The sequence below is a fragment of the Delphinapterus leucas genome, chromosome 5 (assembly GCF_059928025.1).
Source record: "Delphinapterus leucas isolate spDelLeu-1000000601 "Yukka" chromosome 5, BTC_Dleu_Yukka2, whole genome shotgun sequence".
In the NCBI taxonomy this organism is placed as follows: domain Eukaryota; kingdom Metazoa; phylum Chordata; class Mammalia; order Artiodactyla; family Monodontidae; genus Delphinapterus; species Delphinapterus leucas.
The window spans coordinates 599,932-669,381 of NC_143133.1; the positions used below are offsets into that span (position 1 = coordinate 599,932).

At 56.5% G+C, this 69,450-nt stretch overlaps 3 protein-coding genes across 3 annotated transcripts in view; 1 reads left to right on the plus strand and 2 right to left on the minus strand.

The window, feature by feature from the left end:
- FGFRL1 (fibroblast growth factor receptor like 1) overlaps positions 1-4,292 on the plus strand; it is a 14,607-nt gene extending 10,315 nt beyond the window's left edge. Inside the window, exons 4-7 of the mRNA XM_022554873.2 lie at positions 1,080-1,160; positions 1,269-1,553; positions 1,625-1,978; positions 2,073-4,292. Coding sequence (XP_022410581.2) covers positions 1,080-1,160; positions 1,269-1,553; positions 1,625-1,978; positions 2,073-2,515 — 1,163 coding nt within the window. The 3' untranslated portion in view covers positions 2,516-4,292. The remainder of the gene's footprint in view (positions 1-1,079; positions 1,161-1,268; positions 1,554-1,624; positions 1,979-2,072) is intronic.
- Positions 4,293-22,245: 17,953 nt separating this feature from the next.
- Positions 22,246-48,884, minus strand: RNF212 (ring finger protein 212). Its single transcript, XM_089911349.1, has 13 exons — positions 48,776-48,884; positions 46,015-46,076; positions 42,351-42,425; positions 39,370-39,426; positions 39,076-39,134; positions 37,260-37,312; positions 37,112-37,172; positions 36,405-36,450; positions 33,081-33,144; positions 25,132-25,201; positions 24,068-24,254; positions 23,868-23,966; positions 22,246-22,317 (listed from the first exon to the last, which is right to left on the minus strand). Exons 1-13 carry the CDS (start codon positions 48,882-48,884, stop codon positions 22,246-22,248), a joined length of 1,014 nt encoding a protein of 337 aa, XP_089767475.1.
- A 1,896-nt stretch (positions 48,885-50,780) lies between these two features.
- Positions 50,781-69,450, minus strand: part of LOC111164830 (transmembrane emp24 domain-containing protein 11) — a 24,966-nt gene continuing 6,296 nt past the window's right edge. The window contains exons 2-5 of the mRNA XM_089911386.1: positions 63,594-63,694; positions 52,720-52,845; positions 51,888-52,034; positions 50,781-51,097 (exon numbers count right to left, since the gene is read on the minus strand). Of these exons, the coding sequence (XP_089767512.1) occupies positions 50,948-51,097; positions 51,888-52,034; positions 52,720-52,845; positions 63,594-63,694 (524 nt within the window). The 3' untranslated portion in view covers positions 50,781-50,947. The remainder of the gene's footprint in view (positions 51,098-51,887; positions 52,035-52,719; positions 52,846-63,593; positions 63,695-69,450) is intronic.

Below are 69,450 nucleotides of genomic sequence, written 5' to 3' on the forward strand. Positions count from 1 at the left end.
CCCACCCCTCACCCTGCATGAGCTCGGCCCACTGCCCCCGGGACCAGAGCCGCCCTGCGCCCCTCCCGGCCTCTGAGCCCAGGACACCACCCCCAGGCCGGGCCCCGCCCCCTCAGGCCTCACCTTGGGGTCCCTCTTCCGACCCCTTCTCCCCCAAAGTTCTGCTGACCTGGGGGCCAGGGCTGGCTGGGGTGGCGGCAGGGGTGGGTATGGGGGCCCCAGGTGGCGGTCCCACTGAAGGGCAGCCTGGTGGGGCAGGCGGGCCGGCAGCCTTGGCGTCAGCCATGACTTTGAGGCTCAGGTTTCGGAGTTCAGAGGGGCCGCTGGGCAGGAAGGGCCTTCTGTTCTTCTCTGCCTCTGGGGCCCGGGCTTGGGGACTGGGCGGCGCCCCCAGGAACACGCCCTCCACTCGCTGGTACCAGGCGCTGGCGCCTGGCCCTCCCCCATGGGCTCCCGGGCGGGTCCCTCAGGGCAGGCTCCCTGGCAGCACAAAGGAGGAGCCTGACCCACGCACCCCTCCACTGGGTTCCGGGGTGGGGTCCGAGCGCCTGGCCTTGGTCCTGGGCCGTGGAGGCTGCGGCTGTCACTGGGAGGGGGGGGCATTCCTCAGCACGCCGCGCCCCCCTCAGGCCCCACAGGCCTTCTCTGGGCTGTGGAATGGGAATACTGTGGGTGTCCCCCCCAGCGTCCTTTCAAAAGGGCAGGACGACGAGGCGGTATGCGAGCCATGTCAGCTCACCAAGCCCTCGGCCCCTTGATGTGGGCTAGGGTTACTGCAGCTGCCGGCTGGGCCTGGTCGCCACCTCCCCCCGGCCCTGCAGACCCCCCGGAGCCAGGGTGGGGGAGCCAGATCTCCGTTCCACCCGCGCCTGTCGGGGTCACCTGCACCCAGGGAGTGCGCCGGGTGGGCGGCTCCGGCCCAGCTGTCTCTGGGATTCTGAGACGTGGGTGTGCACCCATGGCCTCCTGTTGGCGTTTCTAGAGCTTTCCCAGCTGGGCCTGAGGCTGGGGCCCGGGAGCCAGTCCTGGGGTCTTACAGGGGCTGCCGAGGCCCCTCTCATGCACCCTCCCCTCTGCAGACGACACCAGTCCAGGAAGGGAGAGTCCGGGGCACGACGGCCCTTCCGGGGGCCAGGAAGACCCAGCCAGCAAGCAATGGGGTGAGCACAGGGACAGACGTCACCATCTTGGTCGGGGGGTGGGGCTGTGCCTCCACCCCAGTGCCCGCTGACTTCTATGCCCCGCCCACTCCCCTGCACCCCGCGCAGCCCGGCCCCGCTTCACGCAGCCCTCCAAGATGAGGCGCCGGGTGATTGCGCGGCCCGTGGGCAGCTCCGTGCGGCTCAAGTGCGTGGCCAGTGGGCACCCACGGCCCGACATCATGTGGATGAAGGATGACCAGGCCTTGACGCGCCCGGAGGCTGGTGAGCACAGGAAGAAGAAGTGGACCCTGAGCCTGAAGAACCTGCGCCCCGAGGACAGCGGCAAGTACACGTGCCGCGTGTCGAACCGCGCGGGCGCCATCAACGCCACCTACAAGGTGGACGTGATCCGTGAGTGCCGGGGCCGGGGGTGGGGGTGGGCTGGTGCCTGGGGGCTGTGCCCAACGCATGTCCCTGCGCAGAGCGGACGCGCTCCAAGCCTGTCCTCACGGGCACGCACCCCGTGAACACGACGGTGGACTTCGGAGGCACGACATCCTTCCAGTGCAAAGTGCGCAGCGACGTGAAGCCCGTGATCCAGTGGCTGAAGCGCGTGGAGTATGGCGCCGAGGGCCGCTACAACTCCACCATCGACGTGGGCGGCCAGAAGTTCGTGGTGCTGCCCACGGGTGACGTGTGGTCGCGGCCCGACGGCTCCTACCTCAACAAGCTGCTCATCACACGCGCGCGCCAGGACGACGCGGGCATGTACATCTGCCTGGGCGCCAACACCATGGGCTACAGCTTTCGCAGCGCCTTCCTGACCGTGCTGCCCGGTGCGTGGGCCCCGCCCTGCCCCGCCCTGCCCCACCCGGGCCACGCCCACACGTGACGCTCCCCTCCCCGCCCCCTCCTCGGTTTCTCCTGCAGACCCCAAGCCGCCAGGGCCGCCCGTGGCCCCCTCGTCCTCGACCACCAGCCTGCCGTGGCCAGTGGTCATCGGCATCCCAGCCGGCGCCGTGTTCATCCTGGGCACCGTGCTCCTGTGGCTCTGCCAGGCCAAGAAGAAGCCATGCGCCCCCGCGCCTGCCCCTCCGGTGCCTGCACATCGCCCGCCCGCGACGGCCCGCGACCGCGGCGGGGACAAGGACCTGCCGGCACCCCCCACCCTCGGTGCCGGCCCCGGTGTGGGGCTGTGTGAGGAACTCGGGCCCCCGGCGGCCCCCCAGCACCTGCTGGGCCCGGGCTCAGCCGCCGGCCCCAAGCTTTACCCCAAACTCTACACGGACACGCACACGCACACGCACTCACACACGCATTCGCACGTGGAGGGCAAAGTCCACCAGCATCAACACATCCACTACCAGTGCTAGGGTGCCTCGGGGTGGGCTTGCGGAGGCCCGGGGCGAGGGCCACAGAGGAGGATGGACTGCGGGTGCGAGGCGCCCCACGTGAGACACACACACACCTGGACGCACACACACGCATGACATACCTCTGGACACACACACAGAATCACACACACACACACACACACACTCAGACTAAAGCCTTTGGGAAGGTCTGTATTGTAACTCTGCAGTGCGCATGTAGCGATGGGCTAGCTCATGAAGGAATCCCTTGGCCCCGTGATAAGGATTTCATGGGGGCCGTGGTCACCCCCCCACCCCGGCCTGGCAGGAGATCTGAGAGGCACCCTGGCTTTGCAAACCAAAAACTCCGACCCCTTCCCTGCGCCTGCCCGCCTGTGTCCCTGCCCAGGCTATTTTTGCCACCACCTGTCCTGGGTGTCCAGGAGCCCACCAGTGCCCTGGGCAGGGGGGTCGGGCGGAGCAGCCCAGGCTCCGTCCTGAGAGGCCGGAGCTGGCTGGGGGTGCCTCCCGTCCCACTGCCAGAGAGAAGGGGCCCTTGATATTTATATTTAAGAAATTAAGATAATAATATTAATAATGATGAAAGGAGGGCTGGGCCACAGAGACTGGGCCTCTCCTGAGGCCCAGGACCCACCTGGCCTTTTGGCCACACTGGATGCCCACCTCGGGCCGGGCACCCACTCCCGCCCGTGGCGGCCCCAGGCCCCTATAATTTTATACAGAGCTTGAGCTGAAGCTCCTCATATTTAATTTATTTTGTTAAACAAGAAAATGTGCATCCTTTCCTCTAAGCTGGTGTTTCTTCCCGTGTCTGCATCTGTGCGTGCGCGTGTGCCTGTTCACAGGACGGATGGGGGCGCTCTCAGGAACCCCATCACCAGGCCTTAGGCTCGGGGGCCGAGGCCTGAGGGTCCCCAGGGCCCGCCATCAGCGCTCTGAGCCGGAGGACTCTTCCCCACTCAACCTGCACGCGCCTCCTTGGCCAGCCAGAGTCCTACACATCTGGCCCGGGGGGCCCCCCTCTCTGTACTGGTGTGGTCCCCCAGCCCTCAGTGCAGGGCCCGTGTTTCTCCCGTCCCACATTCTGGGGTTCCCTGCGTGGCCTTGGTGGGGAGGTGGGCTGGGGCCAGTTGCCTGCAGGGCACCATCCACCTTGGGTGTGCAACCGTGGCCTCGCTCTCCTCACCCAACCAGCAGGCAGGGGTTGGGTTGCCCCTGGCCCAGAGGTTCTGGAGCATCTTAAGAAAGGCACTAAGAGCTGGTGTGATTTTAGCAAAGCCCCCAGCGCAGCATGTCCAAAGATCGGCAGGAGGGGCGAGGCTGAGCCGCTGGTTCTCAGTGCTTCAGGAGACAAGCCCAGGCTCTGCCTGACCTGCCAGTCGGGATGCCCACCATCCTGCCCAGGCAGTGCCAGGCCCACGGCTGGGGCCGAGTCTCCCCTCCTCCGTGCCTTGGCAGTGAGCTGCTGTCCGCCTCCGCCTCCTCCCCAGCTCCGGGCTGGGTCACCTCCCTCTGCTCTCGTCTCCCAGGGCTCAGTCCCCAGTCCCCTTGCCCTTCCTCCACTGAGACCCCCATGCAGTGCAGGGTGGGATCCCCTGTCCTTCTCAATCTCCCCCCATTCTTTGGCTTCCCAGGGTGGACCCCACTCCTGTCTCTTAGGAGGCAGGGGCTAGCTCTGAGGTAAGCCCCACTGGGGTGGTCCTGACTCCGTGGGCAGTGACCAAGCTCTGGCCTGGTGATGGAGACCACCTATAGTGGACACCGCGGGAGGCCTAGGGCCTGGCTGGCTGTGGGGAGCCGGGCTGCAGTGGCCAGGGGAGTAGTGTGGGCTGCAGGCAGCCCGTAGCTGGTGACCAAACAGATGTTCCCCAGACGGGACAGGCTGCATCCGACGCCTGGTTGGGTTTTAGTCTGAGCGGGGAAGGGTGGGGAGAGGGCAGACGCTGGGCAGTGGGGAGACCTCAGGCTGTGGGCCATCTTTGGGTCACAGGGGATGAGCTGCCCCCTGCCCAGCACCCCTGAGGGTACAGTTCCCCAGAACCTCAAAGGAGACTCTGCCACTCCCAGCCCTGTGCCCTTGTTGGCCTGAGGGACAGTGCTGTCCACCTGGGCTCACGTGGGGACCACCCTCACCATCTGCCCCAGGGAAGCCTGGGGGCCAATGACCAGTGGCTCCGGGCCCATCCCCCAGTGCCCTTTCAGGAGAGAGGGCTGCTGATGGGCTGGTCGTTCTGTGGACGTGTTAGGGCGCCTGGCTGGGCGGGGGGTCTGGGCGACCAGACAGACCCATCCTCTTGGGGCTGCCTGGCCACCACGAAGCCCACCAGGACAGATGTCTACTCATTGGGCCTCCAACTGACCGGCCCCACTCCCTCTGCCCAACACCCCCTCTTCCTTCCCTCTCCCTGGCGCCCCGCCCCGCTTGGGGGCTCCCAGATTGTGCCGGGGCGGAGCCAATGGGAGCGCGAGTGGGCGGGGCCAGGCGGCAGGCGGGGCCAGGTGGCAGACCAGGCTGAGAGAAGAGTCTTTGGGCTTCAGAGCGGGGGAGCCCAGAGTGGCACGAGGAGGGGCACCGCGGCAGGGCTTCACCTCCTGGGTTCTGAGGCACCGCGCCCTGGCTTCTCTTGCCACAGTTGCCCCTCCACAAACACCAAGGCCAGGCCCTAATGTGCCCTTGGTCACAGGCAGAAAGACCAGTGCACCGCCACCCGTGACGCTACCAGGACCCCCAACAGGAACAGAAATGCCTCCCATGCCCAGCTCTGTGGGGTTCCCTGTGGGGTGGGAGTGGGGGCCCCCAGTCTCAAGGGAGCGGAGGGGGATCCAGCTGTGTCTCAGAGGGACTCCCAGGCCGGGCTGGAGTCAATGTCTTGATCTGATTTCACAGCCACTAATGGCTCGTGCTGTTGGGGCTTCTGAGAGCCATTTGGGCCAAAACTCCTGATGTCCATGGTGGGGGTGCTGGGTGGTGGGGGTGCTGGGTGCTGGGTGGGTGGGTGCTGGGTGAGGTGGGTGCTGGGTGCTGGGTGGGTGGGTGCTGGGTGGTGGGGGTCCTGGGTGGTGGGTGCTGGGTAGTGGTGGGTACTGGGTGGTGGGTGGTGGGTGGTGGGGGTGGTGGGTGCTGGGTGGGTGGGTGCCAGGAGGGAGGAGCCCCAGGGCCAGGCCAGCATCTTCCCTCTGATCTGGGCTGTGTTAAGCTGGTCCCCTTGAAGCCTGGTGAGCCTGAAAGGGCGGCCCAGGCTCTGACACCCTCGGGTGTGACCGCTCCCTCTCCACCCCCAAGCCCCACAGCCCAGCCCTCCTGGCTTCAAAGGGGTGGCCGAGAGTCTTCTGCAGCTGTCCCGGTGGGGGGGGGTGCCGAGGCTGATGTCCAGGGACCAGGCCATGTGACAGGAGCTGAAGATGAGGGGACGTGGGGCCACCACAGCCCCGTGGACCTGGGGTTGGGAGGGCCGGGCAGGGGATCAGGGCCTTGTCTGGGGGCCAGGCCAGGGGACCTGGGACAGGAATGCAGGATGTAGGACACAGGAAAAGGGACAGGAACATAGGACGTGGGGTCGGGACCAGCACAGGCTCAACCTGGGACTCGGGGCATGGGGTTAAGGACCTGCAGGTGCCAGCCAGGCTGCCCCAGCCCCCCGGGTGGCGCTGCTTGGGGCTTGCAGGGCCCTGGACCAGCTGCGGGGCCTGAGGCGGCATGGAGGGGCTGGGACCCGAGGGTCCGAAAGGTGAGCGCCCCCGGCGCACCTTGCCCAGACCCAGGGCGTGGGCTGGACTGCCCTGGGACACACAGGCCTGTGAGGTGGGCTGCTGCAAGGTGGGGTACGGAGACAGGGGACTCCCACAGGGTCAAGTTTGTGCGGGGGCCGGGCCCCCGGGCTGGGCTGGGAAGCAGCCTCCACCCCACGCCTGGCCCCAGCACCTGGCACGTCCCTGCTGCATCTGGTGGGCAGGGACAGAGTCTGCTGATCACGGGGAGGGGCGGGGATTGGGCAGGGCAGGGGGCGGGCCCGGCAGCTGGGGGCTCCCTCCATGCCCCGTGCTGACCTCGCCCGGTTCCCGGTGCCCGTCCTGTTCAACCGCCCAGGGCTGGCAGGGCTCAGGGCCCTCACAAGATGGGCCGGGCGTCAGGGGAGCTGAGGGCCAGGGCCTCTCCTGGGAGCCCTTTGGAGGTCCGTGCATTCCTTCCCCAGATTCAACCCCCATCCTGCCAGCCCCACCCAGGGGCTGCCCCGCTGAGCCCTCTCCGGTCCTGCCTTGGCTCGGAGACCTCCACAAGCCGGTGCTCCCCCGGCCCAGTCACCCTGAGCCCTGGACTGCCGCCGTCTGTGGAAGGGAGGGTTGACCTCCCATTCAGGCCAGCACGTGTCAGTGACCCCAGGTGGGAGATTGCAAGGGTCCCCAGACCTGGGAATGTAGGGCCCTGGAGGTGGGATCTGCCTCCCAAGGGGCTTCTCCTGTGGAGACCCCCCAGGGGGTGGCACCCAATGGAGCCCTGGGTCAGCAGCTTCCGACGCCTTTTTCTGGCAGTGTTGCCTGGGGTCACCTGGGGTCATGCCCGGTGGGCTCAAGAGCCCACCCCCCAGTGTCTGCCGAGCAGCCCAGCCCAGACCCTGCGGCAAGTGGCACCCCAGTCAGCGGCCCGCACCCCTGGCACCACTGACTTGAGGCGTGGAAGCCGCTGACACAGGACTTGCACTGGCCCCAGCTGGGTGTGCCCATCCACCCCAAGGCTACTGACGACCAGGCCCGGCATCTCATGCCCCCGCCTTGGCACCCTGGGCAGCCTGGGGAGCCGGGGGGAGGGTGCTTTGCCAGCACCCGTCCTGCACCAGCTCGGGGCAGAATCAGGCCCCGGGTCGGGGTTCTCAGCGCACTCCTCCTCAGGGCGCAGGCTGGCTCCTTTCCAGGGGTCTTGTCTCTGGCACTCGTCTGGGGTGACAAGGCAGAGTGCTTGGGTCAGGCCGGTGGCCAATGCAAGGGGCAGGGGGTCTCGGGCTGAGATACACACGGCCCCTCCTTCCTTGATCTGGGTGCAGAGCTCGGGGGCTGGCTCCCTCCTGTCTCCTGGGCCGCGGGCGTCCAGCCCCAGAGGCTGCGTTGACCCACATTCCCCCCACCCCCCCCGCCCCGCACCTTCCAGACCCCAGGGAAGCTGAGCCGGAAGCATGAGCAGTGCGGTTCTGAGGGCCCCGCCAGCCACCCAGACAAGCCCTGTGCGGGGAGCGCGGGCCGGCCTGGCTGCATGGGGCAGACTCAGGTTAGGACCAGAGGTCCCCCCACCGCCCCATGGTGGCTGGGCGCCGACACACACTTGATCCCAGGATGGGGTGGGGGGATCCATGAAAGGTCCAGCAGCTCCGGTAAGGGCGCAGGCGGGGCAAGACACCCAGCACCCAGACAGCTGTACGCCCCACCCCCGCTCGCTCCACAGCCGTGGGGCATCTGGCCCTGGGCCGGCAGGTGGTGACAGCTGCCAACAGCTGGCCAGAGGGGCGGGGCCGCTTATCCTGAGTCACGGGTGGGGGATGGAGAGGGTCTGGTTGGGGTGACTCTCCACCGTTGAAGGGAAGGCCGAGCTGTCCGCCTCATGTCCCCAAATGCCATCCCTGGGCCCTAGAGAGACCCTGGCGAAGAGCACAGCTCGCAAGAAGAGGACAGGCAGTGGGTATCTGGGCCCTGGTGCCAGGACTGCGGAGCCCCGGAGGCTCCATCTGCCTCTGCGGGGTCCCCAGGGTCTGGGGGCTCCGTGCTGGGGGTGGGCAAGGCCAGCGGGTGGGGGTCTTTGCTGGAAAGCAGCAGCCGCCCCCCAGCAGTGTCCACCCTGACGGTAGGCAGTGCAGGTGGACTTTGGTGGGGAGGCCCTGGGGAGGGTGGAGGCCGCGCACTGACGCTGTCTCTTCCCCCAGCTCACGGACTCCTGAGCTTCCTGGAAAACTGGCAGCCCCCGTCAGTGGGTCCCTGGAGCCCTGGACTCTCGCTTGGGGCCGCTGCCTCATCCCTCCAGGCCCTCCCTAGTTCTGCCCCAATGTTGTCCCAGTGGCCTCTTCACGAAGCCCGCCAGCCCAGGGCAGTGCTGAAGCTGCCCACTCCCTGCTGGAGCCTCCCCTCAGGCACGCCGTGGGGACCTGGTTTGGGATGGCTTTACGCTCCCAGCAACACCAGGGCCACCCAGCTTTATGCAGGACCTGATGAGCGAGGGGCAGTGAGCTCTTGGTGGCCACACACCCCTGCCCCCCTGCCCCCCGGATCACAGGGGAGTCACGGCCAGACTCCAGGACTGCTCGTGTGGCCCAGCCACTGGCAGAAAGTGTGGCTTGCGGTCAACTGCCAGGGCCTGGGGACAGGAAGGTGAGAGTCCGGGGGTGACCACCCTATCCTCTTAGGGCCCTGGGAGGCAGGGAGCCAGGACCCCAGCCTCAACCCTCACCGTGCTCTGTGCAGCCTGAAAGCGCCCAGCAGCACCTCCCACCCAGCGTGCACAGGCCGTCTTCTCGGGCCAGCAGCCTCTCTGTGTCATGAGACCCTAGGCAGATACCCAGCTACTCTGACCCTCAGTCTCCTCGTCTGTGGCCTGGATGAGAGGACCTGGCTCAGGGGCTGGTGGGAGCCTTTGGGGCCTGCCTGGGTAGGAGGTGAGCTCAGGCCTGAGCACGGAATGGCCCTGGCGGGGGGTGGGGGGGGGCAGGACCTCAGCCTGGACCCAGGCCCAGGGAGGGCTGGGGCGGCACCGGGCTCAGCAGAGGCAAATTCCTTCTTCCTTCACAACTTTTTCCTCTTATTTTTTTTTTCCAGTTTCTTCCAAAAGCCGTCCTCCACTGTTCGTTCCTGGAGCCCCTCCAAGACCATGGGCACCGGCTCCACTCGCGGCCACAAAGCTCCTTTGACAGCAGCGGCGGGAGCTAAACCAACAGTGGGGGTGGGGGAGGAGGGAGGGAGGAAGGGGACACGGGATGCCCCAAGCGGAGGCCTCTGGGCGTCTTCTGGGGGCAGGGCTCCACGGGGGTGGGCGTCGCGCTGGGACCCCAGGCCCCGGCTCAGCCCCATTTCTGGTGGGGAGGACATCGGCCCCCTCTGCCTGCCTAAGCCCAGCACCTCCGGTCTCCCCTGGTTGAAGTGCTGCTCTGAGCGGCCCGCCGGCCCCGGCTGCTCTGGGGGAGGCCTTGCGGACATCCCTGTGTCCACCAGCATCTCCCGGGTGTGGGTGCCGGCCGGGCAGGGACTGGACCGCCTGCTAGGAGGTCTGCCGCCACAGGACCCTGGGCCTGACGGGCAAACGGGATGGCGTTGGCCTCGGACTGTCTGCACCCTGCCACCGTCCCCATCTGTAGGCTGCGGAGGGCTGGGGTTCTGGGGCCCACACGTGCACACGGCAGCGCTCATTAAATGTTTGCCGGAGGGGTGCTGGACGCAGGACGTCGGGCACAGTTCCTCTGCTTCCTTTCTGCCCACTTGGAAACTGAGGGGCCTGGCCCCCGTGGCCCCACAGAAGCCAGCCCTGAGCGTTGGGCATCCCCAGATGCCCAGTGACGGGGAGGCCTGGCTGGACGGACAGCAGGGGGTGTCTGCCTCTGCTCCAGCGGGGCAGATGGGTGGTGGTGAGAGTCACAGGACATGGGGGGCCTGGGCTGGGCAGGGGCCGGGGCTGGAGAGCCGTGCGCTGGTGACAGGAAGTGTCTGCACAGGAGAAGGTGAGGGGCGGGCACAGCCGAGACCGCCTGGCTGCTGCCGCTGGACTCAGGGAGGCCGGCAGGGCCGGTGGCAGGCCAGCTGGGCTCGGGACAGGCTCCCAGGCTCCCGGGCCGCGGCCGGTGCCCGTGGCCGCCCGCTCGCTGAGCCCTCGCAGCGTGGTCGGAGGAGGCTTGCTTGGCTACAGACACAAGCGTCGCCCATGGGGCCCTGCAGGGGCAGTGGCCGGGCGGGGAGCGGGCCCAGAACGAGGCACAATCCACCCTTTGTTCCCGCGGCCGCCTGGAGCCTTCGGGCCAAGAGGAAATGAGGGGAGCGCCAGCCAGCAGCCCTCGCCGCCAGGGCCCCGCGGACGCCAGGGACGGGCCCAGCAGAGGAGCTGGAGGTCCCAGTGGCCTGGACCTGGAGGCCCACACCGCTCTGCACCCTGCACGCCCACCTCAGGAAGGCCTGGCCGCGGCCCCACCCCTGCACCCCGAATGCTTGGCCACTGCAGAGGTCCACGGCCGGAGCACAGGCCCCAGGCAGCCACTCTCCAGGCTGAGGCTGGCCCCCGTCCGTGGCCTCCCCCCACCCTCCCTCCTCTCTCCTCTCCTGGCCGCTGACAAGCGCCCGTGTCTTCCCTGGCCGAGGGTGGATGGGGGGAGGCAGGGTCTGTCTGGCTGGGGGGCTGGCCCACACCCCACCCTGCACTTCGCCGCTCCCTAGAGCCTCCTGGACGTGACCGAAGGGTCTGTGGCCCATTCTTGAAGCAGCCAAGCTTCTCCCTTCCCCCCGGGGGTCATGCTCTGGGCCTGGAGCATCATCCAGGCAGCCTGGGCCCCGGTGGGAGCGCGTGCACACTTGTGTGTTTGTGCACACGTGCAAGTGTGCGTATGGGTGTGAGGGGCTTGGCACCCCTTCCGTCCCCTCCCTCAAACGTGTCTTCGCTCCATGCACCCTTCCTAGAGGGGCCTGGGGCAGGAGGTGTGAGGCCAGAGGACCGCCGGGAGCCTTGTTTGTGAGACTGCCTGGTGGGGTCTCCCTTGGCGTCTCCAGGGCAGGCCAGCCCCAGTGGGGCTCAGTGGGCTGGGGGCCCAGGCTGCCTGATGTCTCCATCTCGGATGCATTTCAGCCTCTCCTTAGCCTGTGTGGAGGCTGAAAGGTGACCCCTGAGGCCCCTTTGTTGCTCCGAGATCAGTATCTCCCCTGGGAAGGGCTGACTCTGCCCGGTGGGGCACCCGGCGGGGCCCAGCTTTGATGCTCGCAGGCAGAGATCCCACCAGTCCAGACACCAGAGCAGGTGCTGGCCTGGGGTCCCACGGGAGGCACAGCAGCTTCCAGGTCGCCTGGCAGGAACACCTGCGGTGATCCCCCAACGCGGCCTTGGTGCCCACCCACGGCTCAGGTCCGGGTGCTGGACCCTCTGAGACGGCCTGGGGCCTGAAGCCCACCCAGAGTGGGAAGGCTGTGGGTGCACGGGGCTGTCACCACATCCCTGAGGCCCAGGCTCAGCCAGGTGGCCAGGATGGGGGCCCAGGGAGGGCAGGGGTCGGCGGGCAGCCGGTAGTTTCCTCCACCCGATGCCAGACCTGAGTCCACTCCTGGGGGCCCAGTCTCAGCCCCCAGCAGGGTGGGACTTAGGGTGAGGGACCTGCCATGGGCTGGGGTCCTCAGGGCAAGGAGAGGGACTCTGAGGCCTGGGAACCTGGCCGCCCTGCCCTGCGAGGGGCAGGGGCTCCGTGCCTGGGGAGGCGCGTGTGCACATGCGTGTGTGTGTGTGACAACCATGCCAGCCATCACTCACCGGGGGCTGCACAGTCCCACACAGACAACGAGAGCTGGGGCCCCTTGCTGGGCGTGGGGTGGGGAGAGGGCGCTGTGGTGTTTGAGCCCCGCCTGCCCTGGCTGAGGCGCCAGCCTTCCCGGCAGTGGCCGGCACCTCAGCCTGCGGCCCTGTGGCTTTGCGGGAGACTCTGATGCTCCGAGGCACTCCCGCCCCCACCCCCACCCCCAGCCTGGGCCACAGCGAACACCTGGACCGTCCCTCAGCTGTGCAGGCCCCTCTGCTTCCCTCCTGAGGCGGAGAGGAGGCTGGGCTCCGCGAAGGGTGGCCGGACCTGTGGCTCCTGTCCCTGGCAGGGCTGGCTTCCCGTGGCCTTCCAGCCCCAGCGTGGCCCCCGGCCTGCCCTGTGCCCCTGGCCACCGGCGCTTGCCCGGGAGGGGGCCGCAGCGGTGCGGTCCTGGGCTGCCCCTCCCGTCCACCAGGGCCTCCCCAAGCGACGTCCCCTCCCGCTGTCTGGCCAGGGCTACCACACACTCAGGACAAAGGAGCGTGTCCGCCGTTTTAGGGGAGTGGCCGCCCGCGCCGGCTGGTCCCACGGCCTCCTGGTCTCCCTGGAGCCCTCGAGGCGGGGGGCAGCAGGTTTTCTTCTGGCCCCCCAGGTATGCTGGCCTGTGGCTCCAGGCCCCTGACACCACCCAACCCACCCTCGGCCCTCTGGGCCTGGAGGGGGCCCTCAGCTCAGGCAGGGAGCCTGGGTCATGTGTACCCCCCAGTGTCCGCCTCCTGTGGCCCTTCCCCCGCTAGGGGCTGAAAGTGGTGTGTTGTCCCTCTGGGGAAGAGGCGGCCGTGGTGGGGACCCATCTGCCCGCCGGCTCCTGTCAGCTCCAGGGACCCGCAGGCAGCGCCCAGGTGTGTCCAGCCCGTGGGGGGGGTCTATCCTCTAGGGCACGTCTGTGTCAAGGACCTGGAGCTCAGTGTCCGAAGCAGTGGGGAGCAGAGGCCCCTGTGGGGTCGGGGAGAGTGGGCTGGGGCTCCCACCCGTTTCTTTAGGGCCCAGGTCCTGGAGTGAGTGGTGGGTGAGGGCAGCCCCGCTGGGCTCAGGGGCTCAAGGCTGGGGCTGGGGACCTCCTCTGTCTGCCCGACGCCGGCGCCTGGAACGGTTGGAGGCTCCACTCCGTGAACAGCCCCGAAGCACCACTGGGTGCCGCCCTCTGGGCCACGAAGCCATAAGCACCGTCCCGCGTTTCCCTGGCTTAGGCCGATGCAAGTGGGGACAGCCGTTCCTCCAAGGAGGACAGGTGCGTGCAGGGGGGCCCAGCCTGGGGGTCCCTGGGGAGGGTGAGCGAGAACCACAGCCTGGCGGTCCAGGGAGTCGCGCTTGAGGGCGCTGGGCTCCGGGGCTTGGCTGTTGGGAGCCAAGTGCTGTGCTGTCTCTTGCGCCCCAGCCGGCCGGCTGAGGACAGGTCCGGTGCCACCTGGGGTCTGAGCAAAGCGAAGGCTGCAGGGCACGGCGCTCAGCCGCAGGGTCTTCCTCCTGGCCCTCGTGTCGGCCAGGCCGGGTGGGCAGCCCTGCCCTCACTCCAGGGTCGGGCCGGTGTGTGAAGGGGGCTCCCGGCGGGTCGGGGCAGGGCAGGCACTGCAGTGGGACCACCCCGGCCGGGGGGGCGGCTGGCCTGGCGTGGCCCCGAGTGGGGTGTCGGCCTCACACACCGAGGGGGTTAGTGGGAAGCTTCTGGGCTCACGTTACAGTTTCCACTGGAAAAACAGCCCCATTTTGAATGCTGGCTCTGAGCTTTTAAATAATTGCAAATATATCCAGTTTCCTGACCAGCGTTCACTCGGTGATGGCTGAGGCCCAGGACAGCTGACAGAGGGCCAGGCGGCAGGCTGACCCGCAGTTCTGGGGGGACACCTCCGTCGGCCTGGCCGAGGGGCACCTGGGGTGCGGGCCCAGGTCCGGGGAGGTGGGGGAGCTGGGGCCGCTGTGGCCAGAGTAGGAGGGAGACGTCAGGAAGGGCTTCTCTGTCCCGTGGGGTCATCCACCGCCCAGGGCTTCGTGGGCTGCACCCAGCCCCAAGGTCAGGGAGGCCGAGCCCTGGGAGCTGCCGTCTCGGTCCCGTGTGTGCTCGGACGTCCCAGGCTGGACATGAGGACCGGGTGCAAAGCCGGGCTCCCAGGGTCTCGGGGTGCAGGGCGGTGGGTTTGCTCTGGGGCTCGGTGAGCTGTCACCTGTCACCTGGTGTTGCCGACACGGTGTGAGCAGATGGGGCCGGGCTGGGTGTGCACGCACGTGTCCGTGCCTCCGTAAGTGTGCACACGGTGTGCATCTGGGCGTGTCCCCAGCCTCCTCCGCACTCAGGGGTCAGGGCAGGGCTCCAGCCACCAGTGCCCTGGCAAAACAGGGTGAACAGGTCTCCAGGGAGGATGCAGAGGTCCCGGGCTTCCTCTGTCTGCTGCCCTGGTCCCTGTGTGTCATCCATGCCAGACACCCCCCGCCAGGGGTGAGGGGTACCCAGCGGCCCAGTGCAGACCTGTTTGCTCTGGAAAGCAGCAGACATTCTTGGTGCAGTGCGGCTGCCCATCCAGAAGTGCCCTTGGGGACCCCTGCGTCCACCGGCCACATTTCCAGGTTCACAGAAGGCTCTTTCTGATGCCAAAAACCTCTGGAAACGCTTCCAAGGGCTGGACTCAAGCTTTTCACACTTGGAAGTGGGGCTGACTCGTGTAGGATGGGAGGCTGGCAGCTCCGACCTGTGCCCCCGACGACGGCACTGCCTGAAGGGTGCTCCCAGCTTGGCGGTGCGGACAGCAAGCCGGGGGCCTGGGCAGAAGGTCTAGACGCCCAGTGGAAGCTCCTCCGGGCAGGAGCTGGAGGTGGTCCCAGGAAGGACAGCCAGCCGAGGCCGCCCTTCAGCCCTGGGGGAGCCAAGTGTTCCTGTGGGGGACTCTAGAAGCCTCGGTAACCCCAGCTCCTCCCCGGGGTGGGGGACCAGCAGAGGGGCCGGAGGGGGCCCCCAGCACCAGGCCACAAGGCAGGAAACCATGGCTGTGCTTCCTCACCAGGGGCACGACGCCCTCCGGGTTTACGCGGAAGCTGCCGATTCCAGCTCCACGGAAAAGAAAACAAACTCCGCTCCAAGGATGCTCCCCGGCTCAGCCGCCATGCTCCCAAATCAATCCACCGGGGCCTTGGTGGGAAAAGCCCTGAGGCAGATTGTCTTTCTGCCAAATTCTGGGGGAAGATGTAGAAAACGCAGAAAACCAGCAGCAATAAAAGTAAGAAGATGCCTGGAGGAGTCAGCTCGGGAGGAAGATCTGGAAGGGCCCGGGTGCCGCCCACCTGCCTGGGGGCCTCGGGACTGGGGGCGTCGCCGGGGTCCTGCTCACACCTGCCAGGCTCACTCCCTGCTGGCCTGAGACCGGAGTCAGGACCAAGCCACCTGGGGCCAGAAACAGCAGCTGCCGACCCAGACCAGGGCCTCAGGACGGTGTGCGGGTGCCCCCAGCAGGGGCTGAGCAGGGGTCCCCGCCCACATTCCCACAGATGCGTGCGCACCTGTGCATCCGTCCCGGCGTCCGTCTGTTGGTCCCTCAGTGTGCCCAGCTCCAGTGCCACGTCAGGCCAGGCTGGAGGCCCCTGCTCAGGGGTCCTGCACCTCGTGGGCCTGGGGGACAGTGTCGTGGGTGCCCGGAGACGGGAGGGGTTAGCCACAGGTGGCAGAGTTGGCTGGGGAAGGTACCAGCTGGACTCCTGGACACAGCGACCCAGGCTGGCCCACTCACATGTGGCACCTGTGGCTGGAGTGTGTCCCGAGGGCCACGCCCGGGGGCCCATGCCGCTCTGGACATGGGGGTGAAGGGCGCCTCACCCAGAGCAGGGTCCTGCCCTGCTCAGCACGGGCAGCGCTGTGCCCCCTGCCGAGCCCACACCCTCAGTCCTGTCCCGACTCCTGCGCTCTCCACCCTCCCAGTCAGCCCCACCCTCTGCGGGGGCTCCGGGCACACCAGCGACGCTGCCCTGGTTGGCGACACACAGACTCAGCTCACCGTGTCGCCAGCCGTGCCTCCACGGGAGCAGGGCGGGGGCGGGGAGGCCAGTGGGGCAGCTCCAGCCTCTGGGCCTGGGCACTCTGCTTGGTGTCCCCTTGAGCTCCTGGCCACCTGGACCGAGTCCCGCCCTGCCACGGGGGTCCGCACGCAGCCCGGAGCTGCCCAGTCTGGCCTGCAGACGGTGCTGTGTGCCATGGATTCAGGAAGAAAACACGTTTCCTGCAAACGGGCTATGACCTGAGTCATGGAATTCTCCCTGCTCCTCCTGTGCTTCTGCGGCACCAAACTTCCCTTCCTCCGAGGCTCTGAGGGTCCGAGCACCCACTCCCACGCTGGAGCTGGAGCCTCTCCTGGGGGCCAGGCCGCTGCCTGGAGCTTCCAGGGTGCCGGGCGCCATCCTCACGTCAGCGGGAGCGGGCGAGATCTCAGTGGGCTGCCCGAGCCCCACCTGGTGCCGCCGTGCCCAAGTCTGCAGCGCCCTCCCCCGGCCCCCCCGGGCAGTGCCTGGTGCTGACTCTGCCGGGGCAGGCGGTCAAGGGGAACAGGCAGGGCGCCCTATGTCTCCAGGGCGCAGAGCTGTCCGCCTGCTGCCAGAGGGCAGTGGTCCAGTCCCCACGTGGGCAAGGCCCTGCCCGCTGTGGGCCCACACATCTTCTGTGGAGCCCAAGGGGGGGCCCCCGAGACCACCGCCATGATGGGCCTCCCCTTTCCCTGCTCTGGACGGCGCCCGAGCCGCCCGACTTGAGTCCTGCACTGCGAGCCCCGAGCGCACCTGCCAAACAGACGACAGCGTCACTGAGTGTGTTCCCTGATTCTCAGGTCAGGCAGGCCCTTCTGAGAGCAATTTTCCAAAAGGAGAGGATGGTCATTGAAATACACGGCACTCAGAAAGACGAGGAACGATTTCTCTGCAGCCCGAGCCCCGCCTCATGCGCAGCCTCACGGGGACTCGTGCTGCCTCTGGACTCCGCCAGCCTGTCCAGTGCCTTCCACTCCCCCGCGCCCGCCTGGAGCAGGCCGGACCTGCAGCCACCCTCCGTGCCGGGCTCCTGCGAGGTGGCTGTGCGTGCCTGTCCTGAGGCTCAGCCCCCACCCAGTGCCGATATCCTGGGCTGTGGACACAGCCAGTCCTGTGTCCGTGAGTCCAGCAGGCAGAGCAGTGACCACTAGCGACACATGGGCCCTGCAGCTCCCCATAGGGGTGGCGTCACCTGATTTCCACTGCTGTGGACAGTGCTCACGTGCTGGGGCAGCTCCCGTGGGACCCTGGTGCCGTGGGCAAAGGGCCTCGCTTCTAGAAGACGCGCGAGCTGCACGTCCTCCGGCCTCTGGGCCCACGTAGCCACCAGCCTGGCCCTTGGCCGCAGGCGGGGAAGGCACCGGGCTGGGGGCGCGTTTCCCCTGGCACCAATGTGTGCTGTGTAAGAACAGATTTTCTTTCTTTTTTAAAAAAAATTTATTTTTGGCTGCTTTGGGTCTTCCTTGCTGCGCGCGGGCTTTCTCTAGTTGCAGCAATGGGGGCTACCCTTGCGGCGCGCGGGCTTCTCACTGCGGTGGCTTCTCCTGTTGTGGAGCACAGGCTCAAGGCGCGTGGGCTTCAGTAGTTGTGGCACGTGGGCTCAGTATTTGTGGCATGCAGGCTCAGTAGTAGTAGTAGTAGTAGTGCCACGGAGGTGCAGACCTGGGGCCTTGGTGGCCGAGCAGCTGAGGTCTCCCAGGGCCTCTCCAAACCAGGCAGGGACCCACCCCAGCCCTTGTCCGGGATTCGATCACTCACCTGGCCAGCAGCCTTTTGTCCCACTTATGGTGGTGGCACTGGAAGAGGCGTGTGACCTGACTTCAAAAGCACAGGCTCAGAGCTAGCGTTCCACATTGGTGCAACTTACATGGAATGTTTTAAACTGTGAAAATGGTGTTTCTACGTGCGAGCATCTTTAATTTCAGTGTGCCTTAAGGTTTTTTTTTATCGTGGTAAACTCTACGTATCACAAAGTTTACCATTTTCAAGTGTAGAGTCCCGAGGCCTCCAGCACATACACGCCGTGCAGCTGTCTCCTCAGCTCTAGGACATTTTCATCACCCCAAGCACAGACCTATCCAACTGGCAGTCCTGCCCCGTCCCCCTGCCGCAGGCCCCGAGGCCTTAAAACTTAACTGGCGTGTCTGCACAGCACGCCGCACGCCAGCTTCAAGGTTGTCGCGGATGAAAATGTGCGTGCGCTCGGTGTTTTATTTAGCACCCTCTGGCTTCTTATTCTGAAATGCCGCTTTCTGTGCCCCTGCGCATCTTCTGTGTCCAGGTTTGGAGACACATCCCATTTGAGGCAGGTGCAGTGCCCTCGGCACCCATCCCATGGCCTGTGTGCCGTTAACACAAGTGTTATCCTCATTTGAAAATCCACCTGACATCAGCTTTGGAGGGTTAGTCCTGTGGATACGTTTGGCCCTCATTCGAGGATTTCAGTGGCTGCACGACGGCTGCAAAGCCTCCCACCTCGGAGCTACCCTGCAGCGACGCCTGGGCCGGCTCTGCCCGGCCTCCTCCTTCCGAGGCCCGGAGAGCTGGCTGAGCCCGGGGCCCCGCCCCATCTCCCGGCCGGCCCACAGTCTCCCTCAGGACACTCAGACTTTCCACTTCTTACCATGGGGTTGTGGGGGGCAGGGCCTCCTGAAGTCGGAGGGCGGGGGGAAGGAGGCTGCTGTGGTCCTCATCCCTGAGCTACTGGTGACCGTCCCTGGAGAATGCTCGGGGTGCAGGGGTCAGTGTGAGCCTGCGTTTGGAAACTTCTGTCGCAGTCGGTCAGGAGATTGTGCATCTGTTGGATCTCATAAGAAGGAAACAGGCTTGTGCTTTTAAAATTTCATCTTCTGGTCATCTAAAACTTTTTAAAATTTCATCTTCTAGCGATTCTTTTCTTTGCCGTATTTACCCAAGTATGGCCCTGTGACAGGCTGGCCGTTTCAGAGCAAAAGCCCTTCTGCGTGGGGAGCGCGGGGCACCCGTGTCCCGTCTCACGGCACCGGGCGCCTCCCCCTGCAGCTCCTGAGGCTCTTCCCGCCCGGCTGCCAGACCCGGGCAGGGGCTTGGCGACGCTCACCTTCCTGAAGCCCGTGCGTGTCTGCACAGGGGCGTCGGGACCCCCACCGCAGAGGACTCCACCGCGCCGTGCTCGCGTCCCTGAAATCCAAGGAGGCCGAGGGGCCGTGCTGAGTGTGGAGGTGCGTCCGCACGGTGCTGGTCACCAGCAGGGGCGCCGACCCTCGGTGCCTGGAAGCACAGGCGAGTAGGTCTCTGTCCGGATGCCTGCAACTGGCCACGAGAAAACGTCAGACGAAGCCAGAAGGAGAACCACTCCGCTTGAAGAACAGCCCTGGGCGTGCGTGTGCAGAGCACGTGTGCAGCCGAGTGCTGAAGGAGATGGACAGCTGCCCACGACGGGTGAGTCTGGGGAGAGAGTGGCCTGCCCTTGGCATCCATGTTACCTTGTAACTTTTCTGTGTGAGATTCCTTCCAAGTTGGAAGTTCGGATGAAGGCTCGACCGTGGGGCCTGAGCAGACTCGGGGGTGAACGGCCAGTGTCCAGGCGGGCGGAGTCCAGAGCGCTCGCCTGCGTGCCGGCTGCATCCCTGTTACAGGGTGATGTGTGGTTTCCATGACTCGGGGCTGGTGGACGTCCCTCCCGGGGCCTCTCCCGGGTGCTGGGCACTGACTCACACAGATGGCGGGTGGGGCCCCGAGTTTGAAGCCTGGTGGGTCACCCGGCCGAGGGTGGCGTCAGGCTGCTCCCGCCGAGGACTGTGGACGTTCTGGCCACAGGACCTGACCCGCTGGGTGCCTTCCTTTACGGCCAGACCCCCAGGGGTCGGTCTGGAGTCCCCAGGAGGCACAAACAGGGAGTACGGGATGCCCGGCCTCCTCTCGCCACGCGCATCCTGGCTACGCCTGCTCCCTAAGCTCCACGCAGGGGCCTGGATTTACCACCGAAGAATTCTAGGAATTTCCTCTTAGTCTGAAGAGAAAACTCCTTCAAAACCTCCTTCGTGTCCCACCGAGGGGCGTGTAGGGGCCTCGGTGCTCTCCATGCGTGCGGCCGTGTGCCTGTGTCTGGGGGTGGGGGCTCTGCTCCCAGGTGCCCCGCCGCAGTTCCCACTCCCCTGGGGCCAGGCCCGTCCGGGGAGGGCCCTGGTGGTGGATGGACGCTCCCTGGGAGGGCCGACCCCGGGGCAGCAGGGGGCTTCTCTCCAGAGCTCAGCGCCTCCTGGGGCTTCCTGTCTGTCTGGAGGCCTTTCTGGATTATTCTGTAAAACTCGCTGTGGGCTGGCGGGTGGAAGCCACGGAGGGCTGGCCCCTGGCGCCCTGGCTGGCTGCAGTTCGCTTTGTGTGCTGGGAAACAGTGTGCTGCTCGGAACCCTTTCTTTCGCCTTTGAAAAACACATCCAGCGCCTGTAAATTAATACGTAACTCGACACTATTTGCCCACGGACATCTTCTGGCTGAAAATGAACTTTCTGCCAGCTGGCCTCAGCTTTGTCTCTTAGAGACGGCGATGTCCAGACTGAGAGGGTCTGGCTCCTGCACAGCCCGAGGCACTGGCCTCTCCTCCCACGAAGGGCCCAAAACGCCCGAGGACAGCGGCGAGGGAAGGGCGGCAGCTGGGAATACCCATCTGGGTGCTGACTTCCCGCGACGCCCCGGGCGCAGGAAGTGAAAACGTCTTTATCCAAGGAGAAGAGGGGCAGGAATGCCTCCTCCAGGTGGTAAAGATGGAAGCCCGAACCTAAGACTAGCTCTGTCCAGGGGAGTGGGGAGCAGGCGGGGGTCAGACAGACGCTGGCCTTTTGGAAGATTTCTCTTTGGGTAGGTCTGACTTTAGAAGCACAGAAATACGCGATGCAGTTATAAACAGATCAGATTGAAGCACCCCCTAAAAACAGGGGGTCCGAGGAGACAAGTGTGCCTCTCCGCGTGTCCCCGGGGGTCCCTGTGGGACGCCGTGTGTCTGCCCCGGGTGGCCTCTCCAGCTTCGTGAGGGGGCCGTTCTGCCAAGCTGGCCAGCGTCTCCGCCGCAGGAGCGACCACCAGGTGTCCGCGGCCTGCGGCGCATCCTCACCTGCCCCTCGCCTGGCCCTCTGACTCACCCCGCGCAGCCCTCACCGTGTCCCACCTCACCCGCCGGCCTCGTGGGCCTCCTCTGGGCCCACGTCTCCTGTTAGGGAGGGGGATCCTAATGGGGGGGCCCAGTCCGGCTCCCCCAGCCCAGTCCCCCGTCAGAACTCTGGGAACCTGTCGTCCTCAGACCCTCCGCATCCCCCAAATGCTCCCGCCCTGCAGCTTTCCTGGGTCACGGGCTTGAGGACGCTCACGAATTGCTGGGGCCTCAGCCCCGCGCCCCTGCCCGTGGGGCCTCCACGTCCCTCTCCGGCCTCATCCCCGTCGCAGGTGCTGAGGGCAGTGTGGCTGTGGTGCTGACCGTCACGCTGCGGAAGCCACACGGCTGTAGAGAGCGGGACAGCAAGCGCAAAGGCCGCCACGGAAGCCACGGGAGGAGCTCACGGCCCAGCCGGCCCCAGGGGCCCGTAGTGGGATCCCATTTTTTATTAAAACCACAACCAACGACCCCACCCACTGAGCCGGGTTCTGAGAGATGGGCCGTGTCTGGAAGAGGCCGTGCTGCCTGGGCAGGGCAGCCAGACGCCCTGCCCAGGTGCCTGTGGGGTCCGCCTGATGGGACTCGCTTCCGCTCACTCCGTCCTGGGGCTGAACGAATAGGTATCACCTTGTAATTAAAAGAAGATGAGAAACAAGATAAAACCACGTGGTAGACACACCGTCAAGAACTTAGCACCACTGAGTGCGCCGTATCTAAATGGATCAGGTATAGGACGCAAACAACAGCAACGGAACCTCTGACTAGAACACGTCATAGAAAGGAAAACAAGCGCTACCCTCCGCCCCCGAGCTTGTGGTCAGGCCCGTGATTTCACATCCGCACTCTGCACGGGACTCTTGGTACCGAGACTGAACCGGGCTGTGCGGGCTCCTTGCTGCCGCCGACGCTGTGGCGCTTTCTCGGCTGTGGCACGCTCTGCCCACCCCTCGCCTCGGGGGCACATCCCCGCCAGCCTGCTCCGTGGTCCTCACTCCGCAGACCGAGCCTCGGGGCGTAGCCACGTCGCCCATGCTGTCTGTGTGGTTTTGGTTTTCCTTCTTTCTGGCCTAAAGCTCTCATAGACTCGCCCGGCAGCCCTGGCAGCAGCCCCCTTTCCCGAGAACAGGGCCCACGCGTCTGCGCGGCGGCTGCAGGAACAGAAAGGCCCCAGGTGGTGAGTCTGGCGGTCACACGACCCCCCCAGGCTACAGGTGTCGAGACGCCCGCCACTGTCCTTGTGTGACACATGGGGCGGGACGGTCTCACTTAATTTCCACGTCGCAGACGAGACACTGAGGTCCCGACACGGCCCGTGCAGACCCGGCGCCCCCGTCTCCCCATCCCCAGGCCCTGGCTGTGGCCCGCCCCTCATGCCACCGCACGACGACCCTTCACCCTGCCGCTGGCCCTGGGCTTCCCTGCCACCTGTTTTCCTGCGCTCACACTCCCCTTTGTCGGTCAACGTCCAGGCTGAATCTGGACGTCCGTGCGTCCACAGAGGGTCTGAGCTGGCGTGACACCAGGTGCTGGGCTGCGACGTCACCTTTGTCTACAGCAGGGGGTGCGCTACTATTTGGATGTGTTATTTAATTCTGCCTCTCCGGTGAGAAGAATTGAAAAAGGAAAGCGATGTGCTGACGTGAGTGGTCAGCTGAGCTGAAAGGGCAGGTGGCACCAGTGCTGACCAGATGCCCACGGGACTGAAGCCCAACTGGGAAGAACAGCAAAGATAAAAGAACAGAAAATGCTAAAAACGTGGCATCAAAGTTTTTGTCTGCAAAGCGAGGTGAGGTGATGGAAGAGAGTGGGGTTTCAGAACCGTGGACCGACGAGCAGGCCCCAAACCCGCAGAGCCAGGGCTCCATCTGCAGGAAGCCGGGGGGCGGCAGCACATGGGACTCCTCTTAGGTGCCACCGCGCCCCCTCTCGTCCCCCGCTGCCGCTGCCGAGCGGCAAACAGGCGAACTCTGCTCTGCGCACGTACCTACACTTTCCCGCTTGAGGCCGTCATGCTCACCGTACTTGAATGCACACAGGGGGCACAACAGGGCCAGGGGTTTTACAAGACGCCCCTCGGCTTTTGCTATCTCGCGGCAGGGAGGGCTGCACACCGAGAGCCCTGGGGAAGGAGGGCTCCTCCCTGCCCCGCCCGGCTACAAAGCTATGAAGTGCAACCTGCCCAGCCTCAGCTTCCCAAGTGCGCAGCGGGTGGCATCTGCTTCCCGCCCTTAGGCTGTGGGCCTGACCCAGGCGAGAGGAGCCGGGAGTCTGGGGGCAAGTCTCAGGTAACCGCACCACGAAGGATCATAATTATAACCGTCTTTGCAGCCGGCCTTGTCCAGAGCGACACTGGGGTGATGAGGAGGGTGCATCGGCCTGCAGGGAGAAGCCACACACGAAGCCCAGGCCTGGAGACAGATGAGCCTCACGTGACAGGCACCCCCGGCCCTGGGGCGGGTCTGACCCACGTGGCCACCCGCAGGCCTCGGTGGTCAGCGCCCAGACCCCCGCTCGCCTACCCAGGAGCCGAGGCTGGAAGCCCCCAGCAGGGAGGAGGCAGGGGACGGTCGCCCCTAAGGAAGTTCTAAGGTACCAATTGCAGACACATCATACACTGCTGCCCCAAGAGAGTCCAAAAAACACTTTATTCACTCGTATCACTGAGTCACTCCATCAGGAAAACGCAGAATCACGGTACTGGATGCGTGCACGTGCTGCGGGCGGGCGCAGAACCGACGTCCAGGCGGGCGGGCGCTTGCTCAGTGCTCGTGCACGAGCCCCCCTCGGCCGGCAGACCCTGCGGGAAGCGGCAGAGTCACAAGCCCCAGGGAACGCACAGGTGAGCACAGCTGGGGTCTGGACCGCTGCCAAGGGCGCAGAAGCACAGCTCTCGGGGACCCCAAGCTGTGTCTGCTCCTCACACAGCGTCTGCCTTTCCCCGCGGCACTTACCTAAATGCCGCCTCTGCAGCAGCCCCGAGATGCTGAGGGGCTGCCTGGGTGCCGCCCCTGTCCCGGCTCTGCCTGCTGCCTGGGGCGCAGGGCTCTGGCTGGGCCACTCCCAGGGCGTCTGCAGGGCTGGGATCCTAGCGGTAAATTCAACAGACAAAATCACCACCGCCTCTGGCCACGAGGTCATTTTCAAGGTGGCGCGGCCAGCCTGGGGCCGCAGGTAGAACGGAGCAGCTCACGCGCAGTGCACGGCAGGCAGCCCCACAGGAGGGCTTCTCTGGGCCGTGGGGACCGTGGCAGGGCCCCCGAGAACTGCTGCCCGTTACCAGGGCCCAGGACCTGTGTCGTTGGACCCTCCCACAGGGCCCCTCTGTGCTGACGCTGAAAGAGGCAAGTTACAGTCAGAGGGCACGGAGCTGGGGCCGGCTCCTGCCGTGGAGTGGGGTGCAGCAGCCTCACAGAGGTCACGGGCGCAGCCTGCGGTCAGGGAGGTAGGTGGGTGGCTCTGTGAGTCGAGGGGCGGTGGGCACGCGGTCTGGAGGCCCGTGGCTGGACTGTGCCGAGCCGCAAAGCGTGGACAGGCTTTGGGAGAGGGGTCGGGGTTAGGAGAGGGTCCACCTTTGGAGACAGCACCTGAGTGCCCAGCGCTGAGGACAGCGCCCCGCGTGGAGGCGGCCCTGCGTCCAGGAAGGGCACGGCTGCTCCTGTGCAAATGGTGGCGCTGGGACCTGGCCAGGCAGAGGGGCAGCACCGGCCACAGCGGCCACCTGCCCTTCAGGAAACCCTGCCGACCCCGGGCTGTCCTGGAGTAAAACGTCCTGCAGCCGTAATGGCTCTTCCGCGGTTTTTCGCGACAGGGCACCTGCTTAAGTTACGTTTTAGCTTCAAGAACATGACGTGGTCTTCTGGGCACCGCCTCACTCGGGGCCTGCAGACGGCGCCGGGACGAGCGGGTCCCTCCCGCCCCCACCTAACCCTGTCGCCCCCCCAGGAGCCACGAGCGGGACCTACCTGAGTGCCTGGGGCTCGCTGGGGTGACGCGGTGTCAGGCCGAGGTGCTGAGGGCGGTGGGCAACGCTGCCTGGGGGCGGGTGAGAAGTGAACGAGCTGCTTCCCCATCCCTGCCACAGGTGGAGCCCTGCCCCCGCCCCGGGAGGGTGCGGACCCCACCCTCTTCCCCATCTTCTCACCCACGTGCGCCGTCCTTGACCGCGCAGTCTCATGCCCGGACCGGCCGGGGCTGACCTTCAGCCACCGCCCACACCCACACTGCCCGCGGACTCCGTTGGGGGCCACCCCTGGTATGCGGCAGGCGCTCAATAAATGTCTGGACACCTGCTTTAAGCCTTGGCTCCTGTTACTCTGACAACCACTCGGGGGACAAGAGGGAGGGCGTGGGGCTGCGGGCGACCCCTGGCGCCAGGACAGCCATGTCACCTCCACCCAGACCACAGGAGTTTTACACAGCTCGACTTCTGCCCGTTGACAGCTTCTGGGCTAATAAGAAGCTTCTTTTAAAGATGTAAATGATCCCTGGTAGGCTTTAGTCACACCAAGGAGCAGACGTGAAAAGACAGCTCTTCCTCAATACCTGAATCCCTCTGCATCTAAATTTTGGAGAGTTTCAACAGAAGGAAGCCAGGGAAAGAAGGGTAGACAGCATTTAGGTTAGGCTCCCTCTGTGTCCTTTCACGGTGCCCCTTTCATAACCAAAGAACCTGGACCAGAGAGGGTGAGTGACTTTCCCAAGGCTGCACAGCACGAAGTGGGCAATGGGGGTCTCATCTCTTTGTCTTGGGCCGTGCGGACTGTGAGGACACTGCCCACTGCAGGTGACCCTCAGGAAGCCCCAGAGAACAGCTGAGAGCCAGGCGGACAAACCATCTCGGCAGCTACATTCACTGTGTTTGTTGTTTTCTGTACTTTATGAGGGTCTGGCGTCTGGGGGCCTTGCTGACCCCGGAGGGCCTTGCTGACCCCGGAGCAGGGCGGGCTGACTCCCAGAGGTGGCGCCAGTCTGCCTGTGAGCGAGCGCAGCGTGCCTCTGATGTGAAGAGCTGCCAATCCAGAGCCAGCTCTAAAGCCCCCTCCATCCGCTGCCCCACTCGGCCCTCATCAGCCCGGCTGGACCTCAGACAAGCGGGGCGGCTCCCACATCTGCGACCACAGAGACGGCTCAAGCCAGCCAACCTCAAGCCTGCCAGCCTCTCCCGCGGCCCTGCCATTCCTCCCTTGAAAACCGCGGCCCAGGCTCTGGCCCAGGCCTCCGCCTCACCCCTCCTGGCGGCCGTGCCGCCTGCTTCCAGGAACCGTGAGTCCACCTTCCTCCTGCACGGCGGTGGCTCCTGATCTGTCGGCCTCACACACCCGACGGGTCCCGGGTACAGTCCTCTGTTCAGTGACTACACGCTCGGCCCCACGACGGCAGACAGCAGCAGTTTCTCACGTACGCTTTACAGGACTTCATGGGGACAACGGCTGTCAACACAGCTGAGGCTACCGAGGCCTCAGGAAGTCAACAGCTCATGGGTCGTGTGGGCAGCACTCTGGCCACAGGGACAGCGGGTGCCAGGCCTTCAGTAGGGGGTCTTTCAGGTCCTGCCTGAGAACCATGGGCCACGGCAGGTCTCGGTCCTGAGGGCAGTGACCCCGGGCGCCGCAGGAGGCCCGGGCAGCGCCGAGGAGCCGCCCCCTGGGCCGGTGCTCCTGAAAGCCAATGACCGGACAAGGCTCCACAGCCAACAGGACACATCCAAGCCAGGGCCGAGCTTCTGTTCAGGAAAGCGGTGTGGCTCAATGCATTTGGAAAGATTTCCATTGAAAAATTTAAATGGAAAACATGTTGACATTTAAAGAGGGTAAGTTTCCAGGTGGAGAATGTGGGGACGCTCGTGTCCCTCTGCTGCCACGTGGACAGGCTGCGTCCTGTGGACGAGACCTGGGCACTGACGGCTGGGCGGCCCGAGACGTGGGAGCGGGTCGGCCTCGCGCACAAGCTCGTGGGACAGACCGGCAGGGGGGCAAGGCTGAGGTGCCCGCGGTTCGTCAACTCACCCAGGCAGTGCTTGCCGAGAAGGGGCCTCCAGCTGGATGGAGCTGAAATCCGCGAAGCTCCTTCCCAAGACCGAGCATGAGACGGGACCATTTTAGGACATCGTCTAAGACAGACAACAGCGTCTGTGCCCAGATGCCCACTGCCGCCTGCCTGGGAGGGGGGCTTCCTTGCCTGGGCCGTGAGCGGGCCCCTGTGCACCTGCGCCTTTGCGTTGGGGGTGAGAGCAGGAGGAAAGAGCGCAGCCGGGGGTGGCCTGCAGGGCCTGGGAGGGCACAGCTTTGCTGCGTGCAGAGCAGAGGCTGAGCACAGAGAGGCTGCCCTGCCTGAGAGACGCCTGGGCGCCAGCTCGCGCAGACCCGCAGAGCAGCCGCGGTCACCCTGGAGGAGAAGCGCGAGGTCAGAGGACTCACACTTGACGAATTCGAAAAGTCCTCCAAAGCCACAGTGAGCAAAGGGCAGAGACAGTCCTCAGAGCAAAGGGGAGAAGCGACTCGTCACACACGAGGACACGGCTGAGGGCGGCGACCCCTCACCAGAAACAAAGGAGGGGCCTGAGGCAGCAGGACGACTCGGCAAAGTGCTAAGAACAGTCATCTGAGAATTCTCTTCCCAGTGAGATTATCCTCAAAATGAACACATCATCATTCAAAGGTGACAAAAACTGGGAGAATCACAGCTGGCCGAACTGCCCCACAATAAAACGGACTGAAAGGAGCACCCACCCACAAGCACTCGGTCCCACAGGAAGCGGGACCTGGGTCTGAAAGGAGCACCCACCCACAAGCACTCGGTTCCACAGGAAGACGTGGGCCCAGAAACCTGACAAGCGCGAGGGGCGCATGTGCTTCTGCCTCCTCTCCTGATCTTTAGGGCACGTGAGCTTCTGTAAGGGACGTCATTACAGGCCTATCGCTGGGGTTCTATGTAACCTCAGTGGCTACACATAAACAAAGCATCACAAAGCAGCGAGTAAATGGACTGCACGGGCAAAGCTGCTGCATTTGACCAGAATCCAGTTGGGTGGCCGATAAGAGGCGCAAGGCTACCCCCGAGGCAAGACAACAACGAGACAGCGTAAATATCAACGGAAGGTCGAGTCTCCCAGTCCGCTCTGGCCGCCACGCCCCAGACGCTTATTTCTCACAGTCCCAGAGGCTGGAGTCCAAGGTCAAGGCGCCGGCAGACCTGACTCCTGGTGATCCCGCTTCCCGCCTGCAGACGGTGCCTTCCTGCTGTGTCCGCACGTGACCTCTTCCCGCGCGCGTGCCGTCTCTCGTGAGGACACGAATCCTATCGGATTAGGTCTCACCCTCAGGACGGCGCTGACCTCCTAGAGACCCCCGACTCCGAATGCACTCACAGCTCTGAGGGGACACGGGGCACTAAAAATAGTTAATGCCAAAGAAGGCAGTTAAGGAGATAACAGATAAACAAAAAATCCCAAAAACACATGGCAAAGAGGCAGACATCAAACCAAACCTATTAGTAACCATGCTGACTCAATGGACTGGACACTCCAGTCAGAGGCAGAGATTACAAGCAGCATCCCACCACACACTGTCCACAAGAGGCACACTGTCCACAAGATACACACTGTCCACAAGAGGCACACTCTGGCTTCAAAGACACAATCAGGCGAAAGAGAGGCACGAAAAGACGCCCCATGTAAACTGTACCCAATCTGAAATTAAAGAAAATTCCACTATCAAGACAACTCACTACTCGGGTACCGGTTTATGGATAATGCCTAAGACCCATACACTGAAAACGGTGATTCCTCAGGTCAATCGGGGTCCGGCAAGCGGAGAGGCAGACACGTCAGGTCTATGGACCGGAAGACGCAGGACTGTTGAGAGAGCAACTCCCCCCAAACCGATGAGCTCCTATCAAACCCCAGCAGGCTTTTTTGGTAGAATGTGACAAGTGGATCTTAAGATTCATATGGAAATGCAAAGCCCTTAGAAGAGACAAGATTACTTTGGTAAATTAAGAACAAAGTGTCTGATCTCAAAACTTAACCGTAAAGCACAAGTAATCATAACAATGTGGCATTTAGGAAAGGAAGGATGGAATATACTCGTTGACGGAACAGGAAGTCCAGAAGGAAGCCCTGACAGTTACGATCTGTCAGCTACGTTCAATTCTGGCCTGTTGGTTGTTAGTATACAGAATTACAGCGGAGCTCTGCGTGTGGATCTCGCACCCTGTAGCCTCCCCAAGCTCATTTATAATTCTCGACAGTATTCTTACAGATCCCTTGGGATCTTCTACAGCAAGACCAGCTGTCTACAAAGTAGTTACACCTCCTCCTTTCCAACCTATGCGCCTTAATTTCTGCTCCACTAGCGCCTCCAGGACAAGGCAAGTAGACGTGACGGCTGTGGGCATCCTTGCCCTGTTCCTGGTCTCCAGGGAAAAGGTTCCACCTCTAGGGTCTTGGCCACTCTGTATCAGACTGAGGAAGTGCCCTTCTAGTGCGTGTCTCCTAAGAGTTTCTACCACGAATGGTTGCAGAGTTTTATCAAATTCTTTTTCTGTTGTAAAGATCTTGTTTTTTAGGTATTTCATTCTACTAATATAGTTAATTGATCTTCAGATGTCAATAACCTTGAATTCCTGAGATAAACCGCACTTGGTGATGGTATATAAACCCTTTTATATGTTGCTAGATTTGATTGCCTCGTACATTTTTAAAGAATTCTGCACCAATATTCACGAAGATTATTGTTCAGTTTTTTCCTCATGTTATCTTTGGCTGTGTTATTAAGACACCACTGACATAAAATGAATTGGGAAGTTTTTGATCCTCTCCTACTTTCTGAAAGAGTTTATGCAGGACTGGTATTAGTTCTTCTTTAAATGTTTCAAAGAATTCACCCATGAAGCCAGTGAGAATTAGGCTTTTCTTTGTGCAAAGATTTTAAAATTACTAATTCAACTTCTTTACTTGATAGAGGTCTACCCAGACTTACTATTTCCTCTTGAGGTAGTTTTGATATTTTCTAGGAATGTGTCCATTGCACGTAAGTCATCTACTTCGTTGGCAGAGTTGTTCATAACATTCCTTATAATCCTTTTATTATCTGTAGGATGTGTAATGATGTTCCTTCTTTCATTTCTTATACTAGTAATTTGTGTTCTCTTTCTCTCTTGGTCAGTCTAGGCAAGAGTTTGCTAATTTTTTCGAAGGATAAACTTTAGGTTCCATTGGTTTTCTCTATTGTTTCTGTTTCCTGTTTTGTAGATTTCTACTCTGTTCTCTTGTAGCTTCTTAAGGTGGAAGCTTAGATTACTGCCTTTAGATCTCCTTCCTAATATAAGCGTTTAAAGTTATACATTTCCCTCTAAGCCCCGCTTTACCTGCATCCTATAAATTTGGTACACTGTATTTTCTTCCACTCAGTTCAAGCTACTTTCTGATATTACTGTTGACGTTTTTTCTTTGGTCCATAAGTTAGTTATAATTGCATTGTTTAATTTCCAAATATTTGTTTTATTCTCAGAATTTTTTTCTGTTGATTTCCAATTTAATTCCATTGTGGCCCCCAAATACACTCCACATGAACAGTCCTAAGTATCAGGACCTGTTTTACGTGCCACTGTGTGACCTTTTCTGGAGAATGTCCCGTTTGCACTTGGAAAGACTGTGCACTCTGCTGTTGCTGGTGGTGTCGCGTTTGTCAGATAGGCGGTCTCTCGTCTTCTTTCTGATCACTTGTCTGGTTGTCCCATCAACTACTGATAGTGGGCTACTGCAGTGCTCAAATCATGTGTTGAATTAATTCTTTCTCTTTTTAACTCTGGCCTCATGCAGTTGGGGACTTTCTTTTGTGGCGTGTTTGCACTAACGGTCATGTCTTCCTGATAAATGGACCTTTACTCATCATGAAATGCCCCGTCTCTAGAGACGTTTCCTATCTTACGACCCGTGTGTGTGATGTGAGGACAGCTGCTCCGGCTCTGTACTGGCTGCTGGCTTGACGCACCCTGTACGTTATCTTGTCTCAGCCTATTGGTGCCTCTGGCTCCGAGATGTGTCCCTCGCAGACAGCCTGCAGCAGTCTGACGTCTCTGTGTCTGCTGCACACCCGTGGCTGACATCAGCGTGTCCACTTTGCTCTTTGTTCCCTACACGTCTCGTGTCTTTTTCGTTCCTGCTTCCCTCACAGCTTTCCGTCTCTGAAGGGAGAGCACTGAGCTCCCAGGACCGGATGGCTGGCTCTTCTCTCCATGGGCAGCTTTTGCTCCGTGTACCTGCTCTGCTGTCAGGTGTATACACATTGGTAACTGTTGTTTTCCTGACACCCTGTTACCACGGGGTGTTCCTTCTGCTCCTGGTCTCCAGAACAGTCCTCGTCCCGGTCTGTTTCTCTGGTGCTCATGCCGCGCCCCAGCCCTCATCTGGCTGCCACACGCACGGTGTCCTTCCACTTGGAACGTGTCTGTACTGCTGTAGTTCAAGCACGTCTCTCCTGGGGAGCGTGCGGGGCATCTCTTCCCTGGTGTGGCCAGTTGCTCACGGGTACTGGGTGGCTGACGCGCACCTGCACCTGCCATTCTATTTGCTGGCTGCACCTCACTCTCTTTTCTGTTAGTCTGCCCATGTCGCCTTCTAAATGCTTTTCAGTGTAATTATTTCAGTTCCTCTTTTAAACTGCATTTTTGTTTTTTAAAAAACTGAAGTATAGTTAATTTACAATGCTGTGCTAGTTTCAAGTGTACAGCTATGTGATTCGGTTACACACACATATATCTATATTCTTCTTCAGATGCTTTTCCATTTCAGGCTGTTACAGGATGTTGACAGAATGGATAAACAAGGTCCTACTGTACAGCACAGGGAACTACATTCAGTATCCACCAGACGCCCGTCTCCTGAGGGAAAGATGCTCCCAGCGCCGGGCTCTGCCCCACAGGCCGGCCTGCAGACGTTGACCTGAAACCCACACCCGCACGGCAGCATGACAGTGGGGGCACAAGGCAGGGACGTTGGGCCGGGCACGAGGGCGTTGACGCCCACAGGACACCCCAGGGCCCAGGGAAACGCCACCTCCAAAACCAAGGGAACCCTGATGGGCGGACACTCCAGCTGCACAGGAGGACGGAGGCGGGAAGCATGAGGAAAGGGCCCTGGAGCGACAGATGGCCTGGGATCCCAGGGGAGGGCAGGGAAGGGGGACAGGAAGACACAGGCCTGACCTGTGAGCTGAGGCTGGGAGCACAGCGTCCACGAAGGGGAGAGGAGGGGAGGGGAAGGGAGGAAGGGGCAGGTGCAGCAGCGATTCCAAAGTGCAGAAGCAAATCAAGCCCCAGCCGGGTGCTCAGGTGCAAGGGCGGCAGCAAGAGGCCCTAGACAGCCGCGGCTCAGAAAGCCTACACCTCAGAGGCAACTATCAGAATCTCAACCTCAGCACGAAGAAAGCGAACCTAAGGACGGAGGTGCAAGAAGCAGTGGCAGGAAGGAAAACAGAGGGGCTGGCGATTAAGAACGAATAAGCATCTATCTCAAATGTAAATATTTCCATGACGACACACACCGAGGAAACTTCCAGGGCCTTGGCCCGAGTTTGCTGAGGGAGGGGCTTGGGGTGGAGATGGGCGTGCGCCAGAGCCTAGTGCTTTGGGCAAGCGGGCAGGCTCACGCTGACCCCCGGGGAAGGGCCTGGGTGCTCCCCCAGCAGCCACTCCAGCAAGCACCAGTAAGCACGGCAGGCCCTAGGATTCCTGTTCAAAGCCCAGGAGACAGGCCACGAGGGCCCGCCTCCCCGTGCCGGGTCAGGTGGGGCCCTGGATGGACCCAGGAGGGGCCCGCTCTGGGGGAAACGTGCCTCCACATGGACCCACACCCACTGGGTAAGTCCTTCAGCACGTGCGGACCGGGGTAAGGTGGCGGGCCTTCACTTACCCATGCGTCCATCCCGAGGTGGGCTGAGCAGGGAGATCCTTGTCAGGCCGGTGGCTGCCTCACGCTAGGTTGTAAGAGGAAAACAGTTAGTACCGTTCCAGAGCTGCCGCTCTGGAGGAGAGAATCTCCTCTGCTAAGAACACAGCCTCAGTCTCATCTGCCTGAGAAACGAGCTCCTGTCTGACCGCGTTCTGTGCGGGAACGTGGCCGAGTGGGCAGGGCCCACGGTGGTGAGTGGACGAAGGACCCACGGAGTGCTTTTAAGAGTCTCAGAAGAGGAAAAGTAACCCAACTTCTTGGCTGACATTAGGAATTGCAAAGTCCTGAGTAAATCACTTGGGGAGCGTCCTGTCACCTTGAAATCCAGATGCTGACGGGCGTGGCTAGGGCTGGCGGGCAGTGCCCGGCACCAGGTCTGCTGCACACCACGCACGCGGCAATGTCCGCCAGGCGGCGCCCCACCCCACCCGCTCTGCCCCCCTCACTGTAACTGCGCAGTGGGACCTGGGGCGGGGCACACAGCCGCTGCCAGGAACCCAGGCTTGGCACTGCTTCTGTGCCCATCTCTTCATCTCCACAGCCCGTTCTGGCCCTTCCTGGGGCCCTAGACTTGGCCACCGCCCCACCTGCGCCCCTGCTGCGACCTCGGGCCCACCTTCCCAGCTCCCGCGCCCACGACGGTCCTTTGCTCCTGTCAAGCAGCCTCCCCGCCAGCTCAGCGGCGGCCTCGTTTCAGGGCACTCTCTGCAAACGTCCCCACCCCGGCCCTGCCTCCGGCTCACGCCTGCTGGCAAGACTCTGACCTTGGAAGGACTGGCCCCCACCCTCGAACGTCGCACTGCCTGGCAGGCTGCTGCCCACCCACCGGAGCAGCCTCCCCTCCCTCTGGCCTCCCTCCCTGGCCCACCACTCCAGGCTCGTGCCCAAGGCGAAGGCCTCTCCAGGGTCTGCGAGAACGGCAGGGCTGGCTTGGGGACGCTCACTGCTCAGGGTGCCCTCATCCCATTGCTGCAGTGGCTTTAACGTGGCTCGTGGTGAGCGGGGCCTGACCTCACAGCCCTTCCTGCTGCTGCTGTCTCTCGGCTGCGTTCAGAGCCTCCCTCCAGCTCGGCCACCCTCCCCAGCCCCTCTGCGGCCGCCTGTGCACCGGCCCCTGCCCCTCCTCCCACCTCTGGCACATCCTACATGTCAGGCCACGAGTGTCCAGCACAGGCCAACTCTGAAAAGTTATCGAAGAGAGGAGACGAAATCGCCCCTGTCGGGTTAGCACCTATCTGGGGGAGGCTCCAGTAACAGGCGAGACAGAGTTTAAAGATGCGGAGTGTCCAGGATGGTGGCTGTGACGCAGGTGAGCGCTGGCCGCGGCCCAGGCCGGGGGAGGGCGCGGGCGCAGCAGCTCCAGGAAGCGGAGGTGCCGAGACAGGCCCCCACAGGACCCGCTTCTTCGAGCGTGCCGGGGAGCTGCTGTCGAGGGTTTGGGTTGTTGGCAGCCGTACTCGGCTGCCCTCAGGATTTCAACGGTCACCCGGGCTCGGCCGCGAGCACATCTCTGCGTGGACGGCCAGGTGGTTAGGCCGATGTGGCAGAGACCACACCCGACCAGGGCAGCCAAGGCCAGGGATGGGCCCAACCTTGGGCTGCATTCTGGGGTGGGTCCCCTGCCCTCCACCGGCCCATCAGCCACCAAGTCCCCATAATGCAACCGGACTGGCTTGTGGGATGTGATTGACACGCTGCGTCACTGCCTCCTCCACATACCTCACTCCGCGGGGAGCTCCTGCCACCGGAGGACGGGTGTCCTGGAGAGGCCCAGGCCCCGTGCCAGGAAGGTGTGGTGGGGCCGTGCGCGTGTGCAGCCCCTCAGGGTTCCACGGGGCCACATCCTCACTGGAGGCCACATCCTGGAGGGGACGACCGGGAGGCCCCTGCCTGCTGCCCGCAGTGCCGCCTCCCCACGGTTCACGGGCTCAAGCACGCCCTCACTGTACACGTGGGTCACCCCCTCCGGGGAACCAGCACCTGCCGAGCTAGCCCTCGAGCATCCACGGTCCAAGTCCCCACGCGGAACCTCACCGGCGGGTGCCCCTCTGCTCGCAGGCGCAGCCGAGGGCAGGTGGCAGGCTCTGCCTCTCCCTCCCTCCTAGGACCCAGGCCCAGTGCAGGGGGGTGGGAGGGGGACAGGATCCCGCTCTCCTCCTCCAGGATCTCCCTCACCAAGGCCACCAGACTCCTTCCAGGGTCACCTCAGGGAGCGTGGGCACTGCCCTCTGTTCCACGGCCACAGGGTGGGCCCAGCCATGCCATCTGCGGGACCTCCTGGGGGGTCTTGGGGTTTCAAGGAGACACCTCACCGCCCCGCTCGGGGTCTCAGGGCAGCCCCACCAGAGAGGCGTGTGCACACCCACCCCAGGGCTGATGGGGTGTCCGGGAGGTGGGCCACTGGGTGGACAAGCTTTCCCTGAGAATGCGCGTCCTGTTCTGGCAGCCACAGCCTGTGACTGATGGCTTTCCTGGAACGTGGCTGTGCCTGTTTGCTCCCCACCGCGAGGAGTGAGTGCTGAGATGGGGACATGGGTCCACGAGGACATGGGTCCACAAGCCCATGTAGATGTTGGTCTAGAACCTCACTTTAGAATCTCAAATCAGTTTGTGGCGTTCTGGTCCCAAGGCACAATTTCCAATGTGCCGCCCAGGAACACATCATCGCTGAGCCGTCAGCCTTAATCTCTGGAACGTTTAACCTCCGGAAACTTTAACCTCCAGAATGGGGCCACATGTGGGCCGAGGCTCGAGGTCCAGCTCCTGGGGCAAAGGCGAGCTGGCAGGGACCCGTGAGCTCCAGGTTGTGGGGACTGCCTCATGAGCGGCTGAGGTCTGGGGCAGGGCGGAGGTGTACCCACGCCCCCTTCTGGTGATGGGAGACGGCTGACGAGGGGTAGTGGGTGGGAAGCGTCTCCCCACCGGAGCCCGGAGCGGCTCTGCTGCCCACCCGCCCAGAGCACCGCTTCTCGCCAACCAGCCCACATGCTGGCATCCACCTCACAGGTCGTGTGTACTCGGTGACCACAGCAGCACGAGGCCTCCAGGCAGGACTGAGTTCAGACGCCAGAGGTGGGAGGAGGGCAACCCACCCCGCCCCAGCCCCGAGAGCCCAGTGGCCCCACAGCCGCACCCCAGCCTCCCTCCCAGGTCCCTCCTGGGAGCTGCCTGGAGATTGGCTGCCCAGAGTCAGCGGAGCTGGCGTGCTCGAAGGTCATCAGTGACGAGAAAACCATCCACGCGAAGCATGTGGGAACCAGGCACGCGGAGGGCAGGTGCACTCACCTTTCTCCTCGGGGAGGGTGTGAGGTCAACTTCCATGGACTCCACCCTGTTACAGACAGCGAAACACGGTCACGGGCCTGGTTACGACCAAGTAACAAAAACACATGAGGCCCCGCGGGCGGCTCTCCCTCCTGCAGCTGCTGAGCACCCGGGGAGCCCGGTGATCACAGCCCCGCGTGGCCACCTCCTGGCTGGCTGCCCCCCTCCGGCCGCTGTCACTGGGCCCCTCCGCTTCCTGCAGGGCTTCCCGGAAGCAGGAGTACTACTTCCGTCCACCCTACTGCCGGGCCCACACGTTTCATGCAGGTAGGGCTCGACCCACGGCAGTTCCCTGATTAATCAGCCCAAAGGCTGGCATGGGATGTGGCCGGGCGTCCCCGCAGGAGCACAAGGCGGCGGGAAGAGGGCGTGCTCCCTACTTTCTGAACGAGCTTGGGGCGGGGGCGGCCAGGCTGATGGGGCCTCGGGCGCCCTCATCACACCTGCTGCCCGTGGGCTCGACTCCAACCTCCCAAGAGAAACACCCCCCTCTCGTCCTGTTTCCTCCACATCCCTCTGTCCCAGTGTCAGAGGAGGGTCCTGGGGACGACACCCAGCTGCCCAGCCCGGGTCACGTGACCACCCCCCACCGATGCCTGCGGCCACATACCCCTGCGTCTGAAACACCGCCCGCTGGCGTTCGGGGGTTGGGGGCTGGGGGTGCACACCTTGCAGAGGCTAATGAGCCGGACGGCAGGAAGAGAGGCCCGTTGGGCTTTGTGGAAGGAGCTGTGGCGAGAAACCTGGTGCTGGAGCCAATCGGGTCCACTCCGCACCTCGTCACAACCCTCCCCTTCCGGGCGACACTTTACTTACTTGAAACTGGACTTTTCATTGTGCTGAAAGCCGTCTGTTGTGACAATCTCACACTAAATAGATGGAGAAAAGGCATTAATTGAGCCATAAACGTTTACTTCCAGGTAATTCCTTCCAACCTGAAGGTCAAGAAAACAGAAACAGCCTCTGTTCTCCGTGGCGCTGCCCCGTGGCCCCCTCCACAGCCTCAGTTACTGCACACGCCTGGCTGCACAGCACAGGAATGGAGGGAGCTCCCTCTGACTCGCCAGAGCCCAAGACAGTGCTGAGAACAAAGCCGGCGCTCAATAAAGGCCTGCCGACCGGCCCACCGACCGGCAGGGGGACTGGCCGTGCTGGGGCCCAGCTCCCTGAAGGGCACTCACTCCCGCTTCCAAGTGACTCAGTGGAACAAACTGGGTGCCACGCTGGGCGTGTGGGGAGGGCGAGTGTCCAAGGCCCCGCCGAGGCAGGCCCTGTGACGGGGTCAGCAGTGGCGACACCATGCCGTGCTTGGCGGGGCAGACCCAGGCAGGCGTGGTCTGGGGCAAGGGTGCCGCGTCGGGGGCACAGGCTCCCCCCAGAGGGAGACGCAGGCCACGTGGTGCACGCAGAGCGGTCAGTGGGTGGGCCTGGCACAGAACCCACCGCGCCAGGAACACTCCACCTGGAGCCCAAGGGGAACAGGCAGATTTGGACCCTGAAGCCACCAGGTGGGAAACAAAGTGCTGTGAGGCAGAGCGAGAATACAGCACCAAAAATGGCCAGGGACGGGCTGGAAGGGTGAGACAGAGCAGCCAGACAGACGCGGGGAGAAGGCAGGCGCGGTGCGGCAGAGAGGGCGCTGCAGGTACCGGGGTCTGAAGGAGCAGGTCACCAGGTGCAGACACCAGGTGGGGACAAAGCCACAGAGGGAGAATGGGAAAGGTAAGGGCTGGAAAATTTCCAGAATTAAGGAAAGACATGATTCCACAGAAAGAAAGCAAACTGCACACCAAGGAGGACAGATCCCAGGGACTGGCCCGGGGGCCTCTTGTCCCCGTGTCAGGGTCAGGCCTCGCCCGCCACAGGAGGTCTCGGCCGCGCTGTTCCCCGCAGTCCTTCAGGGAAGGGAGAGGCCTCCTCTGCTTCTGCGCTGGCCCGCAGCTCGCTGACCCCAAACACGCCTTCACAGGCGGCACCGGCAGCTCATGCCCCATCACGAAGGCGGGTGGGTGGAGGCCTTTTCACCCCAGACGAGGCTGAGTCCACACTGGCAGGCGCCCAGCTCCGACTCTGGCTGGTGGCCCCTGGGCGCCCACGCTGCCCGCAGCTGCCCGATGCAGCAAGGAGGCAGGAGTCCACGCACTGGGGCAGGGGGGTCACTGCTGGGCAGACAGTAATCCCACAGGTTAACCTGTGGCCCCCAAGTTGGGACTTCTGAACGTCCATTGCGTTCATACCATGTCTCATAAAACCGAGAACGTGGCTGAACACGGGTGGTGCCGTACTGACCCCCGGGGGCCAGTGGGCCCAGGGCTGCCACAGGGCCCGGACCAGGGGATGGGTGTGCTGCATGCGCTCTCCAGGGAACTGCAGGCGGGGTTAACTCTCCTCCCAGGCCCCCTCCCGTCACCCCAGGAATCACTGGGGGGCCCCCCAAGGGGAACCACTCATGTTTTTAAAAATTCTTCTTTTTTGGCTCCCTTTCCTCCCCTCCAGTTTCCTGCACTTTTGCTTTGACAGAAGTTTCTAGCCAACGGAAGTGCTCTTTCCTCTGCACGCCTGGTTACGACAGGGCTGAGACAGACGAGCAGTCACGACAGGCCCACCGCCACCCTCGCGCCCCGGGCCTCACCTCTGCGGCTGCCCCATCCTCAGCGCTGACTTCCTGAGGGACTCTTCCAGCTGAGAAATCTAAACACAATTGAACGACTTCCAGTTACCACACGCGCTACACCAAGCGACAGTTTAGACGCAACACGTGGATCCTCAATTTCTTAAACCACAAATCAGAACGCGAGTTATGTGGCAGTGGCCCTCACACTATTTATGACTGAACGCGCACCAAGTCCAGGTCACCGGGTGTGTAGGGAATAAGCGCTGGGTGACGCGACCGCTCTTCTCCTCACTGCCAGCCAACTGGAGTTACCTTTTCTCCGTAGAAGGCTAACAGTCTCCTCCTGTGCTTTTCCTGAAATTCTAAAACCTGCAAAGACAACCCGTGTCAGCGGGTGATGTGTGCGCGGCGGCCGCCGCAGAGGCCGGTGGGCGCTTCCTGCAGCCGCCGGCTCTTCCCAGGCCGTGGCCCCGCTGCAGCCTGGCAGCCAGAGCAGATGCCGGCAGAGCCCAGGCTGAGAATGGTCACGGCCAAGCGCACTCCACCAGAGGCAGCGAGGGCCGCGGGTTCCACGTGAGGATCGCGTGGGCAAGGGGGCTGCTGTGCCTCCCTTCCGCGTGGCTTCAGCGGCCCTTGGGGCCCAGGCCGTGGGATGCGACACATTCCACGAGGGCCGATCACCATGTGCTGTCCCTCAGGCAACAGCAACTGGATCACAGATGGCCTCCTGACCAGACAGACCGACCAGGAACCCCCTGACCTGCCACCCCGACTGGGCCTGCGCCGGGCAAGAAGGCCACCAGGCAGACAGGCAGGGCCGCGCCATTCCAGGAGCCCAGCGACCTTGACTGGACATCCGGGGCCAGCAGCACCTGCAACCAGCAGCGTCCCTGGTCCTCCATTTATACGAGCCCCAACCTCCTTGTCTGTGGTGCCCAGAGCCTGGACCGGTCCCTGAGAGTGCCCGCGTACATTAGAAGACGGCGACTGTGATTTCCTCAAGGGAAGAGAGCTATTTTCACCACTGGAGTTTCAGACAACGACACCCACTCTCTCAAAACACTAAACTGAATAGCTTAAAGCTAATTCTTGTCGCCGTCCGCACACAGCTGACACACAGCAGAACCGGGTGCGGGGCAAACTGGGATTTGAAGTCCACATTGTATAAACGCATCACCCACTTCACTACCCCCAGGAATCTGCCAACGTGAGTGCAAACATCCAGGGACGGTGGCCTTTTCCCTGGGGCTCACTGGCCTGGTCCAAACTGAGGGAAAGGAGGCTGGCCCAGCCCACCTCCAGAGGGTGGGGCTGTGGTCAGGAGGGACAAACCCTCTTCAGAGTCTCCTGACCTCCTGGCTCCTACATCCTGAGGGATTCAGAGCCCTTGGGGCAGGGGACATACTCCACAGTGCTCCAGTGAGCCCCCCCCCCCCCGCTCCATGAGACCAGGGGCGCGTGTCTCCACCCAGGGGAGGGGTGACGGACACAGGCTCTGCCCAGAGCGTCAGCCTGTGGAAGGGGTGCCCCAAGGGGACCCCAATGCCGCCGCTGCACAAAGTCCTCATGATTTGCGAGGTCCTGTCCCAGAAAGGCTCGGGAGCGCACCAACGGTTCTCAAGTCCTGCTGCCCCTGGGCCTCAGCAGGCAGACTTCTGAGTCCTCACTCCGGGCGAGGTGAAGCCCCCGTCAGCCCATGACCGGGTGCCTTTTCCTCACAGCGTGCAGGGCACTGAGGCAGGGCCGTGCACAGCTGGGAGGGGTTTTGTACAGACAGTTCTCAAGCCGCCTTCCCCAATCACCTTCAGCAAGACACAGTGACAGTCACCTGTCTCCACAGCTCACTCCTCCGTGTGTCCTATGCCTGCAGCGAGAGACTAATGTCCCGCGCTGACCCCTGACCTCGTGTCTTGGTGCAGGGCTCAAACTGAGAAACAGGCAGCACCGCCTCTGGGAGCAGCCCCGGGCCGTTCTGGAGCGGCTGGCACACGGGACCCCGCCTCGCAGGCACTGGGGCTCAGCAAGGCCTGTGGACAGGCCAGTGGCTACCTCGACTCTGGCAGGCCATTTCTGAATGAAGACCCTGGTGAGGACAAGAGTGCAGGCCCTCTGTGGCTGATATAGACGCAACAGGACAGGTGAGGCCGCAGCAGGGGCGGGGCCACGGGCAAAGCTGGCCCGGGGAGAGGGGCCGGCCGGTGGGGTGCCTGAGCGGCAGGCGAGAGCAGCCCCACTGAGGGCGCAAGGCTCACGCGGGCTCGGGGGCAGCCCGGACCCTGTGGCCACACGCCATCTGCACTGGCTGGGGCGCCTGAGGCTGAGCGCTGCGGCCTCGGCAGGGGTCAGATGGTTCCAACAAAACAAAATGAAAAAGGGCTCGAGTCCTCACGCAGCTCTGGCCCCGGGGACCTGGCTGGAAAGAGGGTCCCACTGCAAAAGGGGCGATGTGGGCAGTCCCCGGCCCCCGACCCCAGCACTCACCTCGGGCTGATGCTGAGTCCTGGGGCATCCCTGCGCCCCCCTGGAGCAGTCCCGGGAGGATGGGGGACAGCCATGGCCCCACCGGTGCTTCTGGCCACGTCGGAGCCAGAGAGCAGCCTCCCAGGGGAGGGGGTGGCCTCTGCAAGCTGGCTGACCACGGCCTCCAGACATGCAGGCCAAAGGGCGAGAACGGCCAGGCGAGCGGCGCTGCCCCAGGGAAGGGCCTCGGCCTCAGGCAGCTCCCGGCCGCTCCTCCACACGGCCTCCGAGGGCAGGTGGCAGGCAGCCAGCAGTGGGGGCTGCGCCTCTGACAGAAGGACAGCCGGGGGGACCACAGGCTGTCCAGTGACGTCCAGGGAGGAACGTGCAGAGGGCACGGATGGCGGCACTAGCGGCTGGGCACGGGGGCGGGGCGAATGTGTGAAGCAGCAAAGGGGGCACGTGCACGGCGACGAGGAGGGTTGGGCAGGCACGGATGCCACGGGGGCCACGGGGTGGGCGAGGGCTGCACAGGTGACCCCTAGGAGAGGACAGCGTCACAAAGCGGCCCACCGCCCGGAGTCCAGACAGCCCCAGCCCCACCTTCCAAACCCCAGATCTAAGGTCCATCCCTCACATCGTGAGGCTCAGTGGGGCGTCCTGACCAAGCGACCACTGTGTCCTGACACCCAGCAAAGGCACAGAGACCACGGGACAGAGAGCGCGGCTTCGCCACAGCGGGGGTGGGAGACACTCGCCAACCGTGTGTCCAGAGTGGACTGGTCTCCACAACACCAAGTCTCCAACGGCTGAGGGCAAAGCCTAGGACTCACCTGGGAGGTCTCCCTCGCGTACTTCCTGCACAGGCCGTCTATGCCCATGAAGAGCGCCTGGATGTCGGAGTCCGTCTGAAAGAGAAAAGGCTGTTTCCTCCGCCACTGCCTCCACGGGCCAGGGCTCTACGTGCTTCAGGGCCCAGACTCAGCCACAAGGACGTCACGGCTGCGTCCAAGGGGCACCGAGTACTCCACGGCGTGGGTGAGGGACGGTGCCCCCTCCTCGAGGACCAAGGGCAGTGCTGAGGGGCTCCAGGCAGCTGGGGGGAGCCGCGTACAAAGGAAACAGTGAAATCAGAAGTGGGAAGAGCGATGGGCATGACTTCAAACTGCTCACAAGTACGTGTTATTTATTTTATTTTTTAAAATAAATTTGTTATTTATGTTTGGCTGCGTTGGGTCTTCGTTGTTGTGCGTGGGCTTTCTCTAATTGCGGAGCACAGGCTCGGTAGTTTTGGCACGTGGGCTCAGCAGCTGTGGCACGCGGGCTCTAGGCGTGGGGGCTTTGGTACCTGTGGCTCGCAGGCTCAGTAGTTGTGGCTCACGGGCTCTAGCACGCAGGCTCGGTAGTTGTGGTGCACAGGCTCAGTAGCTGTGGCACGTGGGCTCTAGGTGCGTGGGCTTCAGTAGTTGTAGCACGCGGGCTCAGTAGTTGTGGCTCACAGGCTCTAGAGCACAGGCTCAGTAGTTGTGGTGCACAGGCTCAGGAGTTGTGGCTTGCGGGCTCTAGAGTGCAGGTTCAGTAGTTGTGGCGTACGGGCTTAGTTGCTCCGCGGCATGTGGGATCTTCCTGGACCAGGGCTCGAACCCATGTTCCCTGCATTGGCAGGAGGATTCTTAACCACTGTGCCACCAGGGAAGCCCCGTGTTGAGTTATTTAAAAAGCAAACATGAAAAAGTAGGGTTTACGAACTGGCACCTGCCCACGTACACTCCTCGTGCAGATACACCTGCCTCCCACCGCCACCCACCACCCGGCCACAGCAGCACAAGAGACACAGAAGGGCCGGGACAAGGACACACACAGGCCAATGAGACCAGGAGCCTGGGCCCCTCCCAGTCTGTACCAAGCGTACAGGCCCAGCCGCTCCCCATCTCCGCTGAAACGACAGGAACACTGCACTTAGGGAAAGCGAGATCCGAGCTAGAAACTAGGAAATGCACTCGAAGGGCCAGGGCCCCCGAGGAGCTTCTGGAGGACCCTGTGGAGGGGCGGCTGCAGGGGAAGCGGCTCCAGAATCCACTGCCGGCTCGGAGGAGGGCTGAGCAGGGCGCCAAGAGGGCAGGGGGCCCGTGGCAAGGGCTCCGTGTGCAGGTGAGCCCCGCGCTTGACCTTTACCCGAGACCCTGGACAGCACCCAATGTCTCGAGCCCCATCTTCCAAGGGAAACAGGACAGAAGCCACACCTCCCCTGAGGGCCTGGGTGAGGCCTACACACTAGGGGCAGGGGCCCCAGTGAGTGGAGACCAGACTGATGCCCACATAGAACCCGGTTCTACACAAAGACCTCCATGGGCCAGGAGGGAGGCGAGGGTGTCAGCACTGACCTGTCAGGGCCCAGGGCCTTCCTTTTTTTTTTTAATTTATTTTTATTGGAGTATAGTTGCTTTACAATGCTGTGTTAGCTTCTACTGCGCAGCAAAATAAATCAGCCATGTGTATACATATATCCCCACCTTTTAGGACACTGCAGTGCATTAGGTAGAGTGCCCTGCGCTAAACAGTGTGTTCCCGTCAGCTGACTATTTTACATACAGTAACAAGAGTGTGTGTGTGTCCATCCCAGTCTCCCAATTCCTTCCACCCCACCCCTTCCCCCTTGGTATCCATACATTTCTTCCCTACATCTGTGTCTCTATTTCTGCTTTAGAAGTAAGATCATTTATATCATTTTTCTAGATTCCACATATATGCATTAACATATGAAATTTGTCTTTCTCTTTCTGACTTACTTCACTCTGTATGACTGTCTCTAGGTCCATCCACATCTCTACAAGTGACCCAATTTCATTCCTTTTTATGGTTGAGTAATATTCCATTGTATATATGTACCACATCTTCTTTATCCATTCCTCTGTCGATGGACATTTAGGTTGCTTCCATGTCCTGGCTATTGTAAATAGTGCTGCTATGAACACTGGGGTGCATGTGTCTTTTTTTTTTTAATTATTTAATTTATTTTTGGCTGCACTGGGTCTTTGTTGCTGCGTGAGGTCTTTTCTCCAGTTGCGGTGAGCAGGGGCTACTCTTCGCTGCGGTGCGTGGTCTTCTCATCGCGGTGGCTTCTCTTGTTGCGGAGCACGGGCTCTAGGAGTGCAGGCTTCAGTAGTTGTAGCACGCAGGCTCAGCAGTTGTGGCCTCGCGGGTTCTAGAGCACAGGCTCAGTAGTTGTGGCGCACAGGCTTAGTTACTCTGCAGCATGTGGGATTTTCCTGGACCAGGGCTCGAACCTGTTTCCCCTGCATTGGCAGGTGGATTCTTAACCACTGAGCCACCAGGGAAGCCACGTGTCTTTTTGAATTATGGTTGTCTCTGGGTATATGCCCAATAGTGGGATTACTGGGTCGCACGGTAGTTCTATTTTTAGTGATTTAAGGAACCTCCATACTGTTCTCCATAGTGGCTGTATCAATTTACATTCCCACCAACAGTGTAGGAGGGTTCCCTTTTCTCCACACCCTCTCCAGCGTTTACTGTTTGTAGATTTTTTGATGACGGCCATTCTGACCAGTGTGAGGTGATACCTCACTGTAGTTAAGGCCCAGGGCCTTCCTGAGGGGAAATACAGATGGAGTCCCCGAATGGGACAGAAGGGAGAGGGAGTGATTGCACTCCACACGCACGGAGACCCCAACAGAAAGCCCTCGCTTTCCCACTTCTAGGAATTTATGCTCTAGAAATAGTCTTACAAGTATGCGGAACTATGGTTAAAAAAAAAATGTTCACTGTAAGATTGTTTGAAATAGTAAAGAAACCAAAAAAACCCAAAGGTTTACCAATAGGAAAATACTGTCATACCATGCAATCACTTCTAGAGAATGTGGGTGTGTACATTCTAGAAAATGTAGTGTCAACTGGGAAACACCCTATAAAAGGTAAATCACAGTAACACGCAGAGAAGGATCCAGAAAAGGACCCACACTCCTGGCTGTCATCAGCGGGAAGTAGGGTCTGGGGGACTTGCACATTCTCTGTTATGATTCTCTGTTACGTCTGAGTTCTGTGTAATTTTATATTTGTAAGCAGAAAAGCAATTTTTATAGATTAAACATCAGATCAAATACACATCTTAGACCTTAAATGTGAAGGAGTCAACTTCAGCGACTTTCCCTCAGCCCTCTTAATTGGAAATGACCCCAGGAAAACCAAACTGCACCACCTTCCTGAGGAGCTGGTGTTGTACTGAAGAAACACAGGCACCCGACTTCTGTTCCCAGGAGCACCACACCTCCTAATGGGGCCAGGCTCTGGCTAAGGAGAAAGTTGTGCAAGGTATTCAGAACCACGCTATCGGACTTTATGCAGAAAGCTTGTAAGATCTCCTACTGCACGTAGCAAAACAAACAGAAGTTTTAGACACCGCAAATGACTAAAAATTGAACATCACATTTAAAAAGAAACACTGCGATTAACTTTCAGATACTACAGATTTCAACTTACACGTTTCGAAAGCAGAACTGTACGACATGGAACTTTACAAATCAAGCATTCATCCCTTTTACCTGCAATAGAAAGCATATTTTATTCTATTAGAGCGAGCAGTGCTTTTAAATACATATAAATGCAGGCCTTCTTGCAAAAGTACACAGGATTGCAGCGCTTGCAGTGGACATGCCTGTGGGCATGCACGTAGCTGAAAAGACTTACATAAGTAACAATCTTTTTTTTCTTGTTTTGCAAATATGCTCCAAAATGGTGGCCATAAAGATCAACAACACAAACTTAGATCAGTCCCAGATATTTCTTACCATCAGGTTTTACAGGAATAACTTAACTTAAAATGTTAAACTCTACAAAATGAAAAGCTCCTCCCACCCACCTGGGAGCTACAGTGTTCTGCCCTGCCCTGCGGCCTCACCCCTGTGGCAGCTGGGACAGCTCGCCTGGCGTCGGAGCATTTACTGAGCTCCTGAGACAGGCCAGGCAGTGCCGGGGGCTGAGCACGGAGGTGTCGCGTCCCCCGGGCCGCCCCCACCCCTCGCTCGGCCTCCTCCCTGTGGGGTGCCCGCCTCCCCAGGCTCCTCCCCCACCGGCTGGCCCCGCACTCCCAGGGCTCCCCCCACTCCGTCCCCCTCGCTTCCAGCTCCTGATTCGGCCCTGCCTGGTCCTCGCAGCCTCTGATCTTGGCTTCTCCACTAGGCAGCTTGGAGGCCAGCCGGCGGTCCACATCCACCGCCACGGGTCCTTCCAGGCAGCACAGCAGCCCAAACCCGGGGCTGCCTCCCCCTCCCCCCCCCAGCTCAACGCGGCTGAGAAGCAGGATTCCAACACTGCGGAATCTGCAGCATTGCTGGGCACCCCTCTGCTTTTCTTGGTCATTTCCCCCCAGTTCCCTGCAGGGGGTACTCAAACAAGCCCCCATGTCGTCTACTGAGGAAGAGGCCCGTCATGCGCACCTCTCTCCGCCTGCACCACTTGGCCTCCTTCCTCTGTCTTAGGCCGACGGCCCCCCAGGCCAGGCCTAACCCTCCACCTTGTGCTCACCTCCTCTCCTTCCCACAGCCCCGAGGGCTCCTGTCCTGGCTCAGATGCCCTCCCACTAAGCTCCGCCCCTAGCCCTCCCTGGCGCTTCCCGGCCCCGAGCCAGCCTGTCCCCACCATCCCCACAGCATCACGCAGGTCACCCAGCCACTAAGGCCAGGGCCACATGCAGATGCGCTGGCTGACTGCGCTGGGATGCCTGGTTTGACGCTTCTGCTTTCTCTTCCTCTCACAGCCTCCTCCCGTCTCCACCCACCTTCTTTAGGAAATGCTTTTCCCCAGGTGAGAACGGGCTCCTGCATCCCCTGCCTTCAGCCCTCCCGTCACCCCAGCATCTCCACTCTCCTCTCTGCACTAACCTCTCCCTGCTGCGCTCCAGCTGCCCGGACTCCCAGACCCTCGCGTGTCCTCACAGCCCCTCGGTCTCCCCCTGCATGGCTCTCCTTGGAACCTCCGTGTCCAAAGGTAAGGTCCTGGGCCTCGCCCCAAACCCGCTGTCTCCCCGCAGTGTCCTGGATGGCCACGGGAACCCCACTGCCAACCCTGGCGAGCTCCACACGCTGGAAACCGAGATGCCTTTCTGCACCCAGGTCTGCCCAACCTGCCCGCTGCTTCTGTCCAGCCCCGTGGGCGGCTGTCCGGCTCTGACACCTCTCCCCTGTGCAGGGCGCCGCTTCTTCCCCAAGTCCTGCCGCCCGCCAGGTTCCATTTCCCCCAGCCACGCAGACTGAGACTCAGCCAGCCCACCCCTGGGCACGCGACGGTGCTCACCCCCAGACCCCGCATGAACATGCCTGCAGCACCACCGGTGACAGCCAAAGCCTGGAAGAGCCCGAGGGTCAGCCGCGAGCTGGGAAATACACCAGGACACGGCGTCGGTCCCGAGCAGCAGGCAAGGGGCACCAGGGGCAAGTGTGCACGGAGGATCCCGCAGCGAGAGGCCCAGGCAGGGGCCACCCGGGGCGGGTGTGTGTGTGGGGAGCCTGCTGCTTGGCGTTAAACAGTCCAAGCCGATGGACACTAACACGGGTCAGGACAGTGGTTTTCCTTGAGGAGGCCTGGGGTGTGTGTGTGTGAGATGTCCTGATTCTTAATCTGTGAGCTGGTTTCACAGGTAGGTCACTTTATGAGAATTCATTGTGTTTCCATTTAGGCTTTTTTCCTGTATAAACTCTATACGTCAATAAAAACATTTCACAAGAAAAAAAGTACACGTCGATCACGTCACTGCCCGCTGCCCACAGGGGGGGCCGGGGCCTCCCTCGCAGTCCTCTCCCGCCTCAGGCCTCCCCCTTCCTCCCACCCCCTCTGTCGGGGACACTTCTGCATCTCCCCCACCCCCGCTTTTGGCTGCGCTTGTCCTTACAGGGACCAGCCTGAGGTCGGACCCCACGTGGCAGGCGGGCCAGTGCCGGAACTGAGACACTCGGCCGGGGTGCTGCCCGCCCTCCCTGTGGCCCCTACAGTCCCTGCCCCCCCAGCCCGCAGGCAAGCACCCAAGAGTCGCGAACCGGAGCCTGTCGGCCTCTGCCCCCCGACCCCCGCACGCACCGCCCTCCCCCAAGGCCCCCTGCTCCGAAGGTCCTCTCCCCACCCTCCAGGCCCGCTGACTCTCTCCCCCAAGGCCCCTCCCCCGGAAGCCCCCCCGCCCCCCCACCAGCCCAGGGGTCCAGGTGTGGGCCTGGCCCGAGGGCCCTCAAAGCCCTGACCCAGCCCTGACCTTTGCGCAGGCAGACATCGCAGTACACGTGGCCGCAGTTAGTCAGGCTGAAGCACGCCGTCCCCTGGGGTGGCTGGAAACAGCGATTACAGAACACCCAGCTGGCCATGCTCCACAGCGATTTCCGCTGCCGCCAATGCTGCTGCCCAACCGAAGCCTTCCTGAGACCCACGCGAGACCTGGACGCGGGATCTGGGCGCGGCCCGAGGGCTGCAATTCCACGCCTGCGCACCGCCAAAACTCATGTGTTGGAAGGTACCAACCCGGGAAGAGAGGGAGGTTAGAATTAGACTTTCCTCTCTGAGGGTTGTTTTGGCTGGACGTCGGGGAGGAGGAACATACAGGCGAGGACCTGGCCTCGCTCTTTCCAACGCTGCAATCTCCAGCGATTCTCCTGAGGGCAGCGCGTTGTAGTCCAGGACCTATGTGGGCCCCCGGGCGGCGCCGAGGTGGGTGCGCCGGGACGCCGGCGCAGGCGCAGAGCTGTGGGAGGCCGCTGCACCTCACAGACCGACAGCGGGCCGACAGAGTCAGGTGAGGCCCACGCCTGAGGGCTGGGTGGAAGTAATCACATGGAGGCGGGATGTGCATCGACCTTGAGACACGGTGAGCTGAGCGCACCGGCTAGGTGGACCAGGTGGCCCCTCGTGTCCTCCATTATGCAGGGGGGGGAGGTCAGGGGGAGGGCCCCTCGGTGCTCGCTGTACTGGGAGTGGGAGGCGTAGGGTCCTTGGGGCCCCGGAGGATGAGAGCCAGGAGACAGGAGGGACCAGAGGAACAGCAAGGGGGTCTGGGCCGTCGGAGGTAGGGGTTGGGAAGCTCTGGGGCCGGGGCATTAGGAGACCTGGTAGCCCAGGACGAATGTCAGGATCAGGATGGGGTGTGAGTGGGGCCCAGGGCCCACAGTCTGGACCCCATGGTCGAGGTGGGCCGGGTGGGGCCAGGCGCCGTTGCTTGCCTCTAACACGCACATGTGAAAAGGCTTGACCTGGGGGAGGTTATTTCGCTTTTAAAAACGGTGGATAGGGCAGTTGGTGGAAGGGACTCTCTGTACTGTTTTTTGTAACTTCTAGTGAGCTTACGCTTATTTTAAAATTTAGAGGAAATAAATGGAAGTTGCTTTCCATAGAGTTACACTCCTCGCGGGATGCCCCATCCTCTCCAAAGAGCAGTTTCCATCCGCCTGTGGAGGTGGATCAGAGTGGGACCCACTGAGAAAACTTGGTTCAGAGAAAGTCTCTGGGCCATTCACTTGTGTGGAGAAAAGTGGCCATCTTTCAGGGAAATAGAGAAATGCAGAGATTCAGGACCACTCTAAGTGGAACGCCGTGGGGAAACGAGGTACTCCCTCTGTCCCGTGCTGTAGCCATGAACCTTGTGTGGCCATTGGCCTTTAAAATGTGACTGGTGCAAATTGAGATGTGCTTTGATTACAAAATACACCTGGGTTTCTAAGACTTCCTATCAAGAAAGGAATGTAAACTACCTCATTAATAATTATGTAAACTACCTCAATAATTATGTAAACTACCTCATTAATAATTATTAATAATTATGTATGGGGCTTCCCTGGTGGCGCAGTGGTTCAGAGTCCACCTGCCGATGCAGGGGACACAGGTTCGTGCCCCGGTCCGGGAAGATCCCACATGCCGCGGAGCGGCTGGGCCCGTGAGCCATGGCCGCTGAGCCTGTGTGTCCGGAGCCTGTGCTCCGCAACGGGAGAGGCCACAACAGTGAGAGGCCCACGTACCGCAAAAAAAAAAAAAAAAAAAAAAAAAAAAAAAATTATGTATTGATTATATGTTAATATGGTAATATATTTGATCTATTGGGTTAAATATAGGTCACTAGGGTTAATTTTACTCTTTAAAAAAAACTTTTTTAATGTGGCAACCAGAAAACTTAAAATTTACACATATAGCTCACATTTATTTCCGTTGGACAGTGCTGACCTATACCAATTTTAAAATAAGACCTGGATCATGTATTTATTTTATCCAACTCAGAAGCCACATTGTTAAAGTGATATTTTATCAGTGTTACAATGATATAACATCAGTTCCAACCTCTGATGTCTTTGAAATCAGAAAAGTTATGCACACTTATGAATATATTTTGATATTAACTCAAACACGCAAGGTAGAAGGTAGTTATTTGCCTTTATTAATATTTTTAAACAAGTTTCTTAGCTATGAAGAAGTCTTTAAGGTACTTTATTTGGAAAATTCCAACTGAGATAAAGATTAGTGTTTGTGCAAAGGCCCACCATAAAACGTTGCTGTTTGTATCTTCACTGGTCATTCGAAATTCTTCTTCACGGTCCTACGCAGAAGAGAAATAGGCAGGTTAAGTTTCTTAAGGTACTTCATGCATGAATTTGAGGGGAAGGTGCTGTATGCATTCAAGGTACTTAATGTCACCCAGGTAATCTCTTATGCCAAAGTGCAGTATCATTTTCTAAGCCAAGGGGTGTTGTTAGTCAAAGACAAGGAAGAAGAGTCATCCTTATAAAACACACTTTTGTGTTTTGGCGTAAAGTATCAGGTATTTGATCTATTACTTTATATGTTTTATTTGTTACCATCAAACAAAGTGAACATTACCTAATTGACAGATGTTCATCATTCAGGTTCTTACTTTACTTTAAGCTGGGCACTGTGCTCATTTTATTTTCCAGATAAAGAAACAGAAGCTCAGAGACGACAGAAGGTTAGTGAGTGGGGGGGGGGGGCAGATTTGAGCCCACGTCTGACCAGGGTCCACTGAACACAGTGACCCAGGAAACACATAATGTCACAAGAACAAAATGGTGATTTAGAAAGTGGGCACACTGAGACGCTGCGGCCATGTGGGGTGTGTTTGGAAACGCTTATTGATTCATTCTGTAAGCTCACACCCCAAGGCGAGTGAGCCACGGTCCCCTTCCTAGAGGAGCTCATGGTCCAGCGAACGGTGAAAGAGCACTGTCCCCACATCCCCTGCATGTCCACGCAGTCCTAGCTCAGAGGAGGCCCGGGGAACAGGCAGCTTACTCTTTCCTTGGTTCGAGGGCTTCGTGGAGAATTACGTACTGGGCAGGAAGAGGGAGCATAAGCTGAATAGGCAGACTGACCCTTCGGTAGTTTTGTTCTTTGACTATTTGCTCCATTTGCTCAATTAGATGTTCAAGCTTGAAGCTAACTTCATTAACTTTGTCCTTTGCTTGAGCAATGGCTGCATCAAGGTCATGTTCTCCAACTCGAATATCTAAGTGGATCCGCTGTGCAAACAGTAAAAAGGAAGAAACATGTTTTTAACGTGGCTCACTCTTTTTCTTTGCTTTTTCCCTCCTTATGTCCTCCCATTCCTTCCTTTTTCTCCACTCTTCCTTTTTGAGAGCAAACACTACTTCATTCTCGAGCTCTCTATTTTTCTTCACCGCCACTCTGTTCCCTGTTATACCCAGTAGTCTTCCTTTGTAATAATAATGCATTGAACAGTACCTGCTGACCTGAAAGAGTACTTATACTAACAATAGACTGTTAGGCAGGAGCCTTTGCCCCTGAGAGAATTTGATTTACTCAGGAGAATGTTCTTTACATATAACTAAATTTCTGATGCTAAAGTACAAATTCTCTTCATCTGTTCTCAGCACGTTTAGAAAATAGCCAATCACCATCTACCATGTGAGAGTTTTATTTATTGGAATTCCATTATTAATTCACCCTTCAGCCTTCAATTGTTTTCAAGCCTGAATAATCACAGTTCCCTTAAGCTTCCCTCCCAGTTCTCATTTTTCAGGCCCTTTAATCAACTCCGTGGCTCTCCTTTGAACCCCTTCCAAGCTCTCCAGCTCCCTCTTTGGCTGCTGTGCTGAGATCTGGGTATAATGGTCTGCATATCATTGTCGCGCCTGAATAGTGCTGACGCTGCTCGTCAACAAGTACAGGGAGGCACATACTTACCAGCTTACTCCCTCCAAATGACACAAGCCTCGTAGAATTAGATTCTAAGCAAATGATGTGTTCGCCAGGTGAATGTGAAGTGAAATAGAATGTTCCTTGTGGGCCATATAACTTTGACAGTAATACCTAGGATTGAGGATTTCCATAGGTTAAATTTCTTATTCTCTACTTTCCATTAAAAAAAAATCATCCCCATGTAATCTAGTGAAAATTGTGCACTTCTTAAAGAAGAAATCAAGTGGCCAATAACATGAAAAATACTCAGTCTTGCTGGTAATCAAAAAAATACAAACCACAGTAAGATAGTCCTTGTTGGTTTTCAGATTGGCAAAGACTTAAAAGTACCTGGGGCGGGGATAGTATGGAGAAATACTATTTCTAGACACTGTTTTGGGAATGTAAGTTGAACACCCGTTTCAGAGAGTGCTTTGGCCAAGCGTATAAAACCATTCACCCAGCAGTGCTACATATAGAAATTTAGCCTATAGGAATGCCCAAATGGACAGTTATATGTAAAAGGATATTCAGTGTGATGTTATTTATTTAAAAATTTGTGTTTTGAAATAACTAATACCTTTTAGTGTGGATTGATTAAATTTAGGCAAAGCCAAATGAAGAAGTGCTAGGTAGCAGTAAAAGAGACTATTACACCCGTATCTATACTAAAGGTGTCCACAATATTCAGGGATAGTCTGTATAGAATCCTATTTTTGTAAAAAGTATCGTTTGTAAAACTACACGTGCTTAGAAGAAGATTCTAAAGAATATATACCAAGTTATTAGGCAGTTATATTTGTTGGGGAACTTTGACTTTTCTGCTTAGTACATTTCTATATTGTTTGGCATTTTAAAAACAGGTGTAGGACTTCAAGTCTGGCATATAAGGAGCTTGGAAGTTGTCCCCCTGTCTTAACAAGTAAAAAGCTGCATAGAAAGAAAATCAGTTCTTAGATCTGTCAGAGAATTGAGGTCACAGGGTGAACTGCTGCCACCAAAATGGGAGAGGCAAATGCAAAGAGTCCCAGCTTAGCCAGTACGTGCCACCAAAATGGGAGAGGCGAGCAAATGCAAAGAGTCCCAGCTCAGCCAGTACGTGCCACCAAAATGGGAGAGGCGAGCAAATGCAAAGAGTCCCAGCTCAGCCAGTACGTGCCACCAAAATGGGAGAGGCGAGCAAATACAAAGAGTCCCAGCTTAGCCTGAGCACAAACCTCTGTGGGAACCAGCACGGGCTCCTTTTACCCAGCACATCACGTCCAGCTTTCAACAACAACAGAAAAATAATAAGACATACTCAAAGGCAAAAAATGCAGTTTGAAGAGACAAAACGAGCCTCAAAACCAGATTCAGATATGGCCGGGATATTGGAATGATCATATAAGGAATTTAGAAAACCTATGATTAATAGTCCATGGTCTCTAATGGAAAAAGTAGACAACATGCAAGAACAAATGGGTAGTGTGAGTAGAAAGATCAAAATTCTGTGAAAGAATAAAAAGAAATGTCAGAGATCAAAGACACTGTAGCAGAAATAAAGAGTGTAGGCTCCTTAGTACACTGGACAGGACTGAGGAAAGACTCTCTGAGCTTGAGGATACGTCAACAGAAACTTTCAAAACTACAAAGCAAAAACAGACTGGGGGAAAAAAGGAACAATATCCAAGGACTACAGGACAACTGTTAAAGGTGTAACATACACATAATGGGAATACCAGAAGGAGAAGAAAGAGAAAGCAACAGAAGAAATATTTAAATAAAGACCGAGAATTTCAGATTAGTGTCAGACACCAAGCCACAGAGCTGGGAAGCCCAGAGAACACCAAGCAGGATAAATGCCAATAAAACTACACCTAGGCATATCATATTAAAACTGCAAATATCAAAGATAGAGAGGAAATCTAGAAAGAAGCCTTATTTATAGAGGAGCAAAGCTAAGAATTACACCCGACTTCTCCTCAGAAACCATGCAGGCAAGGAGAGAGTAAACATTTAATGTGTTGAGAGAAAAAAACTCACCAACCTAGAATTCTGTATCCTGCAGAATTCTCCTTCAAAAGTAAAAGAGAAAGATTTTCTCAAACAAAAGTTGAGGGAATTTGTCCCTGATAGACCTGTCTTACAAGGAATGTCAAAAGTTATTCAGAGAGAAGGATAATGATATTGGTCAGAAACTCGGATCTACGTGAAGATTGGAAAGCATTAGAGAAGGAATAAGTGAAGGTAAAATTAAAACTTTTATTTTTCTTATTAACTGAGTTAATAGATACGTCTTTCAAAATAATAGCAACGTATTTGATGATTATAGTTTATATATAAATGAAATTAGCACCAGCAAAGATGCAAGGGATGGGAGATAAGAATTAGGATTACTTTGTTATTATAAAGTACTTGTACTACCTGTGAAGTGATATGGTGATATTCAAAAGTGGACTTGGAGTAGTTGTATATTGCAAACTCTAGGGCAACCACCGACAAAAAGTTAAAAGAAGTATAATTGGTAACTATGAAAGGAGATAAAATGGAATCGTAAAATAATTAAAACCACAAGAGACAGAAAAAGAGTGGAAAACAAAAATAGGAACAATTAACAAGGGTGATAACTAGAAAACTAATAAATATGATGAATATTAACTCAGCTATATCAACAGTCACTTTGAATGTCAGTGGTCTGAATGCACCAATTAAAACATTGTCAGAGTGGATCCAAAAAAAAAAAACCAAAACCCCAACTATGTATTGTCTACAAGAACCCCTCTTTAAATATAAAGACGCGTATATATTAAAAGTTAAGGGATGGAGGGACTTTCCTTGTGGTCCAGTGGTTAAGACTTTGCCTTCCAATGCAGGAGGTGCGGGTTGGATCCCTTGGTTGGGGAACTAAGATCCCACATCATGGCCAAAAATCCAAAACGTAACAGATTTAATAAAGACTAAAAATGGTCTACATCAAAAAAATCTTTAATTAAAAAAAAAAGGGACGGAGAAAGATGTATATGTCAACTTTCAGCTAACCTTAATCAAAAGAAAGCTGGAATAGTTATATTAACTTCAGACAGAGTAGACTTCAAAACAAGGAAAATTATCAGAGATAATTACATAATGGACCATAGTAATAAATAGGTCATTTCTCCAAGAAGACAAACCTTAATGTGTATGCATCTAACACCAGAGTGTCAAAATACATGAAGCAAAAACTGATAGAACTGCAAGGATAAATAGAAGAATTTAGTATTATAGTTGGAGACTTGGATACTCCTCTATCAGAAGTGGGCAGATCCAGCAGCAGATCGGTAAGGACACAGTTGAACTCAATGGCACCATCAACCAACTGGATATAATCAATATCTGTAGACTACTTCATCCAACAAGGCAGAATACACATTCTTCTCAAGCTCACATGGAACACTCACCAAGATAGACCACATTCTGGGCCATAAAACACACCTTAACACATTTAAAATAATAGAAACCATACAATGTATGCTCTTAGACCATAATGGAATTAAAGTAGAAATCAATAACAAAAAGATAGCTGGAAAGTCCCCAAATATTCAGAGATTAAACAGCATACCTCTAAGTAACACATGAGTCAAGGAAGAAATCTCAAGAGAAACTAATAGTATTTTGAATTGGAAGAGAATTCTGGGAAGATGGTGGAATAGGAAGCACCAGGAATCTGTCTCTAGGCAACAATTACACTGGAAGAATCTGTTTGATGGAACTGTTTTCGAACTCTGGAGTCTATTGAAGGCTTGCAACTTCCAGGGAAAGACTTGGATGGTAAATTGTGGTTAATTTTGGTCAATATCAGCTCTTAGAACAGTAGCAGCTACCTACCTCCCACCCCCCACCCCCCTGCCAGCCACATGGCAGGCAGCTGCACAGGTGTTCCTGGAGCAGCTTGCATGCATCTTTTAGAAGCCAGGGTAGGCAAAAAGGACCCTGTCCTCCAAATGTCAGGGGTTTTTGATGTCATCATATAGAAGGGATTCTCAATAACATTAACAGAAGATTTCTCATCAGAAACTTTGGAGACCAGAGGCAGTGGGCGGATACATTCAAAGTGCTTAAAAAACCCCAAACAACCAGAAAAAGCCAACAAGCACGTGAAAAGATGCTCAACTTCACTGATCATTAGGGAAATGCAAATCAAAACTACAGTGAGGCACTACCTCACACACATTAGAATGGCTGCTATACAACAAGCAAAAAAACGTACTGGCAAGGATGTGGAAAAATTTCAACCCTTGTGCATTGTTGGTGGGAATGTAAAATGGTGCAGCTGCTGTGGAAAACATTATGGTGGCTCCTCAAAAATATGAAAATAGAATTATCATATGATCCAGTAATTCCACTTCTGGATATATACCCCAAAGAATGCAAAGCAGGGTATCAGGATATCTGTGCCCCCATGTTCACGGCAGCAGTGTTCACAATAGCTAAGATGTGGAAGCAGCACACGTGTCCACTGACAGACGGATGAAGAAGCAACATGTGGTCCATACATACGGTGGAATATGATTCAGCCTTGAAAAGGAAGCAGATTCTGACACATGCTACAACATGGATGGACGCTGTGGAAATTATGCTTACTGAAGAAAACCAATCACAAAAAGACAAACACTGTATGATCCAACCTATATGAGGTATTTAGAGTAGTTCGTCCTAGGGCAGTTACTGTTTAATGAGTGCAGAGTTTCAGTTTTACAAGATTAAAGAGTTATGAGGATGTTGATTATACAACATCGAGAATAGATGTAATCCCACTGAATTGTGCACTTAAGATGATGAATTCCATGTGTATTTTACCACAATTTAAAAATCTCAAAAAATATTTTGAACTAAATTAAAATGAAAATACAAGTTAATCAAAACTTGGGGGATACAGTGAGAAGCATTTACAGAGAAATTTATAACATTGAACGCATATATTAAAAAGAAAGAAAGGTCTAAAATTAATCATCTAAGCCTAGGAAACTAGAACAAGAAGAGCAACTAAATCCAAAATCAGCATAAGAAGAGAAATAAGATCCGTGCTGATAAAAGCTAATGCAGAAATCAATGAGAACAGGAGATAGGCAGAGAAAACCAGCAAAACAGAAAGCTGGTCCTCTGCAAAGATCAGTAAACCTCTAGGGAGGCTAACTAAGAAAAAAAGAAGACCCAGGTTAATAACATCAGAAATGAAAGAGGAGGCTTACTACAGGTCTCACGGACATCAATGGGGTAGTAGAGGAATACGATGAACAGCTCTGTGCTCACAAACGTGGTAACCTGGATGAAATAGACCAATTCCTTGAAAGGCGCAATTTGTGAAAACTCACACAAAAATAAATAGACAGTCTGGATAGGCTGATATCTAGTAAAGAAATTGAATTGATAATAACTTTCCAAGCAGAAAGCACCAGGCCAAGATGGGTTCACTGGTGAATTCTACCAAAGATTTAAGTAGGAAATCAGACCAATTCTCTACAATCTCTTCCAGAAGTAGAGAGAATACTTTCTAAATCATTTTCTGAGGCCATCATTAGCCTAATACCAAAACCAGAGAAAGACACAAGAAAACTATGGACCATTATCTCTCATGGACATAGATACAAATATCCTCAACAAAATATTAGCAAATTGAATCCAACAATGTATAAAAAGAATCACGCACCATGGCCAAATCAGATTTATTCCAGATATGCAAGGCTAGTTCAACATTTTAAAATCAATTAATGTAATTCATCACATCAACAAGTTAAAGAAGATCACTTGATCATAACAATAGGTGCAGAAAAGGCATTTGACAAGATCCACCATCCATTCATGGCAAAAACTCTCAGCAAACTGAGAATAGGGGAACTTTGTCAATTTGATTTTAAAGATCTATAAAAACCTTACAGCTAACATACTTCATAGTGAAAAACTAGAGGCTTTCCCACTATGATCAGAAACAAGGCTAGGATTTCCTCTCTCACTATTCCTTTTCTTTTTTATTATTTATTTATTTTATTTTTGGCTGTTTTTGGGTCTTAGTTGTGGCATGTGTGATCTTCATTGCGGCACATGGCCTCCTCTCTAGTTGTGGCATGCGGGCTTCAGAGTGCGTGGGCTCAGTAGTTGTGGCACTCGGGCTCCAGGGTGCATGGGCTCTAGTTGTGGCATGCGGGCTCACTAGTTGTGGCACACAGGCTTAGTTGCATGTGGGATCTTATTTCCCCAACTGAACCTGCATCCCCTGCATTGGAAGGTGGATTTGTAACCACTGGACCACCAGGGAAGTCCCTCACTATTCCTTTTCAACATCATACTTCAATTCCTAGCTAATGCAGTAAGAGAAGAAAAGAAAACAAATGGTATACAGGTTGGGAAGGAAGAAATAAAGCTGTGTTTGTTCACAGATAACAGGATTGTCTATGTAGAAAATTCAAAATAATAAAACTTACTGGAACTAATAAGTGATTATAGCAGGGTTGCAGGATACAAGGTTAATATGTTAATCAGCTTCTCTGTATCAGCAGTGAACCAAGTGGAACGTGAAATCAAAAACAATACCGTTTACATTAGCATCTCCCCAAATGAAATGCTTAGGTATAAATAAAACAAAGTATGTTTAAGAGATATATGAGAAAAACTAAAAAACTGTAATGAAAGGAATCAAAGAAGATACATGGAGAGATATTCTGTGTTCATGCCAGGAAGACTCGATATTGTGAAAAAGTCAGTTCCTCCCAACTTAATCTATAGATTTGAGACAATCCCAGTCAGAGTGTCCGCAGGTTATTTTGTGAATATCTTCAGGCTGATTCTAAAGTTTCTATGGAGAGGCAAAAGATCCAGAATAGCCAACACAATATTGAAGGATAAGAATAAAGTCAGGGGACTGACATTCCTGATTTCAAGACTTACTATAACTGTGTAGCACAGGGAACTCTACTTAATGCACTGTGGTGACCTAGATGGGAAGGAAATCCAAAAAAGAGGAGCTATATGTGTATGTAGAGCTGATCCATTTTGCTGTATATTCGAAACTAACACAACATTGTAAAGCAACTACACTCCAATAAAAGTTAATTTAAAAAAAGACTTACTATAATGCTACAGTAGCCAAGATAGTGTGGTATTGGTGAAAGAGCAGACAAAGAGATCAATGAATCAGAGAGCCCAGAGACAGACCCACGCAAATATAGACCCACTGATCTTTGACAAAGGAGCAAAGGCAATACCATGGAAAAAGGTAGTCTTTCCAACAAATAGTGCTGGAACAACTGGACATCCATATGCAAAGAAATGAATGTAGACACAGACCTTACACTTTTTACAAAAATTAACTTAAAATGGAGCATAGGTCTAAATGTAAAATGCAAAACTATAAAACTATTAGAAGGTAACATAGAAAGTCTAGAAGACCGTGGATTTAGTTATGACTTTTTAGGTACAACACCAAGAGCACGATCCATGAAAGAAAGAATTGAGAAGCTGGACTTCATTAAAATTAAACTTCATTAAACATTTGACATTAATGTTTAACATTGAACGTTGAATTTCATTAGAATTAAAAACTACTCTGCAGAAGAGAGAGCTGTCTGTCTCTCTGTCAAGAGGATGAAAAGACAGGCCACAGACTGGGAGAAACTATTTGTAAAAGACGTATCTGATAAAGTACTGTTATCCAAAATATACAAAGAATTCTGAAAACAACAAGAAACTGAACAAATTAATTGAAAAATGGACAAAAGATCTGAACAGACAACTCACCAAAGAAGACATATAGATGGCAGATAAGCACATGAAAAGATGCTCCCCATCGTATGTCATTAGGGAACTGCAGATTAAAAACAACGAGATACTTCACACCTATGGGAATGGCAGAAATCCAGAACACTGATAACACTAAATGCTGGCGAGGATGTGGAGCAACAGGAACGCTTGTCACTGCCGGTGGGAACGCAGAACGGTGTTCCCATTTGGGAGACGGTTTGGTGGTTTCTTACAAAACGAAACATACTTCTACGTACAGTTCTGCAGTCGTACTATTTATTTACCCAAATAAGATGGAAACTTATGTCCACATGAAAACCTGCACACAAATGTTTACAGCAGCTTTATTTATAATAGCCAAAATTTGGAAGCTACTAAGATGTCCCACTGCATGTGAATGGATCAGTAAACCATGGTATACATCCTGACAACGGAATATTGTTCAGTGCTAAAAAGAAATGAGCTATCAAGCCATGAAAAGACACGGAGGAAACTTAAGCGCGTGTTCCTAAGTGAAAGAGGCCGCTCTGAAAAGGCTGCCTGCTGTATGACTCCAGCTGTATGCCATTTTGGATAAGTCAAAACTGTGGAGACAGTAAAAGGATCGGTGGTTGCCAAAGGTTAGGGAGCGGGGAGGGATGAATAGACGGGCTCCAGATTTTTATGGGAGTGAAACTACTCCGTTGATACTATGATGATGGATACGTGTCATCACACATTTGTCAAATCCATAGAACGCACAACGCCAAGAAGGAATCCTAATGTGAACCGTGGGCTTTGAATGACTGTGATGTGTCAGCGCAGGTCATCCGCTGTAACAGCTGTGCCATTCCAGGCCTGCTAGTGGAAGAGGCTCTGTTCACATGGGGGCAGAGGACATACGGGAACTCTGTACTTCATGCAGAATTCTGCTGTGAACCTAAAACTGCTCAAGAACATAGTCTGTTAAATCACTTTAAAAACAGGCATGTATTACACATGGAAAAATGCAACCAAGGTTCTTTTTTTAAATCTTTCAGTTTTGATTTGGAGAAAATTAAAGGATCTTGCCATGTACTTAATTTCACTTTACAGAGTGTTGATAGGGAAACTTTGTTAAATAAAACTGCACTCAGGAATCAGATTTTGCATTTGATTTCTAATTTTTTATGAATAACTGAGTACTCTTCCCTGGAAAAATATGCAGTGATGGCTCATCGCCTGTTAAATTCCATTTCTGAGCCTTGGTGTTGGGTCAGGGTTCTACATAGTCTGCTTGCAGTGAATATCCACGCCAGCAAACATGTTAGTCAGCAATGCCCGGTAGTTTGGTGTGTTGGAAAAAGACATGCTTGAATTTAGGCCTCAGTGTTCGCACTTGCTGCTGATGTGATCTTGTGTGAGTCATTTTACCTCTCAGGACCACGGTTTTCTCTTTTACAAAATGGAATAGGAATATTGGACACGGAATAAGCGACAATGGAATACAAAACGCATCGTTTGAATGGTGCCTGTATATTGACATTGTCTGCCCTGCCTACCCTACCAGCCATGTTACCCCTTGGCCTGCCAGTCACCTGCCGTAGGAAGGGACACGTGTTCAGGTTAGCATCCGAGAGTACCCTGCGTCCAGGCACATCGACCTGGGTAGGAGCAGTCCGAGTCCTTGGCGGGGTGCTGTTCAGGATCTTCAAAGAGGATCTTAGCTTGTTAGGAATGTTAAACCAGAGCTGTGTCTGGTCCTCTTAACTTCCAGAGGGAGAGAGCCTTCCTGAAAATCAGGCCTTCGGGGTGAGAATTTTCTCTCTCTCCTAGGCCCGTGGCAAATATCTGTTGAATGTTTGCAGAATGAAAACACTTCTCCTCCCATCTAGAAGGGGGTATTGTTTCGAGTAAATGTATTTTTTGGAGAATGAAACAGCTCTGTCTTAAAAACAGTGAACAGGTTTTTCTGTGAAGCTGTTTTGTCCAACTAAAATTTGGGTTCTGGGTTTAACAAGCTATGGAGACATTTCCAGATCAGTCATGAAAGGTTACGGGGAAGGACAGCAGAGAATTCTGTTTTGGTTTAACTGGGCAGGAAGTGAAGGAGGTGGGGGTGTCAGGAGCAGAGGGTAGCTGTACGAGAATTAGGAAAATGGCCCCAGTGGAACTGTTGTCAGGGAGGTGCCTGGTGTACCAGGAGAAGGCTGCTACAGCGGGCAGGAATCAGGTGTCCGGTCCAGTTGGAATGGAGTCTCCTGGCCTCCACGTGAGTGGGGGCGTCACAGTGTCTGGCTTGAGCGCAGCCCTCATGAGGACAGGAAATTGGGCCCGTCTACATCAAGTACCCTCTCCTTGCCAGCTGGAGAGATGCCTGTCTGTTCTGTGAGGCTCTGCTCCACCACCATCCTGCTACGTCATGAGCACATCCCCAGGACAGCGAGTCCAAAGGGAAGTAGTTCCTGCAGTCACGTTGGAATTATTGGACGGAGCAGGTCACAGTCCCTTGAGCTGGCACGGTGGGGACAACATCTGCTGCGACCGTTGGACAGAGGAGAAAATGGAGGGCTAAAGCAGCCAAGTCACCACTCGAGGTTCAGCTTGTAGATGACCATCTGCACTCACACCTGGCTCCGACCCCAAGATCCACATTCTTTCCCTTTGACCGTGGTGCCTTTTCTACTCTGCAGCTCCCAGTGAGGAGGCGCCCCGTGAGGCCAGACAGACCCAGAGGCAGCATTCCTACAGAAACCCCACCAGACGGGAGGAGGGAGAGGCGGCCTACCCGACCCTCGTGTCTGGGTGAGGCTGCGGCACCTGCAGAGCAGGTGAAGCCTGGCCCTGCACGACCAGAGGGAGGCACTGGCCCTGTGGGTTCCCTCTGCCCAGCAAGACCAACAAAACCTCAGGATGGTGAGTGCGAGGCCTGCCCTTTGTACTGTTTCTACCTCGTGTGTTAAGGAGTCTCTATTCCTCAGCTGGACTGTAGGCTCGTTGAAGGCAGGCATCTGTGTCTTGGTGCAGTGCCTCTGTCAGGGCTGCACATGTTAAAAATGAAATGCTGGATAGTGAGCGCTGTGTGGAGATGTAAAGTTTGTGGGTGTACGTGAGACATGACTTCTTAGAAAATAAAAAGTTTCAGTAGCAAGACAAAAAGTGTGTTTTACCTCATCATTGTAAGTTGTAACAGTCACAAACATTCCCAAACCAGGAGCAGATTCAAGGAACTCGTGTCTGCCCAAGTCCCACTGTTGTATCTTGAAAGTCCCTGTTTCAAAAATATAAGACATTTATTTTTATTTATTTTTTGAAAGTCTTTATTAAATTTGTTACAATATTGCTTCTGCCTTATGTTTTGCTTTTTTGGCCACGAGGCACGTGGGAATCTTAGTTCCCTGACCAGGGATCGAACCCGCACCCCCTGCATTGGAAGGCAAAGTCTTAACCACTGGACCACCAGGGAAGTCCCTAAGACATTTATTATAAAATAAGTTAAGAAGTAGTTATATATGATCACTGATAAATGAATTTTTCAAATTACCCAAATCACAAAATACTGTTATTTTGAACAGCTTGTATCTTGGTGATTAGCTTATGTAGCAGAGAAGGAAGATTCTGCAATATAGAGTTCTTGGTTCTGTTCTCACTCTTGTTTATAAGTCGCTTCACCACTGCAAACCTCAGCATTCTGTTCAGAGAAATGGGCGTAATACACATCGCTCCTAAGCCTCCGAGTTGTGAGGACTGTTGAAAATAATAAAAAGCAGCCTATGAAAGCTTTGCACCTGGAAGGTAAAATTCCTGTGGGTCAGGCCTGAGAGGCCTTCCCAGCATCTCCGCCACAGATCTCCTGCCTTCCACTTCTTCCTCCTGTAGCTTAACCTACTTGCTTCTGGCAGAGTTCCTTCCTAAAGAACAGGTGTATTCATATCGCATCCTTCCTTTTGCTGCATCCAGATGTTCCTGCTAAAGTTCGCATCACTGGGAGAGTCTCCCACTTGATCCCTTTAGGGTGTGATAAGTGTCATGTGGCTTAACTTCCCCCTTGTGCCCTTGAAAGTTAAGTGGGGAATGAAAAAAGGGCTAACGTTTATTGAAAGTAGCTAACAATACCTGATGTGCCAGGTGCTGTCCTAAGCCCTTAATCTGCATCAGTTTACGTAATGTGCTCTGAGGATAGAGCGTGGACTCGAGAAACGCAGGGGATGGGGCGCCAACCCTCCAAGCAGTTGGAAATCCACGTGTAACTTATAGGTGGCCCTCCATATCTGTGGTTCCATATGCCCCAATTTAGGCAGCCGTGAATCATGTAGTGGTGTAGTATTTACTATTGCGAAAATCCCACGTGTAAGTGGACCTGCACAGTTCAAACCTGTTTTGTTCAAGGGTCAACTGTATTTTTACAGTTGACAGGTCATTTGACAGGTGTATAACAGATACCTCCCAAGGGGATAGCACTGTTTTAGGAGCTGAGGACACAGTGAACAAAATAGACAACGTCTTCGTTCCCATTGAGAAACATACAACTAGTAAATATATAACGTTGAGGATGTTATATATGCTACAAGAAGAAGCAACAGACAGGGTGGGAGTGGTAGGGGACTTGGAAGCATTATGTGGGGAAGTCAGGGAAGGCTTCTCTGACATTTGAGCAAAGACCTGAAAGGATAGGGGAGTAAAAATATATCCGCTTTTATAATATTTGTTTATCACATATATGCAGATTACATCCATATCTATCTATACATCACATTCAGTGCTAATTGTGTGCCAAGCACCGTTCTAAGAAACTTACACATGTAATCTGGATTTTCATGACAACAGCGCTATGTAGGTAGCTAATATTTTATGACGATTTTACATGTGATGACACCGAAGCATAAAGTAATTTGCCCAAGGTCACGTACCTAGCAAGTAGCAGAGTCAAGATTCAATCTAGGCAGTGTAGTGCCTTTTTCCTTACTACCTCGTGATGCTCCCTCCACTGGTGAAAGATCGTCCCATGCAGGAGGACATGCAAAGGTCCTGGGGCAGGAGAATGCTTGGAGTGTTCAAGGAACAGCAGAGTGCTGGAGTGAAGTTAACAGGAAGAAAATCACAGGAGATGAGGCTGAAGGGGTAACGGGCCAGATCGTGGATGGTCTACAAATCCTTTTTAAAATTTTGGGGAAAGGCTTCGTTGGTGGCACAGTGGTTAAGAATCTGCCTGCCAATGCAGGGGACATGGGTTCGAGCCCTGGTCCGGGAAGATCCCACATGCTGTGGAGCAACTAAGCCCGAGCACCACAACTACTGAGCCTGTGCGCTAGAGCCTGCAAGCCACAACTACTGAGCCCGCGTGCTACAACTACGGAAGCTCGTGTGCCTAGAGCCCGTGCTCCGCAACAAAAGAAGCCACTGCAATGAGAAGCCCGCGCTCCGCAGCAAAGAGTAGCCCCCGCTCGCCGCAACTAGAGAAAGCCCGTGCGCAGCAACAAAGACCCAACACAGACAAAAATAAATAAAATTTAAAAAAAGACCCTATTCCCCCCCGCAAAAAAAAATTGGGGGGAAGCAGTTGGGCGGGTGAGTGAAATGATGTGGCTTTCATTTAAACATTTTTTTTCGCATGGAGTAAGGAATGAAGAAGGATAGGAGTGGAAGAAGGGAGGCTGTCGTCATAGTCTAGGTGGCTTGGACCAGGTGCTAGCGGCAGAGGTTGTAAAAAGTGTTGGATTCTGTATTGTCCCTATTTTACAAGGCGGAAACTGAGTGTCAGAGTCACAGCCCAAAGTCACACAGTGAATAAGCTGTAGGGGCAGAATTAGATCCGAGGTGGTTTGATCCCGAAGCCCAGAACCACACTGACTCCCTGGGAGGCAGAGGGAGATGCATCCCTGACGGGAACCTCACCCTGGACACGACTGCACGGGCAGCCCTGGGGAGAGAACGGGTTTCCTGGGACGGGCGGGCGGCAACGCCCCTGAGCCCTGCCTGCACTTGAGAGTGGCTTCAGTTCAGGCCTCACTGAGCAGTCCTGGTTGTCTTGTCTCCACAAGTTTGTTAACTCTGTATAGTGTACATTATAGACTGTTTAGAATGTTCCAGCTGAAGAGGATCTTTAAGAAAGGTGTCATTGGTGATACCAGAAAAGATGGGAGTAAAGCCCATTCCACCCTATTTCTCCCGCTAATTACAACTAAAAACCCTGCGCAAAATGTCTAAAGCAGCCATCAGAAGACTCTGAAAGGTGGAGAAAAGAAGGTGACTGCCAAGGACTCAAAGTGTGACTCAGCTGTGAGTTCCCTGTTTGTCCCCCACCCCCATATCCTGGCCTGGGTGCTGGAGCAAACAGCAGTCCCCACCAAACTGAAAGAGAGGCAGGGAGGAGGAAAGAAAACCCGCTCAGGAGAAGTCTGCTCTCTCGTGCAAAAGGATCTGGAATAGGGTGACCCAACAGGATGGAACCCCTTTGACTATACCCGCCCTACTCCAGACGAACACTGTGAAAGAAACGGCACCCTCTCCACGGGCTGCTTCATGTGGGGACTGGGGTGAAGACCTGTGGAGATGCCTGGCCTGCACTTAGTGAAGGACAGTGAAGAGGCAGAGATGGGGAGGGTGACAGAGAGGCGGGAGCTGGAGAGGCGATCTTTAAATCTGTGTATGGGTGTCCTGGGCACACCCCTAAGCAGCCTATACATGAGACCAACCAGAATAAGTACAGCAGAAACTGAGAATCCAACCATGGTGTGGAAAACACCCAGGTTTCAGATTGGCCCCTGGGTAGTACGCAAGCAGGGTAGGCCAGAATAGTAGTGCAGAGTCTCAGAAAAATAAGGTTAGGATGTGTGATCTGAAACTAAATGGGTTGACTACTTGTTAGAATAGAATATTTGAATAGGAACCAGAGTTATAATACTCAAAATGTCCAGGATACATTACAAAATTACACACCATGTCAAGAACCAAGAAAGCCTCAACTTGAATGAGAAAAGACAGCTAGTAGACACACCAAAATGACATAGACATTGAAATTATCTGACAAGAATTTTAAAGTCGTCATAAAAATGCATCAACAAGGAGTTTGAACACCCTTAAATGGAAAAGTAGAAAGTCTCAGAAAAAGAATAGAGATATAAAAAGAAATAAATGGACACATTAGAACAGGAAAAATATAATATTTGAAATTGAAAAATAACCAAATGGACTCAATAAAAGAATAGAGACGACAGAGGAAAGAGTCAGTGAACTTGAAACTAGATCAATGGAGACTTCCCTGGTGGTCCAGTGACTAAGACTCCCCGCGTCCACTGCAGGGGGCGTGGGTTCCATTCCTGGTCGGAGAACTAAGATCCCACATGCCGCATGGCATGGCCAAAACAACAACAAAGAAAACCACAAACAAACAAAAAACTATAGATCAATGGAAGTAATCAAATCTGGTCAATGGAGAGAAAATAGATTAAAAAAAAAAAAAAAACAGTCTTACGAACCTGTGGGACAATAATCAAAGGTCTATAATTTGCGAGTCCCCGAAGAAAGGAGAAAGCGTGTAAGGCTGAGTAAACACTGGAGGAAATGATGGCTAAAGACTTCCCAAACTGGGGGAAAGAGATGAAAGAGATAAGCCTACATACTCAAGAAGCTAAGCGAACCCTACAAGGCCAGACTCCCCCAAATCTACCACTGGATACATCATGATTAAATTTCTCAAAACCAAAGGAGGGGGAACCTATGAAAAATAGCCGGAGAGAAACACTGCATTACTGATGGGGAAAAACAATTTCAGTAACAGCAGACTTCTCATCAGAAACATGGAGGCCAGAAGGAAGGGGCACATTCCCAAGTGTTGAAAGAAAAAGAATTGTCAAATCTATATCCACCAAAAATACCCTTCAGAATGAAGGCAAAATATTCTTAAGCTCAAGGAAAACTAAGGATTTTTTTCACTTGAACACCTACTGTAAAACAATTGCTAAAGGAACTTCTGCAGACAGAAAGAGAACAGTAAGACGGAAACTTGGAATAGCAGGAATGAAGGGAGAACAATGGGGAAGTCAACACCGGGGAAACCACAATAGAGGATTCTCTTCCCCTTAAAAAAAAAAAGCTGTTTGACAGTTGAAGGTAAAAAAAAAAAAATTCAACATTGCCTGATGGTGTTCTCAAAGTATGTAGACATAATATTTACAACAACTATGTTACAGGGTGGGGGGCAGAGGGATTTACATGGTCATAAGGTTTCTATATTCCTCTCGATATGGTAAAATACTGATCCTTGTAGACTGTGGTAAGTATGTGTATTGTAATCCCTAGAGCAACCACTAACAAAAACTATACAAAGAGATACGATGAAAAATACTATAGATAACACAGAATGGATTACAAAACATTCAAGTGACCCACAGGGAGGTACAAAATAGAAAATGGGAACAAAACCCAAAGGGAGCAAATAGAAAACAAATAATAAAACAGCAGACCTAAATCCTGACCTATCAATAATTACATTACAAGCAAATGGTATAAACGGAGATAAGACAAAGGTTGTCAGAATGGATTTTTAAAAAAATGAACCAACTATTCAGTCTTTGAGAAAATCACTTTGGGTATAATGCTGTAGGTAAGTTAAAAGGATAGAAAAGACATCATTACGACAGTCAAAAGAAAGCTCACGTGGCTCTATAAATATCAGATAAAGTAGACTCCACAGCAAAGGAAATGACCAAGGACGGAGCGGGGCCTTAACGTAATGATAAAGGGGTCAATTCAGTATGAAGACATAACCATCCTAAATGCATCAACAGTTTCAAAACACATGAAGTAAAACTGCTGAAAGGAGACGTGGACGAGTCCACCCCACGGGTCGTCAGCGCTCCTTGGCCGTGGACAGGGCTGGTGGACGTGGGAGAGCTGACTTGCACCGTCCACCAGCAGGGCCTGGCTTGGCACGTTTGGGATGGCCCCCAAACAGCAGGGTACACATTTCTTTTCAAGCGTACGTGGAACTTTCACCAAGTTAGGCCACAAAGCCCTAAACCTGAT

Coding starts and splice junctions, on each gene's coding strand:
- RNF212 (XM_089911349.1), bottom strand. CDS start 48,884: ATGGCCAGCTGGGTGTTCTGTAATCGCTGTTTCCAGCCACCCCAGGGG. Junction 25,202..33,080: donor ACCTCGGGATGGACGCATGG/GTAAGTGAAGGC, acceptor ACCCGCCCCCAG/GCAGCGTTGCCCACCGCCCT. Junction 22,318..23,867: donor GCAGCACGTGCACGCATCCA/GTACCGTGATTC, acceptor CTGTTCCTGCAG/CCGCCGCGCAGACGCGTGGG.